The sequence below is a fragment of the Ranitomeya variabilis genome, chromosome 3, assembly GCF_051348905.1.
Source record: "Ranitomeya variabilis isolate aRanVar5 chromosome 3, aRanVar5.hap1, whole genome shotgun sequence".
NCBI classification, from domain to species: domain Eukaryota; kingdom Metazoa; phylum Chordata; class Amphibia; order Anura; family Dendrobatidae; genus Ranitomeya; species Ranitomeya variabilis.
In genome coordinates this window covers 649,970,814-650,042,902 of record NC_135234.1, presented here as the reverse complement: position 1 = coordinate 650,042,902, position 72,089 = coordinate 649,970,814, and the positions used below count along the sequence as shown (strand labels likewise).

The window sequence follows — 72,089 nt, the reverse complement described above, 5'->3', positions numbered from 1 at the left end:
TAATCTTATTCAGAAGTCGATAGTCGATACAAGGTCTCAATGAACCATCCTTTTTACCCACAAAGAAAAACCCTGCCCCCAGTGGAGACAAAGAGGGGCGAATATGACCCTTTTCCAAAGATTCTCTGATATACTCCCGCATAGCAGTATGTTCAGGTACAGACAAATTAAACAAGCGACCCTTAGGAAATTTACTACCGGGAATCAACTCAATAGCGCAGTCACACTTTCTGTGAGGAGGGAGAGAATCAGTTTTAGGCTCCTGAAAGACATCATAAAAATCTGACAGAAATGCTGGGATCTCAGAGGGAGTAGATGAAGAAATGGGAACCAAAGGTGCATCCCCATGAATCCCCTGACATCCCCAGCTCAGCACAGACATTGATCTCCAGTCCAAGACTGGATTATGAATTTGTAACCATGGTAATCCAAGTACTAATACGTCATGTAGATTATATAACACAAGGAAACGAATAATCTCCTGATGGTCTGGGGACAGATGCATAGTCACTTGTGTCCAATATTGTGGTTTATTGCTAGCCAAAGGTGTAGAATCAATACCCTTTAAGGGAATAGAAACCTCCAGAGGCTCTAAATCAAACCCACAACGCTTGGCAAAGGACCAATCCATGAGACTCAGAGCGGCGCCAGAATCCACATAAGCATCCACAGTAACAGATGATAAAGTACAAATCAATGTCACGGACAAAAGAAATTTAGACTGCAAGGTACCCATAGAAAAAGATTTATCAACCTTTTTATCAACCTTCTTTATGCGTTTAGAGCATGCTGATATAACATGAGCTGGATCTCCACAATAGAAGCACAACCCATTTTTGCGCCTGTAATTCTGTCGTTCGCCTCTAGACAATACACTATCGCATTGCATATGCTCTGGTGCCTTTTCAGAGGTCACCGCCAAATGATGCACAGGTTTTTGCTCAGAAGATACCGCCATATGGTGCACAGGTTTTTGCTCAGAAGATACCGCCATATGGTGCACAGGTTTTTGCTCAAAAGATACCGCCATATGGTGCACAGATTTTTGCTCAGAAGATACCGCCATATGGTGCACAGATTTGCGCTCCCGTAAACGCCGATCAATCTGGATAGCCAATTTCATGGCATCATTCAGACCTGTAGGCACAGGGAACCCCACCATGACATCCTTCATGGCATCAGAGAGACCTTCTCTGAAATTAGCTGCTAGAGCGCACTCATTCCATTTAGTAAGCACCGACCATTTACGAAATTTTTGGCAGTATATCTCAGCTTCATCTTGCCCTTGAGAAAGAGCTATCAAGGCTTTCTCAGCCAAAATCTCTAAATTAGGTTCTTCATAAAGCAACCCCAAAGCCAGAAAAAACGCATCTACATTTAATAACGCAGGATCCCCTGGCGACAATGCAAATGCCCAACTTTGTGGGTCACCCCGCAATAGAGAAATAACAATTTTAACCTGTTGCGCAGGATCACCAGCAGAGTGAGATTTCAGAGACAAAAACAATTTACAATTCTCTCTGAAATTCAAAAAACGGGATCTGTCTCCGGTAAAAAATTCAGGCATAGGGATCTTAGGTTCAGACATTGGAGCACGTATAACAAAATCTTGTAAGTTCTGGACCTTTGTAGCCAGGTTATTCAGACCTGCAACCAAACTCTGTGGATCCATGATTCAAACAGGTGTAACCAAAGCCATTCAGAGATTAAGAGGAGAGGGAAAAAAAAAAGGCTGAAGACTGCAGTTTAAGCAAGGAGTACAAATAAGCACTAAGGTGCACTTTCCAAACACAGAAGGAAAAAAAACCTTTTCATATCCTTTCCTGCTTTAGTGCATAGTTTTAACACATGTTGGGCCGGCCAAACTGTTATGATTTTCCCAATGGCAGGGAAATCAAAATAACAACGGACTAGCTCTCGGGTGATGGGAACTAAAGTGACTGTGACCTGAACCTGACACGACACTGGAAGTAGCCGGGGAGTGTTTCCTACGATGCCCTAGACACCACGCGCCAGCCGGAGATCTAACTACCCCTATCAGAGGAATATACAGGCCTGCCTTACCTCCAGAGATGAACCCCAAAAGGAGATAGCAGCCCCCCACAAATATTGACGGTGAGTCAAGAGGAAAAGACATACGTAGGATGAACAGCAGATTTAGCACAGTGAGGTCCGCTTACTAGATAGCAGAAGTACAGGAAAGAGTCACTTCACGGTCAACTTCAAAACACTACTCAAAAACACCATCCTGAAATTACTTTAACCCCTTCCCGACATGTGACGGTATAGTACGTCACATGTCGGGACCCCCGCTTTGATGTGCGCTCCGGCGGTGAGCGCACATCAAAGTCGCGACATGTCAGCTGTTTTTTACAGCTGACATGTGCGCGCAATAGCGGCGGGTGAAATCGCGATCACCCGCCGCTATTAACTAGTTAAATGCCGCTGTCAAGCGCAGACAGCGGCATTTAACTACCGCATCCGGCCGTGCGGCCGGATATGAGCGCATCGCCGACCCCTGTCACATGATCGGGGGTCGGCGATGCTCCTCCATTGTAACCATAGAGGTCCTTGAGACCTCTATGGTTACTGATTGCCGGTGGCTGTGAGCGCCCCCCTGTGGTCGGCGCTCACAGCACACCTGCATTTTAGCTACATAACAGCGATCTGATGATCGCTGTTATGTAGCAGAGCCGATCGGGCTGTGCCTGCTTCTAGCCTCCCATGGAGGCTATAGAAGCATGGCAAAAGTAAAAAAAAAAAGTTTTTAAAAATGTGAAAAAAATAAAAAAAACATAAAAGTTTAAATCACCCCCCTTTCGCCCCAATCAAAATAAATCAATAAAAAAAACCAAAAACCTACACATATTTGGTATCGCCGCGTTCAGAATCGCCCGATCTATCAATTAAAAAAAAGCATTAACCTGATCGCTAAATGGCGTAATGAGAAAAAAATTCGAAACGCCAGATTTACGTTTTTTTGGTCGCCACGACATTGCATTAAAATGCAATAACGGGCGATCAAAAGAACGTATCTACACCAAAATGCTATCATTAAAAATGCCAGCTCGGCACGCAAAAAATAAGCCCTCACCTGACCCCAGATCACGAAAAATGGAGACGCTACGAGTATCGGAAAATGGCGCAATTTTGTTTTGTTTTGTTTTTTGCAAAGTTTGGAATTTTTTTTCACCACTTAGGTGAAAAATAACCTAGTCATGTTAGGTGTCTATGAACTCGTAGTGACCTGGAGAATCATAATGGCAGGTCAGTTTTAGCATTTAGTGAACCTAGCAAAATAGGCAAGCAAAAAACAAGTGTGGGATTGCACTTTTTTTGCAATTTCACTGCACTTGGAATTTTTTTCCCGTTTTCTAGTACACGACATGCTAAAACCAATGATGTCGTTCAAAAGTACAACTCGTCCCGCAAAAAATAAGCCCTCACATGGCCAAATTGACGGAAAAATAAAAAAGTTATGGCTCTGGGAAGGAGGGGAGCGAAAAACGAAAACGGAAAAACGGAAAAAGCTCCGGGGGTGAAGGGGTTAAAACTCCAGTGACAACTCATGCCACTGGAGTGGCAATTCCAGTCCACGAGAGCTTCCAGCTACAGAGAGTCACATTGCAAATAGCTGGACAAAAATAGAATAAACTAGAAACAAAATTCAACTTAGCTGAACAGGATCTTGAGGCAGGAGAATGCAACAGAATGCTACTGATACATTGTTGGCCGGCATCAGACCAGCAGCCAAGCAGCCTTAAATAGGAAACTCCCCTAATGGGTGTCAACAGGTGATCAAGGATAGAAGAAGGCAAATAAGTGGCACTACCATAAAACACCACCGGGGGAGCCCACAAACAGAATTCACAACACTCAGAGGCCCGGTACCGGGTACCCCTCGGCCCTGCGGCAGTGGGGGCGCTGCATATGTATATACACATACTATATATATATATATTAACGGGTAGGGGAATACTCGCTTAGCAATGGGATTCAAGGTACACAGGAACACTTTTTGCACACAACAGTCTATGCGGTTTATTAAAGAGTCATAAACTTTACCACGAACAGTCCATTACACACTGTATCAGGACATGACATTAGGTTTCCCAACATTAGTTTGCGGCAACTGAACACACTGGTCCTCCTCTGACCAGTTGCCGTGTGACCGCACAGTTCATAGAACATAATAAGCACCAACAGTCTGTGGAGGTACCTTACGGAGGGCCTGCTCCACCTGCTGACTCCTTGTCAGTCCTCTCTCCCTGGGAAAGCTGCCTTATGGGGATCACCATCTTGCCTGACAGGCATACACCAGTCGGCTCCAGACCCACTGAAGGACAGTAGCTTCCCCAACACAGTAGCCATCACCAGCTCTGCAGGTCCTTGGCCTCACCTCGTGCTCTTCAGGGATCCGGTCCACACAGGACTTCCCAACACAGAGGCGACTCAGGATCACGGCCTCACCAGGTGCTCTTCAGGAATCCGGTCCACACTCTTGACCTCCCAACACTCAGGCCTTTCCTCTCACAGGACCTTCCAGCCAAACCACTCAGGTCCATACACAGGAACCATGTGACCCACTCCCTGGTCACATTATCAAGCTGTAAGCACTCCCATAGGTGGGAGGTGTAAGTGTGGCTAGTTCAACCTGCCCAGCTCTCAAACTAGCCCTGCCAGCCTCCCTCTAAAACAACACAATTACTTGTGGGACTACAGGTCCCAGAACAACCTTACTTCAGGCTTACAGTGCAGACTATCTTCCTCTGCGACACACATACTGGCCATTCACAATAATGCCGGACTTTGTCTCATCACCATAGTTATGCCAACATACATATATATATAGACATATATACATATATATATATATATATATATATATATATATATACACACTGCTCAAAAAAAATAAAGGGAACACTAAAATACCACATCCTAGATATCACTGAATGAAATATTTCAGTTGCAAATCTTTATTCATCACATAGTGGAATGTGTTGAGAACAATAAAACATAAAAATGATCAATTTAAATAAAAAATTAATATCTCACAGAGGTCTGGATTTGGAATGATACTCAAAATCAAAGTGGAAAATCAAATAACGTGCTGGTCCAAGTTCAGTAGAAATGCCTCAAGACAAGGAAATGATGTTCTGTTGTGTGTGGCCTCCTGATGAGGCATCGGATGGTCTCCTGAGGGATCTCCTCTCAGATCTGGACTAAAGCATCCGCCAACTCCTGGACAGTCTGTGGTGCAACGTGACGTTGGTGGATGGTGCGAGACATGATGTCCCAGATGTGTTCAATCGGATTCAGGTCTGGGGAACGGGCGGGCCAGTACATAGCTTCAATGACTTAATCTTGCAGGAACTGCTGACACACTCCAGCCACATGAAGTCTGGCATTGTCCTGCACTAGGAGGAACCCAGGGCCATCCGCACCAGCATATGGACTCACAAGGGGTCTGAGGTTCTCATCTCGGTACCTAATGGCCGTCAGGCTACCTCTGGCGAGAGCATGGAGGGCTGTGCGGCCCTCCAAAGAAATGCCACCCCACACCATTACAGACCCACTGCCAAACCGGTCATGCTGAAGGATGTTGCAGGCAGCAGATCACTCTTCACGGCATCTCCAGATTCTGTCACGTCTGTCACATGTGCTCAGTGTGAACCTGCGTTCATCTGTGAAGAGCACAGGGCGCCAGTGGCCAATTTGCCAATCCTGGTGTCCTGTGGCAAATGCCAAGCATCCTGCACGGTGTTGGGCTGTGAGCACAACCCCCATCTGTGGACGTCAGGCACTCAGACCATCCTCATGGAGTCGGTTTCTAACCGTTTGTGCAGACACATGCACATTTGTGGCCTGCTGGAGGTCATTTTGCAGGGCTCTGGCAGTGTTCCTCCTGTCCCTCCTTGCACAAAGGCTGAGGTAGCAGTTCTGCTGCTGGGTTGCTGCCCTCCTACAGCCCCCTCCATATCTCCTGGTGCACTGGCCTGTCTCCTGATTGCGCCTCCAGCCTCTGGACACTACGCTGACACACACAGCAAACCTTCTTGCCACAGCTCGCATTCAGTCCATCTCATGCTACCATGAGTGTGAAAGCACAACCAACATTCTGGGGACACAATTGAGGGAACTCTGGCATAGATAATTTTGAGGGCAGTATTATTGTTAAACTGGCTTTACTACTTACTTTTGAGCACTTTGTATTTGTAAGGAGGGAGACAGGGCTGCGGGTACCTGCATTGAGCCAGGTCCAGAAAGGTCAAGGCTGCGTCCTATGTTGCCCAGGGGAAGGAATAGGAGACCGGAAAGGGCCCATGACCCGGGAAGAGGGGGCATGTTAAGCCGGAAGGAGAGCTGAAAGTGTGCAAAGTGGCAAAGAGTTTCCTGCCATCAGGGAGAGTGCAGCAAAGTGAGCAGCATGCTCCACATCCACCACAGCGGAGCTGAGACGTGCCGTGACCAGGCTTACCCCCACAATACGGCTGGATTGTCACTGAGGAGAGTGCTGTGTACCAGGATAAATGTCGGACAGTGCTCATACGGAGAAGTGTGGGCCGGCTACAGGACACCGAGGTGTGGTTCCCTCTGCTGACCAACGTGCATCAGCCCACGCTTGTTACAGGGACTCCTGCAGCTTCCCTCACTTTGTTTGCTCAGGCTTATGAACTAAGGGCTCAGCAGGTAAAACTGGAGACCGCCTGCTGCTGCCAGAAGTTGGACCGTTGACAGAGGACCCCAATTGAGGACACTAAGTCATGATAAGTGTTATTTAAACCTCAGACTGGTGCATCAATTCTTACTATTACTTTAATCCTTGTTTACTGTTTATTAACTCCTTGCGAGGAGGAATTAATTTTCATCTTTACTGTTAATTTAACCCCTTTACCCCCAAGGGTTGTTTGCACGTTAATGACCGGGCCAATTTTTACCATTCTGACCACTGTCCCTTTATGAGGTTATAACTTTGGAACACTTCAACGGATCCCAGTAATTTTGACACTGTTTTCCGTGACATATTACACTGGTCAACAGCATTTTTGGTGCCAAAGATATTTCATCGAATTTAGGGTAACTTTGGGGTGCTGATTCTGAATATGTCATCAGTTTTGCCAGATTGGCTCAAGTTTTTGAGATTTTTCGTAAAATGTGTGAAAAAAAGACGTAATTTGCTACACGCGCATTAACTTTATTGAAATAACAGTCATCATGATGATTTTTTTGCTCTCTCCACACCATTGGAACACCAAATTTGAAGCTTTTTCTTTGTCCTTTGCTCCATTTTCGTAATAATTCGATATATGCTTGGACACTATGTCTTGGTCCCCAAGCATAACCCCAAAATAGGCAAAATACACTTTTTTTACGAAGTCTGTTATGTTTCTTCTATGTTTTGGCAGTGTGTATTCACCACAAATGTAACAGAATGAGTCTGGATCGTTAAGACAACTTCTTCTTGATGAGTTCATGCTTTTCATTGGAAAACAGACAACAACATAAAGTTAGTGCAAAAATCAAGCTAGGAACAAACTTTTAGAACACTAATTAACACAAAACTATATTGAGAACTGCTCAGTTCAAGTACTAATCCAAAGAAATTAATGAGATGATGCGTCGCATTTACCAACAAGTGCTATAAATAAGATACCAAAAATCTCAAAAACTTGAGCCAATCTGGCAAAACTGATAGCATATTCAGAATCAGCACCCCAAAAATACCCCAAATTCATTAAAATATTTTGGACACCAGAAAAAAATTTTTTTTTTGTTGACCTGTGTTATCCTTCATGTTAGTGGTAAAATTTCTTTAATATTACCTGCGTTTATTTGTGAAAAAAAACAGAAATTTGGCGAAAATTTTAAAAATTTAGCAATTTTCCAAATTTTAATTTTTATGCCCTTAAATCACAGAGATGTGTCAAACAAAATACTTAATAAGTAACATTTCCCACATGTCTACTTTACATCAGCACAATTTTGGAACCAAATTTTTTTTTTGTTACGGAGTTATAAGGGTTAAAAGTTGACCAGCAATTTCTCATTATTACAACACCATTTTTTTTAGGGACTACATCACATTTGAAGTCACTTTGAGGGGTCTATATGATAGAAAATACCCAAGTGTGACACCATTCTAAAAGCTGCACCCCTCAGGGTGCTCAAAACCACATTCAAGAAGTTTATTAACCCTTCAGGTGTTTCACAGGAAATTTTGGAATGTTTTTAAAAAAATGAACATTTAACTTTTTTTCACAAAAAATTTAATTTAGCTCCAATTTGTTTTAATTTACCAAGGATAACAGAAGAAATTGGACCCCAAAAGTTGTTGTGCAATTTGTCCTGAGTACGCTGATACCCCATATGTGGGGGTAAACCACTGTTTGGGCGCATGGCAGAGCTCAGAAGGGAAGGAGCGCCGTTTGACTTTCCAACGCAAAATTGACTGGCATTGAGATGGGATGCTATGTCGCGTTTGGAGAGCCCCTGATGTGCCTAAACATTGAAACTGCCCCTAAGTGACACCATTTTGGAAAGTAGACCCCCTAAGGAACTTATCTACATGTGTGGTGAGCACTGTAACCCACCAAGTGCTTCACAGAAGTTTATAATGTAGAGCCGTAAAAATAAAAAATCATATTTTTGCCCCCAATTTTGTATTTTCCCAAGGGTGACAAAAGAAATTGGACCCCAAAAGTTGTGCAATTTGTCCTGAGTACACTGATACCTCATATGTGGGGGTAAACCACTGTTTGGGTGCATGGCAGAGCTCAGAAGGGAAGGAGCGCCGTTTGACTTTCCAATGCAAAATTGGAATTGAGATGGGATGCCATGTCGTGTTTGGAGAGCCCCTGATGTGCCTAAACATTGAAATCCCACAAGTGACACCATTTTGGAAAGTAGACCCCCTAAGGAACTTATCTAGATGTGTGGAGAGCACTTTGATCCCCCAAGTGTTTCACTACAGTTTATAACTCAGAGCTGTGAAAATAAAAATAATTTTTTTTCCACAAAAATTATTTTTTAGCCCCCAGTTTTGTATTTTCCCAAGGGCAACAGGAGAAATTGGACCCCAAAAGTTGTTGTCCAATTTGTCGTGAGTACGCTGATACCCCATATGTGGGAGAAAACTACTGTTTGGGCGCATGGCAGAGCTTGGAAGGGAAGGAGCGCCGTTTGGAATGCAGACTTAGATGGACTGGTCTGCAGGCGTCACATTACGTTTGCAGAGCCCCTGATGTGCCTAAATAGTAGAAATCTCTTACAAGTGACCCCATATTGGAAACTAGACCCCCCCAAGGAATTTATCTAGATGTGTCATGAGAACTTTGAAACCCCAAGTGTTTTACTACAGTTTTATAACGCAGAGCCGTGAAAATAAAAAAAATCATTTTTTTCCCACAAAAATGATTTTTTAGCCCCCCAAATTTTTATTTTCCCATGGGTAACCAGAGAAATTGGACCCCAAAAGTTGTTGCCCAATTTGTCCTGAGTATACTGATACCCCATATGTTGAGGTAAACCCCTGTTTTGGTACACGGGAGAGCTCGGAAGGGAAGGAGCACTGTTTTACTTTTTCAACGCAGAATTGGTTGGAATTGAGATCGGACGCCATGTCGCGTTTGGAGAGCCCCTGACGTGCCTAAACAGTGGAAACCCCCCCAATTCTAACTGAAACCCTAACCCAAACACACCCCTAACCCTAATCCCAACCCTAACCATAACTCTAACCACACCCCTAACCCGAACATGCCCCTAACACTAACCCCAACACACCCCTAACCCTAATTCCAACCCTAACCACACCCTTAACTCCAACACACCCTAACCTTAATCCCAACCATAAACCTAACCACACCCCTATCCCTGGCACACCCTTAACCCTATTCACAACCCTAATCCCAACTGTAAATGTAATCCAAACCCTAACCCTAACTTTAGCCCCAAACCTAACCCTAACTTTAGCCCCAACCCTAACTGTAGCCCCAACCCTAACTGTAGCCCTAACCCTAACTTTAGCCCCAACCCTAACTTTAGCCCCAACCCTAACCCTTACTTTAGCCTTAACCCTAACTTTAGCCCCAACCCTAACTGTAGCCCCAACTCTAACCCTAACTTAAGCCCCAACCCTCACCCTAACTTTAGCCCCAACCCTAACCCTAACTTCAGCCCCAACTCTAACCCTAACTGTAGCCCCAACCCTAACTGTAGCCCCAACCCTAACCCTAACTGTTGCCCCAACCCTAACCCTAACTGTTGCCCCAACCCTAACCCTAACTGTAGCCCCAACCCTAACTATAGCCCCAACCCTAACTGTAGCTCCAACTCTAACTGTAGCCCTAACCCTAACTATAGCCCTAACCCTAACTTTAGCCCTAACCCTAACTTTAGCCCCAACCCTAACCCTAACTTTAGCCCCAACCCTAACCCTAATGGGAAAATGGAAATAAATACATTTTTTTAATGTTATTATTTTTCCCTAACTAAGGGGGTGATGAAGGGTGTTTTATTTACTTTTATAGCAGGTTTTTAGCTGATTTTTTTGATTGGCAGCTGTCACACACTAAAAGATGCTTTTTATTGCATAAAATAGTTTTTGCATCTCCACATTTTGAGAGCTATAATTTTTCCATATTTTGGTCCACAGAGTCATGTGAGGTCTTGTTTTTTGAGGGACGAGTTGACGTTTTTATTGGTACCATTTTCGGGAATGCTACATTTTTGATCGCTTTTTATTCTGATTTTTGTGAGGCAGAATGAACAAAAACCAGCAATTCTTGAACTTCGTTTGAGGGGGGCGTTTATACCGTTCCACGTTTGATAAAATTGATAAAGCAGTTTTATTTTTTGGGTCAGTACAATTACAGCGATACCTCATTTACATCATTTTTTTATGTTTTGGCGCTTTTATACGATAAAATCTATTTTATATAAAAAATAATTATTTTTGCATCACTTTATTCTGAGGACTATAACTTTTTTATTTTTTTGTTGATGAGACTGTATTGTGGTTCGTTTTTTGCGGGACAAGATGACGTTTTCAGAGGTACCATGGTTATTTATATCCGTCGTTTTGATCGCATGTTATTCCACTTTTTGTTTGGCAGTATGATAATAAAGCGTTTTTTGCCTCGGTTTTTTTTTTTTATAGTGATCACTAGTGGGACAGTTTTATAGGTCGGGTTGTTACGGACGCGGCGATACTAAATATGTGTACTTTTATTGTTTGTTTTTTTTATTTAGACAAAGAAATGTATTTATTGGAACAATATATATATATTTTTTTTTTATTTAGTATTTTTTTTATTTTTATTTTTACACTTGTAAATTTTTTTTTTTTTACTTTGTAACATTGCCCTGGGGGGGACATCATGTTACAGTGACAGATCGCTGGTCTGACACTTTGCAGTGCACTGTGTCAGATCGGCGATCTGACAGGCACTGAAGGAGGCTTGCCGGCGCCTGCTCTGAGCAGGCGCTTGCAAGCCACCTCCCTGCAGGACCCGGAAGGCCCCCAGTGGCTATTGTAGATCCAGGGCCCCCAGGGAGGAGGTTGGAGACCCTCGGAGCAACGCGATCACATTGCTTTGCTCCGAGGGTCTCAGGGAAGCACACAGGGAGCCCCCTCCCTGTGCGATGCTTCCCTATGCCACCGGAACGCTGCGATAATCTTTGATGGCAGTGTGCCGGGGGTTAATGTGCCAGGAGTCAGCTGTAATAATCAGCTGACACCCGGCGGTGATCGGCCGCGCTCCCCCCATAAGCACGGCTGATCGCCTTTGACGTACTATTCCGTCCACGGGAAGTAGGGCCCACCCCACATGCACGGAATAGTACGTCTAATGACAGAAAGGGGTTAAATAATATTGTTACACCGCATTGCACTGCAATCCCTGCGTACTGCATCTCAGCACCTGCTTACATTTTGAAGCCCAATTAATGTTGTAGCCATGCTGTTTGGAACTATTATTTTGGAGGACACTGTTTGGGTACTAATACTGTCCGATGTATTTTTTGCTTACAAACATTACTTTATAAGGCATATAGTGGATGATATTACTTCTGGGGCACGATCAGTGTGGCATAATTATTTTAACTATGTCTGTGACACTATTATTGTATTTGGCGCAGTACTAAGATCGGACTACCAATATGGAAATTTGTGTACAGAGGAAGTTGGAAAGAAATTTGGTATACTGGTGAAAGTCTGGTGGTAAAAAGATATGAACGAATGTGCTTGGATAACGTGTTATCCAAGTATGCTCGGGTGTTATGCAAGTATCTTTGGCATGCTCGCATAATATATTTGGTAGTCCGCCACAACACATGAGGGATTGTCACACAAACAGGCAATGCCTGCATGTGTTGCAGTTGTCTACTGCCGCAAATCAGGCTGCTGCAGGGATTCAAATATATTATCCAAGCACACCCAAGATACTCAGATAACACCCAAGCATGCTTGGATAACATGTTATCCGAGAATGTTTGCTCATCACTAGTGGTAAACTCTACTACTTATGCCACAGAGAAGTCATCTTGAGTGTTTGGGCAAGATGGAGAAGGGAGAGCACTTTAATTAGAGAAGACATTATTTATGAGCCACTGGTTTTCATTGTTTGTTCTGCATTTCTTAATTGTAATCTGCATAGAGATGATGCTGAACATGTTCCTTAGGTAATGTCATTGTCATGGCACAGTAGCAAAATATCCTGTGGCTAGGGGCTTCTTGACTTTCCCTAAAGTTAGGGGCACTCTAGTCATCCCTGCTCCCGAGATAACTTCTGATGGTGAATGACGCCAGGGCCACGTGCCTTACTGAGCTCCTGAATCAACCCTTATCTGTACCCTCCCCCACCCAGTATGGGGAGATGTTGTGTATATGAATACACAAAACCAGACTAACAAGGGAAGACATACAGGGATAAATGAAAATACCAATCATACAAATATGCACTTACAAACAACAGAGTGGAACACTGGAAAGGAAAGGGAGAAAAAAACAAATAGGAGAGGATAAGGGTATGCACACAGACAAATCACTGCACAACAGTCTCCTGAAAAACACTTCAAAATGCCTCCTCAAACAACCAACATATCAATTTCCAGGATCAGGCAGTATAGAACTAACTCTGGCAATGCCTTTTTGCCAGAGGCGAGTATATATAGCAGAGGGGAGTGGCCAACACACAGCACAGTCTTCTGGCTCCTCTGTCACGGTAAACCAGTGACAGTTACTTGTTCTGCTCCCTGGCTGCACAACATCCAGAGGTTCACAGAGCAACTTATCTGATAGTAGTTAGGTAAATTCTTATATACCTCAAGGGCCCGATTCATCATCATCAAGTGACTTTTTTTCATCTTGTGGTATTTGCTGACATGTGGTTCATGAATTTTGCACAAATTACAAAATGTTCTGTTTTTCTTTCTTTAACCACTTTTGAAGAACAAAAGGATCGGAAGTTAGAAATCCAACAGGTTAAATCTCTTGCTTGCCCTGAGGAAGGGCAACACCCCTAAATACATGTCTGCAAATAGAAATTCTGGTTTGGCTTTTATCCTATATAATGTGGCAAGCTAGGTAAAGGGTCAATATTGATTTTTAGAATTGCTACTTCTAGTAGGTGGCACTGGAGTTCAAGTCCTCTTCTTCTCAGAAGAGGCAATTTGCCTATAAGTCTCCTAACACTGGCATGTCACTCTCCAGAAGGAGAGATGTTAGACCTTAGAAAAAGAACTCAGACACTCTGTCATTTTTGTTAATCAGAGAAACAAGTAAGGATTTATGTTCTTCATCAGTGTTCTATTTAGAGTTTCTAAAACAACAGCATTCAATATTGGTAAGTGATCTAAGACTTCCTTAACTTGATAACTTACATTATTAATCCTTTCCAGAATATCTGCATTTCCACAGTGTCAATTACTGTAACAAGAATATCATTGTTTATTGGTGTTTTTTAGTCTCCACATATCTATCAGACATCTTTTTGTCATCAAGCTTTAAAAGGCAGTGTTATTACCCTGTTATGCAAATTGCCGGTCGCTCTATCTATCAAACCAGCAATGCATTCATTAGCTGTGAATGGTGAATTGTAATACCTAGACTTTTTTAAAGTTTGGCTATGGGAATAAAATTTAATAAAATCAAAGTAAATATATATATATATATATATATATATATATATATATATATATATATATATATATATATACACTCACCGGCCACTTTATTAGGTACACCTGTCCAACTTCTTGTTAACACTTTATTTCTAATCAGCCAATCACATGGCGGCAACTCAGTGCATTTAGGCATGTAGACATGGTCAAGACAATCTCCTGCAGTTCAAACCGAGCATCAGTATGGGGAAGAAAGGTGATTTGAGTGCCTTTGAACGTGGCATGGTTGTTGGTGCCAGAAGGGCTGGTCTGAGTATTTCAGAAACTGCTGATCTACTGGGATTTTCACGCACAACCATCTCTAGGGGTTACAGAGAATGGTCCGAAAAAGAAAAAAAATCCAGTGAGCGGCAGTTCTGTGGGCGGAAATGCCTTGTTGATGGCAGAGGTCAGAGGAGAATGGGCAGACTGGTTCGAGCTGATAGAAAGGCAACAGTGACTCAAATCGCCACCCGTTACAACCAAGGTAGGCCTAAGAGCATCTCTGAACGCACAGTGCGTCGAACTTTGAGGCAGATGAGCTACAGCAGCAGAAGACCACACCGGGTACCACTCCTTTCAGCTAAGAACAGGAAACTGAGGCTACAATTTGTACAAGCTCATCGAAATTGGACAGTAGAAGATTGGAAAAACGTTGCTTGGTCTGATGAGTCTCGATTTCTGCTGCGACATTCGGATGGTAGGGTCAGAATTTGGCGTAAACAACATGAAAGCATGGATCCATCCTGCCTTGTATGAAGCATCTTTGGGATGTGCAGCCGACAAATCTGCGGCAACTGTGTGATGCCATCATGTCAATATGGACCAAAATCTCTGAGGAATGCTTCCAGCACCTTGTTGAATCTATGCCACGAAGAATTGAGGCAGTTCTGAAGGCAAAAGGGGGTCCAACCCGTTACTAGCATGGTGTACCTAATAAAGTGGCCGGTGAGTGTATATATATATTTAAAAATGTTCAATTTTATGCAATTAATTCAAATTTAAAAATAAATTGTAAAAGTTAGGTTAAATTCAGATGTCCGTAAAACACGGTCTGTGTACCAACTGAGATGCACAGACTGGCTGCGGGTCAATAGACCTGTGGCCTGTACTTGCATCAAGGTACATATTTGGACTGTTATACAAGAACGTCTGAATTCGGACTTAAAATATATGCATATTTGTAATTCTTATAAGCGTTACAGCAAAATGTTAAGACTGTGTTGTGTTACATATAGTGTAATGGAAGTTTTGGCACTCCAAACAATATAATACTGCAGACTTCAAAGAGCTAGTGCCAGATGGTCTGCCTCTATGATAGGTCCACTGCATAAAAATTCAATGCATTTCAAATATTTCAACATTGATTAATCAGAAATGTAAATAATCTGTTAAAAGACTCTGTACCAAACTTGTTTCCAAACAATCAGGGTGCCAAATGGACTTAGGCAGTTGATAGATATGACTTTTCACCTAGAAAGCAAGGTTAAACATACACAGTCATCATTAAAAGCATAAGCAATAATGTTTCCTTAGAAAAAAAATTGATGATTGGTAAATTAGATGAATAAAAAGATATAAAAAGATAAATTAGTAAGAATATTAAATTATACAGCTTTATCCATATTTGTTTCCATTTTTATTTCAATGTAAGAACCTTTTTATGGGTCCTGTAAGGTTCCTTATTATTCATGATTGGAGATTATATATTTGAATTTTGTAGATCATTAAGAGAAAGTGGCATTATGTGGTATCCCGCTACCTGTTCTACTGCTGTTAAATGAGGCAGTTGTCATGTGGCAGTAGATTTGTTCCAGTGTGTCAGAATTAGCTTGGGCACTGTGAGTTAGAAAATGTAATACATTGCCTTGTATACCGATGAATCATAAATTTGCTTTGCTGCCATCTACTGGCCAACGTGTATATGAAAGTTAAGTGATTATTCTCACAACAAGCTGCCACAGAAATGGCTGGGAGGAGCTTCCCAGCTCAGGGCTCACACAGACTTCGTGAGGTAACTCCCAGCTCAGGACTCTCACTTCTTCCTGAGGTAACTTCCAGTTTTGGGCGGTTTAAGCTACCTGAGAGAGCAAACACTACTGCTCCCATAATAGTTTTCCATGCGAGTCCATGCTAACGGGACATCTTTCTCCACATAATCTCCTCCACAAGGGAGTGAAGCCTTATCCTGTCAGGAGAGATAAAACTGCACATGTGCTCTCCTGCATGCTGGTTGTCCTGTTTGCTTCTAGTCAGTACCAGATCCACGTGGCTGCCATGCCACTGACTTTGCTTAACCTACCCCCTGCGAAAGGGAACGGTGGGCTCAAAACTGTGAGTACTTCCACACTTTAGTGTGTTTCCACAAAGAGCCAATCTATGAAGCTGCCTCCATCAGTGTAATATTTGTTGAACTGCACATAGCACTTCCTCTGATAGCAAGTGAAGAGAACTCTGCTCCAGCCACCCTGAGAGTCCATAGCCTCGCTTGTCTCATAAGAAGAGAATAATTACTTTCATATGCACAATATATTGTGAACTTTGCCTTTAAGAGAGAGACTTAATAGAATAATATCTGCCTATATTTTTAAGCACTGACTACATCATTCATTTAATCAAGATCCCAACTCCATTTTTTTAAATGCAGCCTCAAACTTTCAAGGAACCTCCACTGTGCTTAACTATTGCCTGCAGACACTTATTTTACCACTCTATTACCCTTTGATGAGCAAACTGCCTTTTGTTCCTCTTTTCAAATTCAACTCCTTAACCACTTCACGACCTTTGACATAAGTATACTTTATGGTCGGATAGGGGTTCACAACGTAAACTTACGGGTTCAGTAAGCAGCAGTGACCGCATGATTGACGCCAAGAGCTTGATGTAAGTAATAGCCGAAACTTGGCTATCACTGCCCCGACTGGTGCCTGTACTGCCTCATGTCATTTAATCTACCTAAATGCCACAATCAATACCAATCGCAACATTTAGGAGGCTAGGAATTCCCTCTCCCGACCAAACGGCACCCCTGCTATGTCATCGCAAGGGCCTGATTGTTGTCATGATGACCTCTGGGTCAGCCAGCTTAAGCAAGCGTCATGACTCTTGTCGGGTGTCCCGGGACCAGGGTCTCCTTCCCCGTCCCTAATGCTGAGGGTGCCCTAGCTCACCCTGTTTGCCGGATTACTTCTGATGGTTAAGACATCGGGGCCACGTAACTCGCCTTAGCTCCTGAATCCGCCCTCAGTCTGACCTCACTCAGGGAAGAGGGGAGTACTAATGTATCATAATACACCAACCAGACTTACAAGGTAATACAAACAGGGATAAAGGAAAATACCAATCACACAAACAACAGAGGTACACACCGGGGAGAGGAGGATGGGGTAAAACCAAAGTAGGAGAAGGAGGGGAATTAGCGCACATCCAAAACCTAGCAACAGTCTCAGATAAATCCACGAAACGCCTACTCAAACAACAACCACAAACCACCATCTCCTAGACATGCAGCATAAGCTTTCTCTGACAATGAGTGTTGGACAGGTCCCAGATTATATAGGAGATGGGAGTGGCTAACAGTGAATGCAGGAAAGCTTACAAGAGCTCTTAACTAAGCAGATTAACCCCTGCACTGCTAAAAGAAACCTGCATAAATGTGAAGTGCTTCTAAACAGTGCAAGAGTAAGAGAAATCAGACGCTGCAGTCTTCTGAATCCTCTGTCACTGTAAACTGGTGACAGCAAGCCTGTAAGACCATGACCTGAAAATTGTAAAAATATTTAAAAAAACAATCAAAAAATATTTTTTTTTAGAAAGATTATCCCAACACATACATCTTTATGTAAAAACAAAAATAAACAAAAAAAGACACATATTTGGCGCGTTTGGAATGACCGTCCCATAAAACTGTCAAACTGGTTAACCCTTTCAGTAAACACCATTAAAAAAATTATGTTTTGTCATCATACTGCCGAATAAAAAGTGGAATAAAATGAGATAAAAAAAATTGAATGGAAATAGAATCGCTAAAAAACGTCATCTTGTCACACAAAAAACTAGCTGCCATACAGCTCCATTCACAGAAATAAAAAAAATATAGCTGTTAGAATTAAGCACTGCAAAAACAATTATTTTTTCTAAAAAATATATTTTTTTTGTGTAAAAGCACCAACATTTTTTTAAATTATACAAATGTGGTATCGCTATAATTGTACTGAAATAAACCTGCTTTATCACTTTTACCACACGGTGAACGGCATAAAAATAAGCCCAAAAACAACAGCTTAATTTCAGGTTTTTGTTCATTCTGCCTCCCAAAAATCAGAATAGAAAGTGATAAAAAAAAGGCATGTGCCCAAAAATGGTCCCAATAAAATGTCAAATCGTCCAGGAAAACACAAACACCTACATGACAATGCTGACAGAAATATGGAAAAATTATAGCTCTCAGAAAATGGCGATGCAAAAACGTTTTGGTTTTTTATTGTAAAAAAAAGTGTTTTAATTAGAGATGAGTGAATAATTCAATGTTCAGTTCGGATTACAATTGCCGAATTTGCAATATTCGCCGATTAATACGTCGAATATTCGCCGAAGATTGCAGAACACCATTCATGTCAATGGGAGGCAAAAACAAATGCATGTACAACAACTTATAATGGCCCCAAATGCTGCCAAAACTCATCAAATGAGGGACAGACACCAAGAAAGTAGCGTCAATTCACCCACAGTACAGATTGTAGTATGGCACTGCAGCAATCAGCGAGGCATGAGGTATCGGGGTCTGGGACAGCAATTATGGTTTTCAATTGAACGTCAGAGTAAGATGAGGTTGGTGAGGGATCGGTGTAGGCCTCCTTTGCTGGGAGCCCTGATACCGCATGCAACATCTCTCCCTGCTTTTGTGCTTAGCCACACTCAGGTGGCACAAATATCAGTTTTGTAGACTACCATTGTCAAAAAATTGTAAAGGTAGTGTGACAAAACACTCCGGGATCGCCTTTGCTGGGGTCAAAGGTCACGTGGTTTGTGCATTGAACTCTGAGGCGACAGCAGGTTTCCAAGTTGACTGACCTCAGGTCAGGTTTATTAAAGTGAAAGCAAGTACAGAAAACAAAACATAAAAATAAATCCTAGCCTGTCCGGCGCTAACTAAACAAATACGTTGCTATCTAACAACTGGGGGGGCTTCTCCCTCCCAGCTAACATTACACAGGTCATGAGCACAGCTCTCACTCACGTTTGTCTCACACAGACAAGCATTCTGTGTGCCCCAGGCTGACGCTGAAAACCCCCAGCTGGTCATCCTTTATTCCTACACTTATTAACCCCTGAGTATCCTGAAAATACTGAGCGGCCTAATTCACATAGGACAAGTACCTGGGCGAGATATACCTGCCCCCGACTACCAGACCGACATGACTCTTACATATCCTCCCCCCCTGCTCAGACCACTCAGGTCGAGCAAGAATACTCTCGAAACAGTGTACCCGGGACAGGGCATCAGCGTTCCCCATCTGCACCCCGGGGCGGTGCTCCACCGTGAAAGAGTAAGCCTGCAGGGCAAGGAACCACCGGGTTACCTGACTATTACGGTCCTTGTGGAGGTGCATCCACTTGAGAGGGGCATGGTCCGTGACCAGCCTAAACTTCCTACCTGCCAGGTAATATTTGAGGGAGTCGAGAGCCCATTTGATGGCTAGGCACTCTTTTTCAACCACGGCATACCTCTGCTCATGTACATTCAGTTTCCGACTGAGATAGAGGACCAGGTGTTCGACTCCGTCCCTTACCTGGGAAAGTACAGCTCCGACACCAGTATCAGAAGCATCAGTTTGCACCACAAACTCGCTGCTGAAATCAGGAGTCACGAGTACGGGCTGAGAGCACAAAGCCCGTTTCAGACTGTGGAAGGCCTCTTCAGCCACTGAGGTCCATTTTACCATGACGGAATCCCTCCCTTTGGTAAGATCCATCAAGGGGGTAGCCATGGCCGCAAAGTTGGGTATGAACCGGCGATAATAGCCGGCAATGCCCAGGAAAGCTTGAACTTGTTTCTTGTTCACTGGTTGCGGCCAGCCCTGAATTGCCTGTATTTTGTCGATCTGGGGTTTAACCACTCCTCTGCCAATCACGTAGCCCAAGTATCGGGCTTCTTCAAGGCCGATGTGACATTTCTTGGGATTCGCCGTTAAGCCTGCGTCTCTCAGGTCATCAATCACTGCCTGTACCTTCCGGAGGTGAGCTTCCCAGTCCATGCTGTAAATTATGATGTCGTCTAGGTAGGCAGAAGCGTACTGCCTGTGGGGCCTCAAGACTCGATCCATCAATCTCTGGAACGTTGCTGGGGCTCCGTGAAGTCCAAACGGCATGTAGATATACTGGAACAGCCCTTCCGGTGTAGCAAATGCCGTCTTCTCTCTGGCCGCCTCGGCCAGAGGGATCTGCCAGTACCCCTTTGTTAGGTCCAGGGTCGTAATGTATCGGGCTTTACCAAGCCGGTCGATCAACTCATCGACCCGGGGCATAGGGTACGCATCAAATTTAGAAACTGCATTCAGTTTCCTAAAGTCATTGCAAAACCGTATAGAGCCATCCGGCTTAGGTATCAACACGATTGGACTGGACCAGGCGCTGTGCGACTCTTCAATGACTCCTAAGTAGTGTTGAGCGATACCGTCCGATACTTGAAAGTATCGGTATCGGAAAGTATCAGCCGATACCGGCAAAGTATCGGATCTAATCCGATACCGATACCCGATACCAATACAAGTCAATGGGACTCAAGTATCGGACGGTATCCCTGATGGTTCCCAGGGTCTGAAGGAGAGGAAACTCTCCTTCAGGCCCTGGGATCCATATTAATGTGTAAAATAAAGAATTAAAATAAAAAATATTGCTATACTCACCTCTCCGACGCAGCCTGGACCTTACCGAGGGAACCGGCAGCGTTGTTTGCTTAAAATGCGCGCTTTTACTTCCTTCCGCGACTTCACGGCTTGTGATTGGTCGCGTGCCGCCCATGTGGCCGCGATGCGACCAATCACAGCAAGCCGTGACGTAATTTTCAGGTCCTCAATGCCTAATTCTAGGCATTCATGATTTTAAAATTACGTTCCGGCTTGTGATTGGTCGCGTCGCGGTCACATGGGCGACGCGACCAATCACAAGCCGTGACGTCACGGGAGGCAGGAGACGCGCGCATTTTTAAAATTACGTCACGGCTTGTGATTGGTTGCGTGCCGCCCATGTGACCGCGACGCGACCAATCACAGCAAGCCGTGACGTAATTTCAGGTCCTGAATGCAGAAATAGGCATCAGGACCTGAAATTACATCACGGCTTGCTGTGATTGGTCGCGTCGCGGTCACATGGGCGGCACGCAACCAATCACAAGCCGTGACGTAATTTTAAAAATGCGCGCGTCTCCTGCCTCCCGTGACGTCACGGCTTGTGATTGGTCGCGTCGCCCATGTGACCGCGACGCGACCAATTACAAGCCGGAACGTAATTTTAAAATCATGAATGCCTAGAATTAGGCATTGAGGACCTGAAAATTACGTCACGGCTTGCTGTGATTGGTCGCGTCGCGGCCACATGGGCGGCACACGACCAATCACAAGCCGTGACGTCGCGGAAGGAAGTAAAAGCGCGCATTTTAAGCAAACAACGCTGCCGGTTCCCTCGGTGAGGTCCAGGCTGCGTCGGAGAGGTGAGTATAGCAATATTTTTTATTTTAATTCTTTATTTTACACATTAATGTTGTTTCGATACCGATACCCGATACCACAAAAGTTTTGGATCTCGGTATCGGAATTCCGATACCCGCAAGTATCGGCCGATACCCGATACTTGCGGTATCGGAATGCTCAACACTACTCCTAAGTCCAACATTGCCTTCACCTCGCGGGAGACGGCTTCACGGCGTGCTTCCGGAATCCGGTATGGCTTCACATGAACTGTGACACCAGGCTCTGTGACAATCTCATGTTTCACTAGCCTAGTCTGGCCAGGTTTTTCCGAGAAAAACTGTTGGTTCTGTAACAAAAACTGCTTAACCTCAGATTTTTGTCGTTCAGAGAGAGTCTCGGCAATCTGTACCTCCGGTACGGTCGGTGAGCAAACCGGACGGGGCAGATCCGCTGTTAGGGCAGCACGGTCTTTCCAGGGTTTTATCAGATTCACATGATAAATCTGTTCTGGTTTTCTCTTACCAGGCTGGTGCACTTTATAGTTCACTTCACCAACTTGTTCCACGACCTCAAAGGGGCCCTGCCATTTCGCCAAAAATTTACTATCCACCGTAGGAATTAGGATCAACACCCTATCCCCGGGTGCAAACATACGGACCTTGGCGCCTCTATCATAACTTTGCCTCTGGGCTCCCTGGGCCTGTAACATATGTTCCCTAACAACAAGGGGCATGACAGCAGCAATACGGTCCTGCATTTGCGTTACATGGTCTATCACCGTTTTAAAGGGAGTGACTTGACCTTCCCAGGTCTCTTTTGCGACGTCCAACAGTCCACGGGGACGACGGGCGTATAATAGCTCGAAAGGCGAGAATCCTGTGGAAGACTGGGGAACTTCCCTAATGGCAAACAGCAAATAGGGTAACAAGTAATCCCAGTTCTTCCCATCTTTGTCTATCGCCTTCCGAAGCATCTGTTTTAAGGTTTTATTGAACCGCTCAACCAGGCCATCTGTTTGAGGGTGATAGACAGACGTACGCAACTGGTCTATTTGCAAGAGTCTGCAGAGCTCCTTCATCACCCTTGACATAAAGGGAGTCCCCTGGTCGGTGAGTATCTGTTTTGGAATTCCCACCCGACTAAACACTTGTACCAACTCTTTGGCGATCGTTTTGGTAGCAGTGTTACGCAAAGGGATGGCTTCTGGGTAACGAGTGGCATAGTCCATGATGACGAGGATATGTTGGTGCCCGCGTGCGGACCGGGGAAGGGGCCCAACCAGATCCATCCCAATTCTCTCAAAAGGGACTCCAATGATAGGGAGGGGTACCAAAGGGCTACAGAACCGAGGTTTAGGTGCCGAGATTTGGCACTCTGGACAGGACTCACAATAGTTACGCACATCATTGTGTATTCCAGGCCACACAAAACAATGCAATATTCTTTCTGTGGTTTTCTGTACCCCCAGATGTCCCCTCATTATATGTCCGTGGGCCAGGTCCAGTACCTTCCGCCGATAAGGTTTGGGTACCACTAACTGTTGCACTGTGTCTTCCCCTTTTTTTTCTACCTGGTAGAGTAAATCATTTTCAAGAACCATGTACGGGTACGCTAGCCTAGTGTCAGGTTCTATGGGTACGCTATCTATCACTTTTACATTTTTCCTAGCCTGAGTCAGGGTAGGATCTTTCATTTGTTCGCTGTGGAAGTCATCCAACTGAACTCCCAAATCTGGCAGGCAGGGTGCTGGATGGCCGTCTGCCTCCGCCCCTCGCTGAGTTTCCTCAGTTTCTTCAGTTTCCTCCGTTTCCCCCGCCATAACGGAGAAGGGGTACTGAGGGTTGGGTTCAATAACCTCCCCAGCAACATCTTCCTGTGGGGTCTCGTCTAGGAACTCGGGACCTCCAGATGGCATGGGGGAAGGTTCACAGCTACCGTGAAGGAGCAACTGATTCCCCAATAACTGCCAGAAATGGGGGAAATCCCTACCCAGGATTATATCATGTAACAATGCGGGAACGAGTCCCACTTTGTGTTGCACAGACCCATAGGGAGTGGAAATCGGTATGACCGCTGTTAGGTACGAGCAGGTGTCACCATGCACACACGTTACAGAGAATTTGTCAGACGAACCAGACGGAAGTGCCACCAGACTAGCTTTCACCAGAGTCATCACACTTCCAGAGTCTAGTAACGCCACAACACTTTTCCCATCAACAGATAATTCACACAGGTGTTTTGCTATATCATTTTGACCCGCATTCACATTCACCAGCCGTGTAACCAAAGACATGCGTTTCTTAGAGTCTATAACATCGCACTGCATGGGTTCTGTGGTAACAGGACAGTTCACAGAAACATGGCCCTTCTCACGGCAACGGAAACACCTAACAGGCCCCCTACTGAGACCACCGTCCCATACTCTCGGTCTCGGAGTGCGAGCAGTCCCGGGTTCCTCCCCCACAGTTTTTGGCGATTTTCCTTCACCCGTAGTCGCTGGAAAAGTCTTACCGGTTCCACGAGGAGAAGGCACAGACCGGGTGCTAGCGGTTTCGTCGGGAAGTCCTTCTGCCACGGAATAACGCTCGACCAACTCCACAAGTTGATCCGCTGTCGTGGGATTTCCTTGGCTTACCCACCTTTTCAGCGCTGGAGGTAGCACTCTCAGATACTTGTCCAGGACAACCTGCTGGATTATTTCTGGGGTTGTCAGTACCTCGGGTTGCAGCCATTTCTTTGTCAAGTAATTCAGGTCGAACATCTGAGACTGCGGCGGTTTATCTGGCTGGTATGTCCACTGATGTACCCTCTGTGCACGGACAGCCGTTGTCACACCTAGCCAGGTCAAGATCTCAACTTTCAGCTTCGCAAAGTCCTGAGCGACTTCCGGGTCTAAGTCATGGTAAGTAGGGTTGAGCGACCTTTACTTTTATAAGATCGGGTCGGGTTTCACGAAACCCGACTTTTTCAAAAGTCGGGTCGAGTGAAATCGGCCGATCCTATAAAAAAGTCGGGGTCGGGGTCGGCCGGAAAGAAGCAGGGCGTGTCCGAGGGTGAGTATATACCTAATAGGAATATACTCACCCTCGGCTTCGTTCCGGCAGCCTTCCTTCCTAAGAATCAGCCCTTCCAGGACCTACGGTGACGTCACGGTGACGTCGCGGCTTGTGATTGGTCGCGCAGCGGTCACATGGGAGGCCGCGCGACAAATCACAAGCCGCGACGTCACCGCGACGTCACCGAAGGTCCTGGAAGGGCTGATTCTTAGGAAGGAAGGCTGCCGGAAAGAAGCAGGGCGTGTCCGAGGGTGAGTATATACCTAATAGGAATATACTCACCCTCGGCTTCGTTCCGGCAGCCTTCCTTCCTAAGAATCAGCCCTTCTAGGACCTACGGTGACGTCACGGTGACATCGCGGCTTGTGATTGGTCACGCAGCGGTCACATGGGCGGCCGCGCGACCAATCACAAGCCGCGACGTCACCGCGACATCACCGCAAGGTCCTGGAAGGCTGATTCTAAGGAAGGAAGGTTCCCGGTTAGTACCAGGGCCCGTCAGAGGGTAAGTATAGTGATATTTTTTATTTTAATTCTTTATTTTACACTTAAATCTGAATTCCGATACCAATTCCCGATATCTTAAACATATCGGGAATCGGTATCGGAATTCCGATTCCAGATTCAGAAGACCGCTGACTTCATGGCCGACCCCACACACAGGTCGGGTCGGGTTTCATGAAACCCGACTTTGCCAAAAGTCGGCGACTTCTGAAAATTGCCGACCCGTTTCGCTCAACCCTAATGGTAAGCTTTTTGGGCCTCGCCGGAGAGAAATGGAGCAATCAAATCGGCACATCGTGCCTTCGGCCACTTCTCCCTCAACGCCGTCCGCTCAAACGTTGTCAGGTACGCCTCGACGTCATCTTCTGCAGTCAGCTTTTGCCAGTATCGACTCACATGGATCCTTCTGGACTCTGCTTCTGGGTCCACCTCAGGCATGCTCATCAGGCGCTGCGCCACCTGTTGGAGAAGCTGGCGGTCTGCAACCGTCATGTCCAATAACTCCTTCAGCTGTGCGGCCATCAAGCGATTAGCTTCATGCTGTGCGGCAGTGGCCTGCTGCTGTACGGCAGTGGACTGTACTAGGGCTTTCACCACGTCTTCCATACTGTCGCCTGTGCCACGCGATGCCCGCGTTCTCCACCACAATGTGACAAAACACTCCGGGATCGCCTTTGCTGGGGTCAAAGGTCACGTGGTTTGTGCATTGAACTCTGAGGCGACAGCAGGTTTCCAAGTTGACTGACCTCAGGTCAGGTTTATTAAAGTGAAAGCAAGTACAGAAAACAAAACATAAAAATAAATCCTAGCCTGTCCGGCGCTAACTAAACAAATACGTTGCTATCTAACAACTGGGGGGCTTCTCCCTCCCAGCTAACATTACACAGGTCATGAGCACAGCTCTCACTCACGTTTGTCTCACACAGACAAGCATTCTGTGTGCCCCAGGCTGACGCTGAAAACCCCCAGCTGGTCATCCTTTATTCCTACACTTATTAACCCCTGAGTATCCTGAAAATACTGAGCGGCCTAATTCACATAGGACAAGTACCTGGGCGAGATATACCTGCCCCCGACTACCAGACCGACATGACTCTTACAGTAGTAACATGGGTAGTTAAGTCTAAGGAAGTTGAGGCCTGACGGTCTCGGAAACCTACTGCTAAAGGCAACATGCATGAAGGAAACCCAACCAGGAGTGTTCACATTTCTAAAAAACAAGCAGACACCACCAAAGTGGCATCAATTTCACCACAGTAGAAATAGTATAATAGGGAACGACAGGTCTTCCACTACACCCAATCCAGCAGATGGACACCCAACCAGGAGTGTTCACATTTAAACAAATGAGGGCCTTACACCACAGAAGTGGCATCAATTTCACCACAGTTGAAATAGTATAATAGGAACCGACAGGACTTCCACTACAGCCAATCCAGCAGATAGACACCCAACCAGGAGTGCTCACATTTAAACAAATGAGAGCCTTACACAACAGAAGTGGCATCAATTTTACCACAGTAGAAATAGTATAATAGGGACTGAAAGGTCTTCCACTATGCCCAATCCTGCAGATGGACACCCATCCTGGAGTTTTCACATTAGAAAAAATGAGGGCATGACACCACCGAAGTGGAATAGCTGGCACGAGAATAGAGATAGTATAATTGGGACCAACAAGTCTTCCACTACAGCTAACCCAGCAGATGTAGACCAACCATGACTGTTCAAATTTTCACAAATTTGTGTTAACATCATCAGCAGCAGCAGCCACAGCAGGCACAGAAGCCATATTAAAGATATCACAGAGTGCAGTTACGTGACATTAATGCATCACACTAAAAAATGCAATATCACCTAGTCTGTACAGTCTGAGATTGGGGTGCAGCAGTCCTTGGAGATGCATGACTTGTTCATCTTGATGAAAGTTAGGCGGTCTACACTTTCAGGGGACAGCCAGCTGCGCTTATTTGTCCAGATACCACCAGCAGTGCTGAAGACACTTTCTGAGAGAATGCTGGCTGCCAGGCACGATAAAACCTCCAACGCGTGTGAAGCGTGCTCAGGCCACTCATCCATTTTGGAAGACCAAAATGTAAAAGGGTCCAAACCCTCTCTGATAGTATTGATATTCAGTTCTAGAAACTTCTTCACCATCCTCTCCATTTGTTCACCACGTGTTAGACTTGGACTCTGTTGTGCTGGTGCACAAGCTGGTCTAAAAAAAAGTGTCAAAGGACTCACAGAAATTGCTTCTTCCACTTACACCACTGCTGCTGCTGCAGCTAATGTTTCGGCGTTGACGAATTGACGTGCCGGAGGTTGGAAGTATAGAGCTGCGATGTGAACTGTGTGCTTCACTGCTGTCTTGGGGAAAAGCTCTCTTAAGGTTGTGTAAAAGCGTGTTTCAATACTCCAGCATTCGTGGGTCCCTTTCCAGGGCGGGAAGCATCTGGATTTGGTTTTATAAAGTGAATCTAACAGAGTGGCAACCCAGTAGTATTCCTAATCATAACTATATGGGGATCATGTTGCAGATATGAGTGCCTTCTTTCTGCACCAGAGTCACCCAGTGCCTAGTCAGCGAGATGTAATGCCTTTGACCATGCTTACTCATTCAAGTGTCTGTGGTAAAATACACCCTGGCAGACAGAGATTTAGTCAAGGAATTGGTGATGTTGTTTGTGACATGCTGGTGTAGTGCAGGCACATCTTTCTTAGAAAAGTAATGGTGACTGGGCAACTGGTACTGGGGGATTGCGATGGCCATCAGTTTTCAGAAACCGTCTCTATCTACCAGGCGAAAAGGCAGCATTTCCGTGGCCAACATATTGGAGATGGTGGAGTTCAACTTCTTAGCTTTGTCATGAGTAGGAGGAAATAATCTTTTATGTGACCACAACTGCGGAACTGTGGGCTGGCTGCAGTGCTGAGAGAGGGTGGAGTGCGGTGAACCGGACAAATTGCTGGACCGTGAGAGAGGTGCAGGCGGAGATGTTGAATTGCGAAGGTTGTGGTGTTCTCATTCTCTGACATTGGTCAACAGCAGGCATGTCCACTTCCGTTACAGCTGACAGCGGGCTCTCAGTCAGCGTGACTGGAGCGGGTAAAGAACCCGAGGTTCTGCGGTCGAAGACCTGCGTCTCACTAGTTGGCACAGTAACAGAGGAGGAGGAAGAAACAGCAGATGCAATTGATGGGGCGGCTGATGGATGTTGAGGTCCGCTGGTCTGCATTGTTGTAACGAATGTTGACTGCGCATGTGAAGGTTTATACATGTAGTAGTCAAATTATTGCACTTTTTACCTTGACTCTTGCAAAGTTGGCAGATTTCGTAAGTTGGCTCATCCTTTGCAGTTTCAAAAAAAAGGCCCAGACTAGGCAACGCTTGCCACCCCTGCGAGCTGCACACCTGCAGATGCTGCTTGCCACAGCCACAGTTGTGGCTGAAGATGCATTGCTCGTCATCACTATGTGGCTGCAGCGTACGGTGCAACGTAACCTCCTTGTCTTCCTCCTCAGATGACTTACTTAGTGTGTACCTCTTTGTTCATGCCACCTAGGATCTAACACCTCATTGTCATCCTCTGTGTTATCACATTCCTCATCCATGGAGTCACCCTCCTCCTCTTCCTGCCCTGACAGCACAGAATAGTCCGCGTGAGCCTCAGATATATGAGTCTCATCAATATCACCCAGGGGTTAACATCTGATGACGAGGGTCTGGTTGCTGCCCTACTTCGTCCTGTCCCGGATCCAAGCTAAAAAATTTTGGGCATCGGTGCATATTTTGTCCTCTTGCCTCTGTGAAACTTTTGAGTACACTTCTGATGACCATGACATAGAATGTGTGAACAGCTCTTCAGACTCACCCATCTGTGGCTCCGTACAGTCACTTGCACGGTTGGAAAGTTGGGACGTGGGGGGGAAGCAATAGGCTGTAGACCAGATGCTCTGCATTGCTTGTGTGAACAATGCCACATACAGACTATTATCGCTTATTTTTTTGTGCACTAATGCCAAACAACCAATACTGGATTGAAAGTGGTTGTTTCATCGGTATTTTTTGCACCTGTGTTGTTGCCATCATTAATCGGGTCCGATGCGCCCTGCTGGTGCATTTGTTTGGAGGCTTCAGCAGGTAACCATCTCTGCTTTTTTCTCTGTGATTTTTTTGTCAATTTTCTGGAGGATTTTTAAGTCCTCTTTGTGCGTCTGTGAGCTTTTACTCAATGAAGATATGTTACAAACAATTTGAAAGTCAGATGTCCCCTACTGTATGACTTTAGGAACACAATAATTTTTTGTGGCCTCTGGATCAGGCCTCTATAACACACTAGATGCTGCAAATTATTTTAAAGTCAGGTCCCCTACTGTATGACACTAGAAACAGAAGAATTTTTTGTGGCCTCTGGATAAAGCCTCTATAACAGGGGTCCTCAAACTTCTGGCTGCGGGCCACATGGGGCTCGCCGAGGACATTTATCCGGCCCCTGGGTCCGGCCGACATTGAATTTCACTACAGTTTAATGCCGGCAGGCCCTGTAATCGCGGGCAGAACGAGGTGGCTAGGAAAGGTGATGCGTGGCCCTTCATATGCAGCACAGACCACATGATTGTCATCACGCCTCCTGCGCGGCCTGATGATGTCACGCCGCCTGTGCCAGAAGAAGACAGAGTTGAGCGGGCGCCTCTTCAGAGCAGCGGGGGACATAGGTGAATACTGGTATTTTTTTTTACATTTTTTTTTAACGCCAGGTCCGGTCTATCATGCCAATTGGGAACCTATGCTGACTATTGAGGACATTTACCTGCCCATTGGGGACATTTACCTGCCTGTTGGGGACATTTACCTGGCTATTGGGGACCTATACTGCCTATTGGGGACATTTACCTGCCTTTTGGGGACTATGATACTATGCTACCTTTTGGGGACCTATACTGCCTATTGGGGACATTTACCTGCTTATTGGGGACATTTACCTGCCTATTGGGGACTATGCTGCCTTTTGGGGACATTTACCTGCCTATTGGGGACTCTCACACCACACCAGTCTGAGCCTGAGGTAAAAGCAGAGTTCCAAAAATATGGGCACTGATGAGGCTGAAAGGATATTGACTGGCAAGGCTGCATTGATGGGCACTGATTAGGCTTCATTGATGGGTAGTGCAGTCTGTATGTCTCTGTGTGGGCAATTTTATTGCTGGTATATTGTTTTTGTAGCGCTGTATATATATTGGTATTTCACTAATAGCAATTTGGAATCCATAGGAAACAATAATATCAAGAAAGAGAACAATTGCTTCACTTGTTACGACTAGCAGTGACAAATATGGGACCAGACATTGACCATATCAATAGCCAAAAGCAGGCCCTTAGTTCCCATTGAAATACCGGTAAGTTTGTTCATTTAACTTTACTTGTTCTTTATTTTAAATATTGTGTTTGTTCCTGTGTTGTTTTTACTTCAAAATAAGATATGTGCAGTGTGCATAGGAATTTGTTCATAGTTTTTTTAAAACTATATTCCAGCCCTCCAATGGTCTGAGGGACCGTGAACTGGCCCCCTGTTTAAAAAGTTTGAGGACCCCTGCTCTATAACACACTAGATGCTTCAAACTATTTGATAGTCAGGTCTCCTACTGTATGACACTAGGAACAGAACAATTTTTGTGGCCTCTGGATCAGGCCTCTACAGATTAATTTCAACCCAACAAAATGACAAACTGTGATACAGCGGGCTTTCTAACTTTTTGCAAATGAAAAATTATATTTTTTATGTGCCTTATGCCTGCAGACAGTTTCATATCACCACAGCACTAAATGACAAGGTGGGATACAGCAGACTGTTTCACATTTAGCTAGTGTAAAAATTATTTAGAATGCAATCAGGGCTGCCACTAGGAATTTCAGGGCCCCATACTGTAAACATTTTTGGGCCCCCTTAAGACTCCGCCCAGGCTCTACCCCAGCTCCGCCTCCACCCCTCAAATCTTGCACAGTCCCACCGCCCACTCTTCGAAAAACTCCACTTCTGCACCACGTCCTCACCAATCACACATTAACTGTTCCAAAATCAAATATATATATATATATATATATATATATATATATATAGCCATCAGCTTTTGTTCTGGCCAAAAGAATTTTAAGCCGCCACCACGACAAGGTAGACTCTAGCCTATTAAACCTTTGTTAAAGTACCTAATACTCTTTTTGTAGGTATATTTTTCTTTTTCTTTAAGAGAATGAGTCACATACATTTTTTTTTAAATAATTGAAACCAGATTGTGACTTTTTTTTATAATCGCATTTCTGATTGCAGATTATTGTATTCTATTTTCTGTACATTTATGGAAGCTATCGGTGGATATCGGTCTGCACTTGGACCGCGGTGCATGGATGGGACGTGGGTATCCTGACAGTGGCATATCCAGGGGGGGCAGCCAGGGCATGTGCCCCGGGCACAGCCGACAGGGTGGCGCCAGCGGGCCGCCTGATGATGCAGCGGTCCAAGGAGGCTCCTCGTCCTGTACTGAGCGGTCACAAGGTACCGCTCATTACAGTAATGAATATGCGGCTCCACCTCCCATAGGGGTGGGGCCGCATATTCATTACTGTAATGAGCGGTAACGGTGACCGCTCAGTACAGGAAGAAGCTGCCGGCGACGGGGAAGCAGGGACTGCACCGCGCCAGGAGCAGGTGAGTATAACGGGGAGGGGAGTGCAGCGCGATATTCACCTGCTTCTCGTTCCGGCGCCGCTCCGTCTTCAGCAGTGACGCTGAGGTCAGAGGGCGCGGTGACATAGTTAGTGCACGCCCTCTGCCTGAACGTCAGTGCTGAAGATGGAGCGGCAGCTGGAACGAGGAGCAGGTGAATATTGAAAGTGCCGGGGGCCTGAGCAATGGAGAGGTGAGTATGTGATTTTTTTTATTTATCGCAGCGACAGCAAATGGGGCAAGTGTCTGTATGGAGCATCTTATGGGGCCATAACGTTTGTGCAGTACTATATGGGGCAAGTGTCTGTATAGAGCATCTTATGGGGCCATAACATTTGTGCAGTACTATATGGGGCAAGTGTCTGTATAGAGCATCTTATGGGGCCATAACGTTTGTGCAGCACTATACGGCGCAAGTGTCTGTATGGAGCATCTTATGGGGCCATAACATTTGTGCAGTACTATATGGGGCAAGTGTCTGTATAGAGCATCTTATGGGGCCATAACGTTTGTGCAGCACTATACGGCGCAAGTGTCTGTATGGAGCATCTTATGGGGCCATAACATTTGTGCAGCACTATAATGGGGCAAGTGTCTGTATGGGGCCATAATCAACATTTGTGCAGCACTATATGGGGCAAGTGTCTGTATAGCGCATCTTATGGGGCCATAACATTTTGTGCAGCACTATAATGGGGCAAGTGTCTGTATAGAGCATCTTATGGGGCCATAACGTTTGTGCAGCACTATAACGGGGCAAGTGTCTGTATGGAGCATCTTATGGGGCCATAACATTTGTGCAGCACTATAATGGGGCAAGTGTCTGTATGGGGCCATAATCAACGTTTGTGCAGCACTATATGGGGCAAGTGTCTGTATAGCGCATCTTATGGGGCCATAACATTTTGTGCAGCACTATAATGGGGCAAGTGTCTGTGTGAAGCATCTTATGGGGCCATAACGTTTGTGCAGCACTATAATGGGGCAAGTGTCTGTATAGAGCATCTTATGGGGCCATAACGTTCATGCAGCACTATAATGGGGAAAGTGTGTGGAGCATCTTATGGGGCCATAACGTTTGTGCAGCACTATATGGGGCAAGTGTCTGTATGGAGCATCTTATGGGGCCATAACGTTTGTCCAGCACTATATGGGGCAAGTGTCTGTATGGAGCATCTTATGGGGCCATAACGTTTATGCAGCACTATATGGGGCAAGTGTCTGTATAGAGCATCTTATGGGGCCATGACGTTTGTGCAGCACTATATGGGGCAAGTGTCTGTATGGAGCATCTTATGGGGCCATAATTAACGTTTGTGCAGCACTATATGGGGCAAATATCTTTATGGAGCATCTTATGGGGCCATAATCAACGTTTCTACCAGCACTATATGGGGCAAATGAATCTATGGAGCATCTTATGGGGCCATAATCAACGTTTCTGCAGCACTATATGGCGCAAATATCTTTATGGAGCATCTTATGGGGCCATTATTAACCTTTATGCAGGATTATATGGGGCTCCTGATTCAATATGGATATTCAAAAACACTTAACCTACTGATGTCTCAATTAATTTTACTTTTATTGGTATCTATTTTAACATTATGGGGATTCAGGAATGTACCTTGGCTTGGTCATACAGTTTCAATAGAGTTAAGGTTCAAATGGGGGAGTTTTTTTTGGGGGGGCGCCAAACTGATCCTTTGCCCCGGGTGCAGGGAAGGCTAGATACACCTCTGTATCCTGACCCGAACTCAGCAGCCTCATAGCATGTATGAGGATAAAGATAAATAAAGATGTTTCCCAATCATATATACTTACTTTTTATTTTTCTATCAATATAGCCATGTGAGGGCTTGTTTTTAGTGGGACAAGTTGTACTTTTGATTGACAGGATTGGTTTTACCAAATAGTGTACCGGAAAATGGGAAAAAAATTGTGCAGTGAAATTATAAAAAAAGAGGAATTCTACAATTGCTCTTGGTAGTTTTCATTACCATGTTCACCAAATGCTAAAACTGACCTGCCATTATGATTCTCCAGGTCATTACGAGTTCGTAGATACCAAACATGTATAGATTATTTTTTATTTATCTGGTGAAAAAAAAATCCAAAGTTTGTCAAAAGAGAAAAAAGAAGTCATATTCTGAGACCCGTAATGTTTCCATTTTTTGTAATCTGAGCCTGGGTGAGGGCTTATGTTTTGCATGCTGATCTGGCGTTTTTATTGATACCACCTTGGTGTAGATGTGATCATTTTATCTCCCATCATTGCATTTTAAAGCAATGTTACAGCGACCAAAAAAAAGTAATTCTGTCGTTTTTTGATTTTGTTTCGCTTTACGACATTTACCGATCAGATTAATTCTTTTTATGTATTGATAGATAGGGCGATTCTGAACGCGGCAATGCCAAACATGTGTATTTTTTTATTTTACTGTTTTATTTTGAATGAGGGGCGAGTTAAACTTTTATATTTTTTTTTTAAAAACTTTTTTTTCACTTTTTACTAGCTTCAATAGTCTCCATGGGAGTCTAGAAGCTGCGATCATTCGATCGCCTGTGCTACACAAAGCAGGGCAGTGCAGCCTTGCTCTATGTAGCAGAAATGCTCACTATGAGTGCTGACCACTGGTTGACGCTCATAGCAGAGCAATGACAACCATAGGGGTCTGCTGAAGACCTTGGGTTGTCATGCCAACCCACTGGCGACCCACAGTCATGTGACACGAGCACCGATGGGTGTGGTTTGCAAAGTGTGCATGTTAAGTGTCGCTGTCAGATGGCGATCATAGCTATCTGGCAATAACAACCACAGGGGTCTCCTGCAGACCCCAGATTGTCATGCCAACCTATCTGTGACCCGCAGTCATGTGACAGGGGTGCCGATGGTTATGGTTTTCTGCGCACTTCCGGCGTATTCATGTTAACTGCCACTGTCAGAGATTGACAGCGGCATTTAACACGTTAACAGCTACGGGTGGATGGCGATTCCTCCTGCATCTGTTAGGGGAACATGAGAGTTGATCAGATCAGCTTTCACGTGCCCCTATCAGCTGTCATGTGCCGAAAAAGGTGCGGGCGCATCGCCGAAGCCCGCACCAAACAGGGGGAGGCATCCTATGACGGACACTGCATGTCTTTAGGTGTTAAGGGGTTAATAAATGTAAACAGTGTATATTATTGCATATATATTCACAGTACCAACTGTAACATGAATGTCTTGACCAGCCAAATTGTCCTTAATCCTTCCAAACAAACCCTCCCAGAAGGCAGCTACCAATGCTTCATTGTTCCAACCAAGTTTGGAAGACAGGGTGCGGAACCAGATAGAATTCCTGCTTACAGAAAGACCTCACTGCCACAGTCTGAGAAGGGAAGTTGCAGAAGACACACAACCAGATTCATCGAAGAACTTACGGAAAGCCACCAAGAAGGCCTGCAGATCAGAGGTCGCAGGGTCCCCTCTCTCCCACAATGGGTTGAGCCACACTAGGGCTTCTCCTGCTAGGTGGGACATCAGGAATCCCACTGTAGCGCAATCAGAGGAAAGCTGATAGGCCATCATTTTATAGCGCAGAGTCCTCTAGTTTAGGAACCCATGGCACTGCTTAGGATCACCGTCGTAACGTGGTGGAGCAGACAAACGAAAATTAGCTCCCGATGCATAAGTTGCAGGCTGAGTAGTCACGGCCACAGTTGCTGCAATTTGGGCTACAATGGATAAAGCAGCTGAGGTCAGGGCTTCAAGATGGGTATTCATTGTCCACAGATGCAACAACAGTTTTTAATGCTGATCTCGCTGGCGCTACATCTCTTTTTACAACCCCAAGTGAGAAGGGGCATTAGAATCAGCGGGGTCCACAGCTTGAGCAAACTGCCACACACATGGATCGTGGACTCCTGATAGTGGAGTTAGTCTTGCGCTGCAGGTATCCGCCAGGTTTCACTCCTGGGCAGTCCACAATACTGCAGAAGCTGACCCCAAGGGTCAGGATCACAGTCATGAACAGAGACTTGGAGTCACTGGCAGGACAAAATTTGGATAATGGTTCTGGTTCAGACAGTGCGGATTCTGGAACAAAAGAAAGGACCAACACTGGTACTGATTCAGGTATTGCTGGAGCTGCTGCAGGCTCAAGTTTCAGGTTCAGGTACCGCCAAAATTATTTCAGGCTCGGGGACCGCCGGAGCAAATTCAGGTTCCGGGACCGCCAGAGCAGTTTCAGACTCGGGTACCACCGCAGCTTTTTCAGGTTCACACAACTCGGGTTTCAGGAACAGGTTCTGGTTCAGATGACATGGGTTTCAGGGACAGGTACTGGTTTAGACAACACAGGTTTCAGGAACAGGTCCTGCTTCAGACAACGCCGGGGACCTGGTAACTGACTAGTTGCAGAACACTAACTAAATCAAGGTGGTTGCTAAGGCACCTCCCTACTGGGGAGAATGCCTTATATTCTTAATGCCTGGGGAGTGTGTGCGCGTGGACTAGGTGCGCCACTGGGAGACTTATGTGAAATGCACAGGCCCAGAGAGACAGGAAGCCATAGCAGGAAAGGGTGAGTCTGTCGTATAGCTAGGGCAGTGAGTATGTTGGAGTCATTGCTGGGAGAAAGTAGAGGGACCATGCAGGGACACCAACATTAGCGATACATAAAAAAACCTTTTCATTAATTCAGTTGATGGTCTGCAACTTTAAATGACATTCCCATATCCTGAGACCAGTTTCTTTCCACATCAGCAAACAACAAGATTACAAGTGTAGTAAGCCCTGACCTTTTCATGTTACTGCATATGTAACGTTTCTAGAACTAAAACAATGGGAGGACTTCAGTAAACTTCACATAGGATACACTCACATTGCTGTATGCATCATTTAGGAGACACTGACACTGCTGTGTATATGTCACATAGAAAAAACTGAAACTGCAGTATCCATCACATAGGATAAACTTACTCTGCTGCAAATACCACATAGGAAACACTGAGACTCTGCTGTATACATCCTATAGGAGACACTGAGAATGATGTACCGTATATACATCAAACAGCAGACACTGAGACTGCTGACTGTACATCACATATGGTACACTGAGGCAGCAGTACACATCACTTAGGATACGCTGAGACTACTGCATATACATCAGATATGATGAAGAAACTTAGACTCTGCTGAATACATCACATAGGAGACAATTAAACTGCTGTATACAACACATAGGATACACTGAGACAGTTGTGTATAAATCACATAAGAAACACTGAGACTCCTTTACATCATCACATAGGCTGTGACTTCTGTATATAAATCACATAGAATATACTGCGACTAGTGTATACCTCATATTGGATGTACCGCTGATGCAGCTTCAACGGGGACCGGAGGTGGAGGGGGGCCCCTGCAGGGTGGCTAATGAGGGCGATCTGGACTGTTTCTCTGGCCCCAAGGCCAGATTGCCCTCATGTGTGGTGGGCAGGGAGCAATCCCTGCAACTCCACTCCACTGCCATTTCCTCCTGTAGGCAGTGGAGCTGCAGGGATCTGTCCTTTGCTTCCTGCCCGGTGCTTTTTGTCTGACACAGGTGCATGATTGGATGATTTCGGTATTGAGCACCGGCGATGGTGCTGCTCGGGGAGAGAGAGTGCAGTGAGGTAAATGGTGGTATTTGCTTTTTTATTAACTATACATTGGAGGAAGGTGGGAGAGAACAATGATTGGGTTGGTGGGGAGAGCGATGATGGTGGTGGTGGGGAGAACAATGATTGGGAAGGTGGAGAGGGCAATGATGGAGGTGGTGGAGAGGGTAATGATGGAGGTGGTGAAGGCAATGATGGGGTAGTTGAGAGGGCAATAATGGAGGAGGTGGGAGAGTACATTGTTTGGGGTGGTGGAGAGGGCAATGATGGAGGGAGTGGAGAGGGCAATGATGGAGTTGGTGGAGAGGACAATGATGGGGTTGGTGGAGAGGGTAATGATGGAGGTGGTTGATAAGGCAATGACGGAGGAGGTGAAGAGAGCAATGACGAGGGTGGTGGAAAGGGCAATGACGGGGGTGGTGGAGAGGGCAATGATGGTGGTGGAGAGGGCAATGATGGAGTTGGTGGAGAGGACAATTATGGGGTTGGTGGAGAGGGTAATGATGGAGGTGGTTGATAAGGCAATGATGGAGGAGGTGAAGAGAGCAATGACGAGGGTGGTGGAAAGGGCAATGACGGGGGTGGTGGAGAGAGAAATGATGGTGGTGGAGAGGGCAATGATGGAGGTGGTGGAGAGGGCAATGATGGAGGGGGGGGAGAGGACAATAATGGGTTGCGGGGGGAGGAGGACAATAAGGGATGTGGAGGATTGGGATGGGAGAAGGGTGACTTATTATGGACTTATGAACAGGGGGAGAGAGAGGATGTTAGATATGGATGTAAAATGAATTGGGTGGTGGAGGAGGGTGCTAAGCCCTATAGCATCCTCCTCCATCTCACAATTCATTGTGATACTATCTGGGACTTAGAATGTATTGGGGAGTGGAACAGGAGAGAGTAAGGTGCATATGACCCTTTATAATGAATTGAAAGGTGGGAGAAGACGCTGTCAGGGACTTGTAATGAATTTCGGAGTTGGCGAAGGATGCTCAGTACCTGATAGCATCATCTCCCACCCCCAAGTTCATTATGATGCTGTCAAGGACTTATAATGAATAGGTTGGTCACAGAACAGTGACTAAGGCTGTGTGCACATGTTCATGATTTGCAGGAGAAAATTCTGCTGCATGTCCTAATGTGTTGGCAGGAAGAAAGCTGACTAAAATACATTTATTTTTTTCCACATTTTTGCCATGCTTTTGGTGCATATTTTCCCCCACTCGTTAGTACGGGTGATATACGCTGCAAGAATTGACGTAATGCAGATTTTAATTTTCTGCAAATCTGCAAGGGAAAATAAGCGACATGTGCATGAGACTTCAGGGATCTCGTTAGCTTTGCTTGTACTGTAAAACCTTAAATACTTTATGTGTGCACATAGCCTTAAAGTTAATTGGGGAGTCACAGACACTGAATAATTTATATTATTGGGAGGTTGAGATTATAGTTAATGGACGGCACAGTGCTGCTTATCACTATTTTTAATGGTGGGGTGCATATCTGTATTCAGGGGGAGACAGATGTATGTATACAATGTATGTGACCTTGATATTTTCAGGGCTGCAATGATCCTGACGAGTCGTGGCTGGGAGATGTTGACATGAAGTTCTGACCAGATGGAGAAGAAACAGCAGAAAACGTCTGTAATTAGACGACACATCAGCGGTAAGTTCCTGGATGTAAATATTATTATGCATCTGTTCTGTATGACTTACCTTATTCTGCATTCTCACATTTGTGTGAAATGTCCATGTGCTTGCGGACTTTTTTTTATCAGAAGGCACACAAACTCGTATAGTTTTCTAGGTCCATTCACACATCCGTGAAAATCACGGATGTGAGAATGAGATCCGTGAGGTCAGATAATGTTTTCTTTTGATCTGATTTTGATGATGATAAAAGGACATGCTCAATGCATCTGTAAGAGCGCACAGCACACTGACACTGAACACGGATACAGGAATGTAGCCTTATTATGTATAGCACAGTCCCTTAGTATATATTATACTCATTTATTATGTATAGCACAGTCTGTTAGTATAGTGTACTCACTTATTATGTATAGCACAGTCCCTTAGTATATAGTGTACTCACTTATTATGTATAGTGCCGTATATAATAAAGAACAGATCTGTACCTATTGGTCTATTCTTGAGAATGAAACGGATTTGTTCCACGGATGTTGTCTTTGTGAACCAGGCCCGGGACCTTAAACAATGGTTCCAGGATCGAGGATATAGCATGAGGACCATTAGAAAATGCTATTCCCATGCCAGGGGAACCCCTCATCACCAACTCCTTACCAAAACCGATCCCAGTGATCTGACAGGACACTTAAAGGGACACTGTCACCTGAATTTGGAGGGAACAATCTTTAGACCTAGGGGCGAGGTTTTCGGGTGTTTGATGCACCCTTTCCTTACCCGCCGGCTGCATGCTGGCTGCAATATTGGATTGAAGTTCATTCTCTGTCCTCCGTAGTACATGCCTGCACGAGGCAAGATTGCCTTGTGCAGGCATGTACTACGGAGGACAGAGAATGAACTTCAATCCAATATTGCAGCCAGCATGCAGCCGGCGGGTAAGGAAAGGGTGCATCAAACACCCGAAAACCCCGCCCCTAGGTCTAAAGATTGTTCCCTCCAAATTCAGGTGACAGTGTCCCTTTAAACAGATTTTGCCTGACAGACCATTCCTGACAGCAATGAGAGGTCGTAATCTCAAGTACCTGCTTGTTAGGAGCCACTATGTAGCGAGACCATTAAATCCATTTGGGGCAGGTCCTCAGAGATGGGGGTGTTATCCTTGTGGATCCTGCTTGGCCTGTAGAAACATTGTGCGAGCCACTACATTTACATCGGCAGATGGAGTTAGGGACTACCAGATTACATGCTATATATCGTTTAACACCAGCTATGTGGTATATTATGCTGTGTGCACATGTAATCTAATTTATGTTGGCCTTACCTTCCAGGAGCTTTGCATCAGAGTCAGGGAATATGTGAGGGACATTAGGGCGGCTAGGGACATGACTGATATCTCAGATCTAAAGACTATCCCATGACATTTCAAGTTGTGCCATAACTGTGATCCACAAGCGCTTAGCATCCGTGGCATTGACAGGGTTCATCTGGGTATTAGGGGCGGTGATCTCAAGAAAACACTGGTGCAGATGGAATGTCGCTGGATAGTCTCCCTTGGAACCATGTCACCTAAAGGGCTGAATAAGAAGCTCTCTTTTGTACCTTTTTGAAACATCTTGGTTGGGTATCCCCTCTGATGCATTTAATTTGTCCAGTTTCTCCAATCTCTGTAAATATAGCATTTTGTCCCTCTTCTGTCTCCTGTTTTTAATTTGGTTGCTGCTTATTAATTTTATCTTTTATGCTTATATTCAGTACATATGTATTGGACTCTTGCTGATGAAATTTCTTCATTCGAGGGACTCTTTGTCAATCTGCTCTATCCCAGCACAATTCATCTGGGATTGCATTTGAGCGCCATCATAAGAGATCAAGACGGATGCTGAAGAATGTATCAACATGAAAAAAATATTCTACAATCACCATTGTACTTACATATACATATTGTATGACACTTTGTTGGACATTTGTGTGTTCCGTACGCTATGGCTCAGTGTGATTTAATGTTGTTCCGCTGTGGTTCTATGCTGGATACTTACAGCACTTTTGCCCAAACTGTAGCCAGTATGTAAGATGGCGGCTGCGGTGTGCACATGAGCAGTGGACTCGGACTGCGCACATGCCCCTGATGGCGTCCAATCAGTGGGGAGTGGGTCACTTACGTCATAGGAGGGACTTCTCTCCCTGACTCTCTCCTATACTGGGACTGCCGGATGTGACCCGGGACCCGCCTCTCATGCGCTCCATGGAGCGGTGCTGATTACAATCAGCTGTTTGGGAAAGATAAAGAACCCCCTTGATGTAGCAACTCACACAAGCCTCCAGAGGAAGCAAATACTGTGAAACGTGCGTCGGGGCCAAGGACTCAGTGGGCACCATATCCACATGGGTAAGCACTGTATGTAGGACTTTCACAAGCACTCTGCACTTTACTGTAGCGCTAACAATTTTTGCCTGTTAAATTGAGATTTTGTCTCTAACTGGGAAACGGTATGGTTGAGAGACTCACTGTGAGTTTGGTTGTACAATAAGCTGCACGGGCATATATTCTTTATTCTGTGTACTCCATGAATTGAGTGTTTTTTGCTACACAGTGCAAAGATAGAATTATATGGTACCGCTGTCTCTGTTTGTTGTGTCATCACCAATTATCAATCACTATTACTGAGATTTTAGATTTTTTTGTGTACTGTTTAATAAAGTTATATTTTTTACTAACACAGGTATTTTGGAATATATTTTGGGGTGTAACACTCCGGGTCGCTATAGGTATAATAACAAAGAAGACTAAATAATATATTTATATTTATGTATGTGTGTATATATATATCTCTGTAGCTTTCTTGCCATAAAAGGGGGTGCACTGACACATTTCTTGGACAAAGGGGCCCCAAGCTGTCAGTGTCCACCCCTACTGAGACTGATGTACAGTACAGACCAAAAGTTTGGACACACCTCTTTTAAAGATTTTTCTGTATTTTCATGACTATGAAAATTGTACATTCACCCTGAAGGCATCAAAACTATGAATGAACACATGTGGAATTATATACTTAACAAAAAAGTGTGAAACAACTGAAATTATGTCTTATATTCTAGGTTCTTCAAAGTAGCCACCTTTTGCTTTGATGGCTGCTTTGCACACTCTTGGCATTCTCTTGCTAACATATGTTAATTCATAGTTTTGATGCCTTCAGTGTGAATGTACAATTTTCATAGTCATAAAAATACAGAAAAATCTTTAAATGAGGTGTGTCCAAATTTTTGGTCTGTACTGTATATACATCAAACAGAAAGACACTGGGACTTCTGCATAGGAGGTACGAGTGGGACAGGAGAGCAGAGTGCACTAATTCTGCCAAAAATTGTTAATTCTGCCAACAAGGAATGTACTGACTCTGGCATTGGCCAATGTCAGGACGTAATCCAGCATTTTGTGCACCACAGCAGTGTTAAGTTGTGAAAGTTGCACGTATACACATTTTTTCATGGACAGTGGCTTAAAAAAATGATGTGGCTGGTGACGCAAGCACTGTTTTCCATCGGGAATCTGCCCAAGAGCAAGGGCAAATTACATTGCGGGCTGTAACCCCTGATTTAAACCTCTGACCTTTCTAATCTTTTCGGTTCAGTGGGCGGTTCTATCAGTGACTTCGTAGCTTTTATTGTATAAGTGTGTATACAGAGATAGCTGTCAGCCACTGATAAGACCTTCCACTGGACAAAAAATACCAGAAACACCAAATGTTTACATAATTAAAACAAAGGTTACACTGAATCTTTTCTCACAAAACTATACAGACCAAAAGTTTGGACACACCTTCTCATTTAAAGATTTTTCTGTATTTTCATGACTATGAAAATTGTACATTCACACTGAAGGCTTCAAAACTATGAATTAACACATGTGGAATTATATACTTAAAAAAGTGTGAAACTAAAAATATGTCTTATATTCTAGGTTCTTCAAAGTAGCCACCTTTTGCTTTGATGACTGCTTTGCACACTCTTGGTAATCTCTGAATGAGCTTCAAGAGGTAGTCACCGGGAATGGTCTTCCAACAATCTCGAAGGAGTTCCCAGAGATGCTTAGCACTTGTTGGCCCTTTTGCCTTCACTCTGCAGTCTAGCTCACCCCAAACCATCTCGATTGGGTTCAGGTCTGGTGACTGTGTAGGCCAGGTCATCTGGCGTAGCACCCCATCACTCTCCTTCTTGGTCAAGTAGCCCTTACACAGCCTGGAGGTGTGTTTGGGGTCATTGTCCTGTTGAAAAATAAATGATGTTCCAACTAAACGCAAACCGGATGGAATAGCATGCCGCTGCAAGATGCTCTGGTAGCCATGCTGGTTCAGTATGCCTTCAATTTTGAATAAATCCCCAACAGTGTCACCAGCAAAGCACCCCCACACCATCACACCTCCTCCTCCATGCTTCACGGTGGGAACCAGGCATGTAGAGTCCATCCATTCACTTTTTCTGTGTCGCACAAAGACACTGTGGTTGGAACCAAAGATCTCAAATTTGGACTCATCAGACCAAAGCACAGATTTCCTCTGGTCTAATGTCCATTCATTGTGTTCTATAGCTCAAACAAGTCTCTTCTGCTTGTTGCCTGTCCTTAGCAGTGGTTTCCTAGCAGTTATTTTACCATGAAGGCCTGCTGCACAAAGTCTCCTATTAGCAGTTGTTGTAGAGATGTTTCTGCTGCTACAACTCTGTGTGGCATTGACCTGGTCTCTAATCTGAGCTGCTGTTAACCTGCGATTTCTGAGGCTGGTGACTCGGATAAACTTATCCTCAGAAGCAAAGGTGACTCTTGGTCTTCCTTTTCTGGGGCAGTCCTCATGTGAGCCAGTTTCTTTTGCCACTGCACTTGGGGACACTTTCAAAGTTTTCCCAATTTTTCGGACTGACTGACCTTCATTTCTTAAAGCAATGATGGCCACTAGTTTTTCTTTACTTAGCTAATTTTTTCTTGCAATAATACAAGTTCTAACAGTCTATTCAGTAGGACTATCAGCTGTGTATCCACCAGACTTCTGCACAACACAACTGATGGTCCCAACCCCATTTATAAGGCAAAAAATCCCACTTATTAAACCTGACAGGGCACACCTGTGAAGTGAAAACCATTCCCGGTGACTACCTCTTGAAGCTCATCAAGAGAATGCCAAGAGTGTGCAAAGCAGTCATCAAAGCAAAAGGTGGCTACTTTGAAGAACCTAGAATATAAGACATAATTTCAGTTGTTTCACACTTTTTTATTAAGTATATAATTCCACATGTGTTATTTCATAGTTTCGATGCCTTCAGTGTGAATGTACAATTTTCATAGTCAAGAAAATGCAGAAAAATCTTTAAATGAGAAGGTGTGTCCAAACTTTTGGTCTGTACTGTATATCAATCAACTCAGCTGTGACAGCTTTATAACATGGTGCCTGCAGATTGGACAGCTTTTCATTTTGACAGGTTCACTTTAAGGTTGAAACAAAGAAAACCTGACAGTTGATATTCAGCCAGAAATGTTAGGCTATGTGCCCACGTTGCAGAAAAGAAGCAGATTTATTCGCATCAAAACTGCACACCCTTGCCAATGAAAATGCATGCACATTTTTATGCGTTTTTGATGCCTATTTGACGCTTTTTTCAAGCGTTTTTTTCAATACAAGTCTATGGCTGCGGAATCACAGCGATTCCGCAAAATTAATAAACATGCTGTGTATTTTTCCGCGATGCGATTCCGCTACAATTGAAATTAATGGGATGCGTTTTGTTAGCGTTTTTTAAGCCACAGTGGAAAAACGCGGCAGAAACGCTTTAAAAATGCAACGTAGGCACATAGTCTTAGACTCTGAAATGCTGCAGTGTTTCAGAAAAAATATACTGTTAAAAGCCACTAAGGTCCAACCGCAAGGAAAACTAGTCGGTAAGGTGGCTCTCCCCATGTGCTCCCCTTGAGTTACACGTCTCTTCCTCTCACGCAGAGTGAGATTTGTTAGTAAAGGGAACCAGGCAGGGAGCAGCGGCTTTTAAAGTATCTTAAACCTATCTTATCTTTGAAACACTGCAACATTTCCAAGTCAAACATACCTGGCTCAGATCATCCAACCAGTATCTGATACATACTACTTGTGGTCCGTGCAGCCTGTATTAGTTTGTCAGATTCCTTTTAATACTGTGATTAAATGACAGCAATCAATCTAAGAAATGTCTACCGTATATACTCGATTATAAGCCGACCCAAGTATAAGCCGAGACCCCTAATTTTGCCAAGGCTGGAAAATGCAGCAGCTACCGGTAAATGTCAAAAATTAAAATAGATACCAATAAAAGTAAAATTAATTGAGACATCAGTAGGTTAAGTGTTTTTGAATATCCATATTGAATCAGGAGCCCCATATAATGCTCCATACAGTTCATGATGGCCCCATAAGATGCTCTATACAAAATACACCCCATATAATGCTGCACAAATGCTGATTATGGCCCCATAAGATGCTCCATACAGACATTTGCCCCACATAATGCCGCACAAATGCTCATTATGGTCCCAAAAGATGCTCCATACAGATATTTGCCCCATATAATGCTGCACAAATGCTCATTATGGCCCCATAAGATGTTCCATATAAAAATGTGCCACATATAATGCTCCATACAGTTCATTATGGCCCCATGAGATGCTCCATATAACAATGTGCCACATGTAATGCTCCATACAGTTCATTATGGCCCCATAAGATGCTCCATATAACAATGTGCCACATGTAATTCTCCATACAGTTCATTATGGCCCCATAAGATGCTCCATATAACAATGTGCCACATATAATGCTCCATACAGTTCTTTATGGCCCCATAAGATACTCCATATAACAATGTGCTACATATAATGCTCCATGCAGTTCATTATGGCCCCATAAGATGCTCCATATAACAATGTGCCCCATATAATGCTGCACAAATGCTGATTATGGCCCCATAAGATGCTCCATATAACAATGTGCCACATATAATGCTCCATACAGTTCATTATGGCCCCATAAGATGCTCCATATAACAATGTGCCACATGTAATGCTGCTGCTGCAATAAAAAAAAATATATGACATACTCACCTCTCGTCACTGCTCCTCAGCGTCCCGTCTCTCCACACTGACTGTTCAGGCAGAGGGCGGTGGGCAGACTAATACATCATCGCGCCCTCTGACCTGAACAGTCACTGCAGAGGACGCGTAAGACGGAGCGGCGGTGGAACGGGGAAAGGTGAATATGAAATTCTCACCTGCTCCTGGTGCGGTCCCTGGCAGCTTCTCCCGGACAGATGGTCTCCGGTGCCGGCAGCTTCTTCCTCTGTTCAGCGGTCACTGGTACCGCTCATTACAGTAATGAATATGCGGCTCCACCGCTATGGGAGTGGAGTCCATATTCATTACTTTATTGAGCGGTACCACGTGATCGCTGAATAGAGGAAGAGCTGCGGGCGACGGAGACCATGGGACATGCAGGTACCACGCCAGGAGCAGGTGAGTATGTGACCGTCGTCGCTCCCCCTCACCCGCCGACCCTCCCGCCCCATGACTCGAGTATAAGCCAAGAGGGGCACTTTCAGCCCCAAAAAATGGCTGAAAATTTCGGCTTATACTCGAGTATATACGGTAATACTGCAACATTTATGGAAAGAGCCAAAAGCCAAAATAATATAAATAATTCCGCCTACTGATTAATAAAACTTTTTTCTAAAAATAAACCATAATAAAGCCATGTAATGCTACCATGTAATATATAAAATCTATTTCTGTATAGATGGCTGTGATATAAACATCAATGAGATAAAAATAACCCCTGTGCAATAACATTGTTTATTTCAGTACCATGGACAAGGTATTTACTATAGGCAGAATATTTTATTAAACTGTGACATACTGTAAATGTAACATTATTGGCAAATAATAGCTGTTATGGAACATAAGTACAATACTTTATTATTTTTCAACCTCTAGATAAATGCATTGTTTGAAATAATGGTTTACATGGGTGCAGGATTCATTTTGTCCAAGTTAATCCTCTGCAGTTTACAAATCTTTCTAAAACCCCTAATATTCAGCAAGGCTAGTTCAAAAGTCAGCTTTGTATGTGTTATAGCCATACAGTAAAACTACTTTTTTTTTTTTTGCTTAAATAATGCAAATACTTGGTTTCCTTATACTTACTAAATACATGAGTCGAAATGGCAGATTTTTCTGTGCTGCAATAATATGTTTATTCTGAAACTTTTTAATTCATCTTGATAAAAGTGACTAATTACATAATGGTCCTTGCTTTATCTAGTACTTATATCAAAATTAATTGTATTAGCTTGCAAAAAAACATATTGCAGTTGCACACATTAAATTATCACAAGTTTATATGCTATTATAATAAACATAAAATATGAACACAATAAAAATTGTGTTCTCATTTCTAATTTACAGAATACTGATGCATCTGCTGCACAAGCTGTAGTCACCGGGGATCCATTTAGATTACACATATTATGAATATGATGATTATTTCAGTAATTCAGTAAGAAAACAAAGGCAGCAATATTCCAAACCAAAACGTACAAGTTACAGACATAAATATATTTTTTTAATTGTCTAAAATTTTACTTAAATTGATATTAAATAATACTTATTAAAGAGCAAATAAGGCCTAATAAAGGAAATTGTGACTTATGTATCAGTTGACATTCACTGTTATTATAAAGTGAATTTGGGATGCCTTTCATTTTTGAACATTGACAGTTTTTACACTGACCATTGAACCTCTACAAGAGGCTCATAGTTCTTTTTCTTTGTTATTTGGGTTGACTTTTATTTTTTATGTTCCTAACTAGAGATGAGCGAACCTTTCAAAGTTCGGTCCAGTTCAATTCGCTGAACAACTAGAAGGTTCGCCGAACGTGTTTGATGACGGTTCGACGAACGTACCCAAACCCCATTAGATTCAATAGCAGATAAAACAAAATGTATGCACAACACCTTAAGGGGTGACAAAAATTTTCCCAAACAGCTAAAATTAGGGGTAGACACCAAGAAAACTGGCATCAATTGACCCACAGTAGAAATCTTCAAATGGCACAGCAGCAGTCAGCCATGACCCATGCATGAGGCATCAGGGTCTGGGCCAGCATTTACAGCTTGGAATTGACATTTTAATGAGAACCTGGTGGGTGATGTAAGTCTTCATAGCTGGGAGACATGATACCTCATGCAACACCTCCAATTTTTTTTTAAATTCCAGCCATATTCAGATGGCACAAACATCAGTTTCATACAGTACTACTGGTAGAAAAATGTAAGGAAAGTGACACAGGTATTTAACTGATCAATTGACCCACAGTTGAACCTTTTATAATGGCACAGAAGCAGTCAGCCATGACTCGTGCATGAGGTATCAGGGTCTGGCCCAGCATTTACAGCTTTGAATTGAAGTTTCAATTAAGATGTGGATGATAATGTGGCGGTGTAAGCCTTCTTTGCTGGGAGCTCAGATACCTCATGCAACAGCTCTATTTTCTTTTAGTTTCCTAGCCACATTCAAGTGGCAAAAACATCAGTTTCAAAGACTACTATTGGTAGAAAAATTTAAGAATAGTAACAGGTATTTGACTCCTCAATTGACCCACAGTAAAACATTTTATAATGGCACAGCAGCAGTGAGCAATAGGTCATGCATGTGGTATCAGGGTCTGGGCCAGCATTTAGACCTTTGAATTTTAGTTTAAATTAAAATGTTGTGGGTGAGGGACCAGTGTAGGGTGGATGTGCTGGGAGCCCTGATACCTCATGCAACAATTCAATGGTTTTTTCCCGAGTCCGACTCAGGTGGCACAAATATCAGCTTGGTATAGCACTAATGATAACAAAAATGTAAGGATAGTAACACTGGTAGTTGACTAAAAGTAAGTGCAGGCCTGCCAGACTGGGAGCCATACTGCATCGGGCACGACACATGAAGGAGGCCCAACCTGGAGTTCAAATATTTCCCAAAATTAGGAGCAGACAACAGGAAACATGGCATCAATTTACCTACAGCAGAAATTTGATAATTGCACAGCAGAAGTCAGCCATGTGCCATGAATGAGTTGTCGGGGTCTGGCCCTGCATTTAGAACTTTGAATTGAAGTTTCAATTAAGATGTGGAGGCTAAGGGTGCGGTGTAAGCCTTCTTATCTGGGAACCCTGATACCTCATGCAACACTTTTTTTTCCAGCCACACTCAAATGGTACAAACATCAGTATCATACAGTACCATTGGTACAAAAATGTACGTAAAGTAACAGAGGTAGTTGACTGAAAATGAGTGCAGGCCTGTCTGACTGGCAGCCCTACTTACACAGGCAACCCACCAGATGGAGACCCAACTTGGAGTCTCCACATTTCAAAAAATATTTGTCACACAGCACTAAAGCAGCATCAATTTCCACAGAGTAGAAATTGTATAATAGGCCTCTGACACACCTTCTACTACAGGCAACCCACCAGATGGAGACCCAACTTTGAATCTCCAATTTTTCAAAAAATTGTTTGTAACATCAGCAGCAATAGCAGGCACAGAAGACACCACAAAGATGGCACAGAAAGCAGTAACAATACATCAATACATGATACTAAAATTGAAAGGAACGGATGGCACTCACCGGTTAAAAAACTTCTTTATTCCAATACTTTAAAACATCGGTGTCGGGAGGTGTGTGACCAGTAGAAGCGCCACTGCAACGCGAAACAGCTGTCATCCATTCCACTCCTGCTCCCATCCTCCCGACGCCGATGTTTTAAAGTATTGGAATAAAGAAGTTTTTTTAACCGGTGAGTGCCATCCGTTCCTTTCAATTTTTGAATCCATTGTGGCTATTTTCTTTGGAGTGGCACCCCGGCTCACGGAGCACTTACTGCTGTATACATGCTTGCAGCATCAGTTCATGCAATTACCTGTGCACTGAGTGGGCTTCTCCGCTGTGCGGATTAACACTTTGTCAATACATGATGCTAAAAATGACACCATCGCCTAGTCTGCCCAATCTGCGACTGGGGTGCAAAAATCATCTGAGATATTTGACTTGTTCATTTTGATGAAAGTTAGGCAGTCTACAGTTTGAGGAGACATCCAGATGCGCTTATCCATCAGGACACTACCAGCAGCACTGAAGACACACTGAGAGAACGCTGGCTGCCAAGAATGACAAAACTTCCAAGGCGTGACAGGCAAGATCAGGACACTCTTCCATTTTTGAAGATCAAAAGGGTACAACCCCCCCGTAATGGCATTGACATTAAGCTCCAGATACTCATGCACCAACCTCTGCCATCGTTCATAAAGTGTCAGACTTGTACTCTGCTCTACTGGTGCACGGGCTGGTCTATAAAAAAAAAATGTGTTAAACGACTCACAGAAATTGCTTATGCCTCTTACAGTGAGTACGGAAAGTATTCATACCTCTTTAAATTTTTCACTCTGTTTTTCATTGCAGCCATATGGTAAATTCAAAAAAGTTATTTTTTTTCTCATTAATGTACACTTCTTTTGAGCTAGTACAGCCATGAGTCTTCTTGGGAATGATGCAAAAAGTTTTTCACACCTGGATTTGGGGATCCTCTGCCATTCTTGCTTGCAGATCCTCTCCAGTTCCGTCAGGTTGAATGGTGAACGTTGGAAGACAGCCATTTTCAGGTCTCTCCAGAGATGCGCAATTGGGTTTAGGTCAGGGCTCTGGCTGGACCAGTCAAGAATGGTCACAGAGTTGTTCTGAAACCACTCCTTTGTTATTTTAGCTGTGCACTTAGGGTCATTGTCTTGTTTGAAAGTGAACCTTCGGCAAGTCTGAGGTGCAAAGCACTCTGGAAGAGGTTTTCATCCAGTATACCTCTGTACTTGGCCACATTCATGTTTCCTTCAATGAGAACCGGTTGTCCTATCCCTGCAGCAGAAAAACACCCACATAGCATGATGCTGCCACCACCATGTTTCACTGTTGGGATTGTATTGGGCAGGTGATGAGCAGTGCCTGGTTTTCTCCACATATACTGCTTAGAATTATCACCAAAAAGGTCTATCTTCATCTCATCAGACCAGAGAATCTTATTTCTCATAGTCTGGGCGTCCTTCATGTGCTTTTTAGCAAACTTTATGTGGGCTTTCATATGTCTTGCACTGAAGAGAGGCTTCCATCGGCCACTCTGCCATAAAGGCCCGACTGGTCGAGGGCTGCATTGATATTTGACTTTGTGGAGCTTTCTCCCATCTCCATACTGCATCTCTGGAGCTCAGCAACATTGATCTTGGGCTTCTTCTTTACCTCTCTCACCAAAGGCCTTTTCCCATGATTGCTCAGTTTGGCTGGATGGCCAGGTCTAGGAAGAGTTCTGGTGGTCCACTGTGCTCTTAGGAACCTTGTGTACTGCAGAAATTCTGTTGGAACCTTGGCCAAATCTGTGCCTTGCCACAATTCTGTCTCTGAGTTCCTTGGCCAGTTCCTTTGACCTCATGATTCTCATTTGGTCTGACAAGCACTGTGAGCTGTGAGGTCTTATATAGACAGGTGTGTGCCTTACCAAATCAAGTCCTATCAGTTTAATTAAATACAGCTGGACTTCAAAGAAGGAGTAGAACCACCTCAAGGAGGGTCACAAGTAAATGGACAGCATGTGACTTAAATATGAGTGTATGAGCAAAGGGTCTGAATACTTTCCGTATCCACTGTACACTGTTGCCGCTCATGTTTTGACGATGATGCCTTGACGTTCCCGGGCTTGGACGTCTACAACTGGGATGCACAGTGTGTGACTCACTGATGTCTTGGGGAAAACCACTCGTAAGATTGTCTCCAAGCGTACTTCGATACTCCAGCATGCACACATCCCTTTTCAGGGGGGGAAGCATCTGACTAAATTTACTCAGTGGCAGCCGAATAGTCAGCACAATTTCTAACCCTAAGAATACAGGCATCTTGTTAAAGATAAAAAAAAGTTGCTTTGTCAGCTCACCCACATGTAGACAGGAATCTGGAGCATGGAAGACAGCGGTCCAGGAGGAAAACTAATCGATCATGAAGGAAGGTCCAGCTCCATGATATCCATAAAAATGATTTATTGCTACTATGTACTGTACATTCCCTGTTATGATCTGGTGGCCTAAGAGCAGCATGGGACGTACTCTGGGGAAGGTGGTACCTGTACTGACCGCAGACCCTGAACCTAACACCGCAACTAGAAGTAGCCGTGGAATGTACCTAGCGCTCCCTAGACATCTCGACACAGCCGGTGGACTAATTACCCCTAGAGATAGAAAAGGGAAAACTATCTTGCCTCAGAGAAAATCCCCAAAGAACAGGCAGCCCCCCACAAATATTGACTGTGAGAGGAGAGGGAAAAAACATACACAGACTGAAATGAGAATTTAGCAAAGGAGGCCACTTCTAGCTAAATAGAAAGGACAGGACAGAGTACTATGCGGTCAGTATTAAAACACTAGAAAATATCCACCACAGAAAATACAAAAACTCCACAGCTAACTAAAGACATGGAGGGTATATCTGCATCTCCATAGATACCAGCTTGGCTAAACAAATCCTTATACAGACCAAGCTGGACAAGACAAAACATGGAAAATAACTGAACAATAAGACCACAGCATGTGGACAGCAAAATCAAGGCCAGAACTTATCTTTGTTGAAAAGAACTGCAAAGCAGAAGAGACCAGGCAGGGATGTGAATCCTCCAGGATCAATGGACAACTGGCACTGACTAAAGGGCGAAGCAAGACTAAATAGCCCTGTCCAAATTGCAAAAAGTGAAAACACCTGATAAATGCTGTGATTCAGAGACAGTAGCGCTACCACTTACAACCACCGGAGAGAGCCCAAGAGCAGAATTCACAACAATTCCCATAGAGGGCTTTTGACATTTATGCTGATTGTATCAAAATGATTTTTTACATTTATTATGATTAAAACGTAATTTTTATGGATATCATGGAGCTGGACCTTCCTTTGTAATCGATACTGTTAACCTCTTTCTGACTTTGGATGGGATAGCATGTCCAACATCAGAAGCCCCGCTTTGAGGTGTGCTCCGGCGGTGAGCCCACCTCAAAGCTGCGACATGACATGTGCCACTACCTAATCTAGTTGTCAACATCTTGGGTTACACGCTCTCCCCTGCAAAACTTAACCTACTCCAGAAAGGACTATCATTCTGTCCTACTCCCAACTGGGAAAACTTCCAGCTGGAGAGGGACCTACAATGATTTTATTGTCTAGTGAGACTCAAGACTCACTTTGAGACTTTGGCAGGGAACTCCGAGAACAGAGTGTCTCCTAACGGGGACAACTCTGTTGCGGTGATCCCCCTCTCATCACTGGGACTAAGGAACCTTAGTTCCTTTAATCCACCGCAGACGTTGCATGCCACCGAAACATTTATCTCCTTTGTTGATAAAGACATTAAGGATTTGTCGCACCAACATCGTTTAGGTTTTTTTCCCACACATACAAACCTGACACCATCTGAGAAACAAGCCCTTACATCACTTCAGAATAATAAATCTATAATTATTAAACCAGCAGACAAGGGTGGGGCCACGGTCGTCATGGATCGTGCTCTATGCTCCAGTGAGATACTACGCCAACTATCGGACAGTAACACATATAGAATCATTTCAAGGGACCCCACTTTTGAGATCCGCAACAAAATTCAGTCAGTCATTAACACTTACACTGATAACGGCACAATAGACCAACAGACAGCCAAGTTCCTCTCTAATCCCCATCCAACAACCTCAGTTTTTTATGTTCTCCCCAAAATTCACAAATCTCTGACTAATCCTCCAGGCTGTCCCATCGTGGTATCCACAGACACCATACTTTCACCTCTCTCTGTCTTCCTAGAAAAGATCCTAACACCACTGGTTAGGACCACCAGATCATATCTATACTTTTGTATCATACCGGTTCTGAGTGTGCGGTTATTTTCAGTACATGACTATTTGGACAACATGGTCTGTTTTACCAGCACCTCCTTGATTTTGACCTGAGTGCACACCATTATTTCCCTTATGACTTTTTGCTTGGTGTAGCAACGGTCCACCAGATGTCGTCAGACACCTTTGCATATGATACTGCAACCGGTTTCAACATTCTTTCCCAAGTCTCCAACTCAAGCGAGTTCTTAAAAACCCTTCTCCATGAACTGAGGATGAGGGACTACGAGAAGGAGCGACGTAAGCTGCTATCCTACGATCTACATTGCATAACTTTGGCAGAATACCATAAACAGGGCAAGATCCCGAGGGGTCTTAGGTGCAATCTGCGCCCAAATCTTTTTCTCTGAAAACCCTGATTTTTGCAACAAGTATAAGAGGATATTGAACAAATGTTCTTTTGACATTATAATACTAACCACTGAATTCTTACAGAGCGCAATCACTGAAACAAAGGACAGTATCCAGGCCATAGAAACCCAACTGTCATCTACCTTGGCTTCTACTGACTGGACCAGCCTGAAAGATAAGACGGACAAGATCCTTGCGGACCACCAGAAGTTCTTACAAGAGAGGAAACAACAGACGTTCCAACGGGACAACGACGACTATACCCACAACAGGGTTTATAAATGGAGCGATACTTCAGGAAACAATCCATGGCATCGCCCGTACTAGCGCAACACAGGTTCCTTCAGCACGGAAAGCGACTCTTCCAGAGGTACCAGCAGACCCCGTTTTTTACCGAAGGGTCGCAGGGGAGGCTACCAGCGTACCGACCGACAAGAAGATCGAGAAAGAATGACAACCCGTTCACAGGTAAGATACCTAATCTAGTTGTCAACATCTCGGGTTACACGCTCTCCCCTGCGAAACTGAACCTACTCCAGAAAGGACTATCATTCTGTCCTACTCCCATCTGGGATAACTTCCAGCTGGAGAGGGACCTACAACGATTTTATCGTCTAGTGAGACTCAAGACTCACTTTGGGACTTTGGCAGGGAACTCCGAGAACAGAGTGTCTCCTAACAGGGACATCTCTGTTGCTGAGATCCCCCTCTCATCACTGGGACTAAGGAACCTTAGTTCATTTAATCCACCGCAGACGTTCCACGCCACCGAAACACTAATCTGCTTTGTTGATAAAGACATTAAGGATTTGTCGCACCAACATCGTTTAGGTTTTTTTCCCACACATACAAACCTGACACCATCTGAGAAACAAGCCCTTACATCACTTCAGAATAATAAATCTATAATTATTAAACCAGCAGACAAGGGTGGGGCCACGGTCGTCATGGATCGTGCTCTATACTCCAGTGAGATACTACGCCAACTATCGGACAGTAACACATATAGAATCATTTCAAGGGACCCCACTTTTGAGATACGCAACAAAATTCAGTCAGTCATTAACACTTACACTGATAACGGCACGATAGACCAACAGACAGCCAAGTTCCTCTCTAATCCCTATCCAACAACCCCAGTTTTTTATGTTCTCCCCAAAATTCACAAATCTCTGACTAGTCCTCCAGGCTGTCCCATCGTAGCATCCACATGTGAGGGTGATCTCTTAAAGTGAGATCTATATGATTGCTTGTACCTGACCAAATATAAGCTGAGTGCTAGCTTAGAGGCCCAGAATGTATCAAATTCACAAAGACGATACACACAGCCTCTCTCAGTGATGGCTTACAACAACTGGTTTATTCTGAACAAAGGAACATTCTAAAAACAGGAAATGGGGGAGGTCGCACAACTTCAGAATAGTTAGTGTCACTCTGATTGGTTCATTCCAAGCTTCATTTCCAACTTCACTTCCATATATGGTATTCAGTTTCTTTGTCCAGTAACGTCTTCACATTCCAGAAGTTCCTTCCAGTGTGCTGCTGAACAGGAAATAGACTCCATTTTGCTACACAATATCTGAACTGACTTATATAAGGTTTAATAATTGATTTCATTAGACATTTTCTCCTTCACAGTCCCCCCTAAATCAATTATTAACCTGATGTCACAATATGATATGACCCAATGATCGGTCAATGAATGCATAACACACAGAAAAAAGGGATGGAAAATGGGGAAAGGAAGGCCTTACCGATAGGGAAATGGGGAATGGTCACCACCTGAATTTAACCTGAACCTGTCCCTGCACTGCCCTAACGCCCTAAGTGGGTCCTTCCCCCCACCGCCAGGAACCTTGTCCCTCACTGTTACCTAACTCTAACCTGACTAGTGTACTGGCCGGCAAGGGATGCTAGCCTCACCACTGCAGATAATACACACAGGGGACAGTGACAAACACAAAAAGACAAGGAGAAAACACAGTACATGGATTGTGACATCTGAGCTGTCCATTAGACGACATTGTTAAGCTTTTACCCCCCTTGATACAGTCTTTATTCATGTGGAAATCAGATATATATATATATATATATATATATATATATAATAGAAAAAATTGGAACAGCACAAATCCTTTACTTATCTTCGGGTGCAAGGCCCAGGCAACCCGTCCCTTGGTTGCTTTCAGTCCATATAAGTCACAAAAATAGGCAGCACTCCATATTCTCAAGATAATCTGCAGGTCTTTATTGAGCCCACATCTCGTGCAACGTTTCAGCTCTCAACTGAGCCTTTCTCAAGCTTGAGAAAGGCTCAGTTGAGAGCTGAAACGTTGCACGAGATGTGGGCTCAATAAAGACCTGCAGATTATCTTGAGAATATGGAGTGCTGCCTATTTTTGTGACTTATATATATATATATATATATATATATATATATATATATATATATATATATATTTATCCCTGTTTAATAAATCGAATTGGTCTTCAGGGGTTTTATAGTAGAATCATGGCCATCACCATCTTCTTGGAAAACCAGCATAGGGGTTGGCTGTCCATGCTCTTGGTAACCATCTGTTTAACACAAGGAAATATACAACAAGAAACCACAGACATGCAAATAAGGATTACCATAATAATTGTACCAATCTGTGTCAACGATTTCTGCCATCCCACCATCAATTCAAACCAAGTATCCTAAAGATCACCAATTCCTGATTTATTCTTAAGTTCCTCAGATAGGGATTCAAGTTTTTTTTATAGCTAAGGTAACCTTTCCATTCAGACCTGTGTTATCGGGGATAAAGTTACAGCAAGTTTCTCCAATCATTTTACATACCCCTCCTTTCTCTGCTAGTAACATATCCAACGCCATCCAATTTTGGAAAGCCATAGTGGATGTAGCTTCTAACTGTTCAGCTATCCCCTTTAATGCATGCCTCACTTCTGAACAGGTTGCAACAGCCGGCAGACTCTAAGGCCGCTATTTGGTCATGAATTGTCATGACAAACATCAGGACCACACAATCATGATCTGAGGGCACCAATTGGGATAAAGAGGAAGCCCCCACACTCTGTTAACCATTTATAATGATGCAGTCACTATTGACAGCAGCATCTAAGGGGTTAAACAGATTTGTACGGTGACAACACTGATCGTGGCTGATGCAGCAATTTGTCAGCTATAGAATACAGCCGACAGCTGCAGGATTGTCACCTGTATGGGTGTGCTATTCTCTTATGTCTCAGGTCAGTTAAAAGACATATTGGCTGTCATTAAGGGGTTAAGTGTTATTTTAGCATTAATTAGCACATTTTACTGGATGGGCTTCCGGCCAACCAGAGAACAGATCTACACATACTAGGACATATTCACACACTCCTACCTTGGGTAGCTGTATGTAGTCAGCCTGCAGTCTCTGAAACGGGTAGAGAGGCCTGAGTGTCGCTTTCTTAGGGACCTTTTTTTTTACCTAGATTGTGCTGTGCACAGATGAGACATGACTGTACGAGTTTCGCCGCTACGTAACTGAAACCAGGAGCGATCCAGAAGGCATTTACCATGGTACACATGTGACATTTTGAGGCGTGACTGGGGCCATGTGTTACTTGCGCCATGATTAGGAACAGGGACCTTGGTATATACAATTTATCCTTATTCTCCCATACTCATTTCGAGTTCAGCTCCCATTCTCCCCCGTGTTCCTTCTCTGTTTGGGCAGCTGGAGGGATTTCAGGACATCTAGGCTCAGTGTGGCTGGAATACGCTGACTCCTCGCCACCGTCCACTGCCCCCTAGGCCGCTTTGCTGCTACTTTAGCAGCCTTGTCCGCCCTTCTGTTGCCCTCTACCTCCACGGAGTCACCATTTGTGTGTGCTTTCACCTTGACGATGCCAACTTGGACTGGTAACATCAATGCCTCCATTAATTGTTCCACCAGCTCTGCTAATGGGCTTACCGGCTGATGTAAGAAACGCTCTGCTTCTCCAGATAGGGCCATAATCATGGGATATTTCCCATCCATTACTCAAATCTGTGTAAATATTAGCAACTTTACCTGCAGCGGCTCCATTTTCTGTTGGCTTTAGACAAACAAAAAGACGGAGTTGTTGTCCAGTCACCAGAAGTCCCAGCCCAAATCTATGAACCGCACAGAGAAAAAGTCGTGTTTGCCATACTGTTGTGAATTTGGATTCTGGGCTCCCCCGGTGGCTACTGGTGGAATTGAACTGGTGTTTCCATCTTCTCTGTTCACCTGTTCCCATCAAGATGTGGGAGTCGCTATATAACCTTGCTGCTCTGTTAGTTGCTTGCCGGTCAACAATGTTATCAGAAGCCTCTCTGTGCTTGTTCCTGCTCCTAGACAACTACTAGATAAGTTGGACTCTTGTCCATGTTTGTTTTTGCATTTTTGTTCCAGTTCACAGCTGTAGTTTCGTTACTGTGTCTGGAAAGCTCTTGTGAACAGGAATTGCCACTCTGGTGTTATGAGTTAATGCCAGAGTTTTAAAGTAATTCCTGGATGGTGTTTTGATAGGGTTTTCAGCTGACCATGAAAGTGTCCTTTCTGTCTTCTGCTATGTAGTAAGTGGACCTCAAATTTGCTAAACCTATTTTCATACTACGTTTGTTATTTCATCTTAATTCACCGCCAATACATGTGGGGGGCCTCTGTCTCCTTTTGGGGTATTTCTCTAGAGGTGAGCTAGGACTAATATTTTCCTCTGCTAGCATTATTTAGTCCTCCGGCTGGTGCTGGGCATCTAGAATCAACGTAGGCATGCTACCCGGCCACTGCTAGTTGTGTGTTAGGTTTAGTTCATGGTCAGCTCAGTTCCCATCTTCCAAGAGCTAGTTCCTATATATGCTGATGCTATGTTCTCTTGCCATTGAGATCATGACAGTTTGACCGGCCCACAAAGTGTTAATTGTTTGGGCTGAAGCAGGAGAAAAAGAAGTGTTTAAGGGAATTTTTTTTTTTTTTTCCCCTCAGAGTTTTGCTGCCTAGCCCTTAATTGCTGTCTAGCTGCTTCTTACCTCCTCTTAACCCTTGAATGGCTCTGTGTCCACCTGTTTGTAATGGATCTTCAGAGTGTAACTGCAGGTTTGAATAATCTCGCCACGAAGGTACAAAATTTGCAAGACTTTGTTTTTCATGCACCTGTATCTGAGCCGAGAATTCCTTGGCCGGAATTTTTCTCGGGGAATAGATCTGGGTTTCAGAATTTTCGAAATAATTGCAAATTATTTTTGTCCCTGAAATTTCGCTCTGCCGGAGACCCTGCACAGCAGGTCAGGATTGTGATTTCCTTGCTCCGGGGCGACCCTCAAGACTGGGCTTTTTCATTGACACCAGGGGATCCTGCGTTGCTCAATGTGGATGCGTTTTTTCTGGCCTTGGGGTTGCTTTATGACGAACCTCATTTGGAGCTTCAGGCAGAAAAAACTTTGATGTCCCTATCTCAGGGGCAAGATGAAGCGGAAATTTACTGTCAAAGATTCCGTAAATGGTCTGTGCTTACTCAGTGGAATGAGTGCGCCCTGGCGGCGACTTTCAGAGAGGGTCTCTCTGATGCCATTAAGGATGTTATGGTGGGGTTCCCTGTGCCTGCGGGTCTGAATGAGTCCATGACAATGGCTATTCAGATCGATAGGCGTTTGCGGGAGCGCAAACCAGTGCACCATCTGGCGGTGTCCACTGAGAAGTCGCCAGAGAGTATGCAGTGTGATAGAATTCTGTCCCGAAGCGAGCGGCAGAATTTTAGACGGAAAAATGGGTTGTGTTTCTATTGTGGTGATTCTACTCATGTTATATCAGCATGCTCTAAGCGCACTAAAAAGCTTGATAAATCTGTTTCCATTTGCACCTTACCGTCTAAGTTTATTCTATCTGTGACCTTGATTTGCTCTTTGTCATCTATTACCACGGACGCCTATGTCGACTCTGGCGCCGCTTTGAGTCTTATGGATTGGTCCTTTGCCAAACGCTGTGGGTATGATTTAGAGCCTTTGGAGACTCTTATTCCTCTGAAGGGGATTGACTCCACCCCATTGGCTAATAATAAACCACAATACTGGACACAAGTAACTATGCGTATTAATCCGGATCACCAGGAGATTATTCGCTTTCTGGTGCTGTATAATCTACATGATGATTTGGTGCTAGGATTGCCTTGGCTGCAATCTCACAACCCAGTCCTCGACTGGAGAGCTATGTCTGTGTTGAGCTGGGGATGTAAGGGGGCTCATGGGGATGTACCTGTGGTTTCCATTTCATCATCTATTCCCTCTGAAATTCCTGAGTTCCTGTCTGACTATCGTGACGTCTTTGAAGAATCCAAGCTTGGTTCATTACCTCCGCACCGAGAGTGCGATTGTGCCATAGATTTAATCCCGGGTAGTAAATACCCAAAGGGTCGTTTATTTAATCTGTCTGTGCCTGAACATGCTGCTATGCGAGAATATATAAAGGAGTCCTTGGAAAAGGGACATATTCGTCCATCGTCATCTCCCTTAGGAGCCGGTTTTTTCTTTGTGTCAAAAAAAGACGGCTCTTTGAGACCATGTATCGATTATCGGCTTTTGAATAAAATCACTGTAAAATATCAATACCCATTGCCGTTGCTGACTGATTTGTTTGCTCGCATAAAGGGGGCCAAGTGGTTCTCTAAGATTGACCTTCGTGGGGCGTATAATTTGGTGCGAATCAGGCAGGGGGATGAGTGGAAAACCGCATTTAATACGCCCGAGGGCCACTTTGAGTATTTAGTGATGCCTTTTGGTCTTTCTAATGCTCCGTCAGTTTTCCAGTCCTTTATGCATGATATTTTTCGCGATTATTTGGATAAATTTATGATTGTGTATCTGGATGATATTCTGATTTTTTCGGATGACTGGGACTCTCATGTCCAGCAAGTCAGGAGGGTTTTCCAGGTTTTGCGGTCTAATTCTTTGTGTGTGAAGGGTTCTAAGTGTGTTTTTGGGGTACAGAGGATTTCCTTTTTGGGATATATTTTTTCTCCCTCTTCCATTGAAATGGATCCTGTCAAGGTTCAAGCTATTTGTGATTGGACGCAGCCCTCTTCTCTTAAGAGTCTTCAGAAATTTTTGGGCTTTGCTAACTTTTATCGTCGATTTATTGCTGGTTTTTCGGATATTGCTAAGCCATTGACCGATTTGACTAAGAAGGGTGCTGATGTTGCTGATTGGTCCCCTGACGCTGTGGAGGCCTTTCGGGAGCTTAAGCGCCGTTTTTCCTCTGCCCCTGTGTTGCGTCAGCCTGATGTTGCTCTACCTTTTCAGGTTGAGGTCGACGCTTCTGAGATCGGAGCTGGGGCAGTGTTGTCGCAGAAAAGTTCTGACTGCTCCGTGATGAGGCCTTGTGCCTTCTTTTCCCGTAAATTTTCGCCCGCTGAGCGGAATTATGATGTTGGGAATCGGGAGCTTTTGGCCATGAAGTGGGCTTTTGAGGAGTGGCGTCATTGGCTTGAGGGGGCCAGACATCAGGTGGTGGTATTGACTGACCACAAAAACTTGATTTATCTTGAGACCGCCAGGCGCCTGAATCCTAGACAGGCGCGCTGGTCATTATTTTTCTCTCGGTTTAATTTTGTGGTGTCATACCTACCGGGTTCTAAGAATGTTAAGGCGGATGCCCTTTCTAGGAGTTTTGAGCCTGACTCGCCTGGTAACTCTGAGCCCACAGGTATCCTTAAGGATGGAGTGGTATTGTCAGCCGTTTCTCCAGACCTGCGGCGGGCCTTGCAGGAGTTTCAGGCGGATAGACCGGATCGTTGCCCACCTGATAAACTGTTTGTTCCTGATGATTGGACCAGTAGAGTCATCTCTGAGGTTCATTCTTCTGCGTTGGCAGGTCATCCTGGCATTTTTGGTACCAGGGATTTGGTGGCAAGGTCCTTCTGGTGGCCTTCCCTGTCACGAGATGTGCGAGGCTTTGTGCAGTCTTGTGACGTTTGTGCTCGGGCCAAGCCTTGTTGCTCTCGGGCTAGTGGATTATTGTTGCCCTTGCCCATTCCTAAGAGACCTTGGACGCACATCTCGATGGATTTTATTTCAGATCTGCCTGTTTCTCAGAAGATGTCTGTCATCTGGGTGGTGTGTGACCGTTTCTCTAAGATGGTCCATTTGGTTCCTCTGCCCAAGTTGCCTTCTTCTTCCGAGTTGGTTCCTCTGTTTTTTCAAAATGTTGTTCGTTTGCATGGTATTCCTGAGAATATCATTTCTGACAGAGGGACCCAATTCGTGTCTAGATTTTGGCGGGCATTCTGTGCTAGGATGGGCATAGATTTATCTTTTTCGTCCGCTTTCCATCCTCAGACGAATGGCCAGACCGAGCGGACTAATCAGACCCTGGAGACATATCTGAGGTGTTTTGTGTCTGCTGACCAGGATGATTGGGTTGTTTTTTTGCCATTGGCAGAGTTCGCTCTCAATAATCGGGCCAGCTCTGCCACTTTGGTGTCCCCGTTTTTCTGTAATTCGGGGTTTCATCCTCGATTTTCCTCTGGTCAGGTGGAGCCTTCGGATTGTCCTGGAGTGGATGCTGTGGTGGAGAGATTGCATCAGATCTGGGGGCAGGTGGTGGACAATTTGAGGTTGTCCCAGGAGAAGACTCAGCTTTTTGCCAACCGCCACCGTCGTGTTGGTCCTCGGCTTTGTGTTGGGGATTTGGTGTGGTTGTCTTCTCGTTTTGTCCCTATGAGGGTCTCTTCTCCTAAGTTTAAGCCTCGGTTCATCGGCCCGTATAAGATATTGGAGATTCTTAACCCTGTTTCCTTCCGTTTGGACCTCCCTGCATCCTTCTCTATTCATAACGTTTTTCATCGGTCATTATTGCGCAGGTATGAGGTACCGGTTGTGCCTTCCGTTGAGCCTCCTGCTCCGGTGTTGGTTGAGGGTGAGTTGGAGTACGTTGTGGAGAAGGTCTTGGACTCTCGTGTTTCCAGACGGAGACTCCAGTATCTGGTCAAGTGGAAGGGATACGGCCAGGAGGATAATTCTTGGGTGAATGCATCTGATGTTCATGCCTCTGATCTGGTTCGTGCCTTTCATAGGGCCCATCCTGATCGCCCTGGTGGTTCTGGTGAGGGTTCGGTGCCCCCTCCTTGAGGGGGGGGTACTGTTGTGAATTTGGATTCTGGGCTCCCCCGGTGGCTACTGGTGGAATTGAACTGGTGTTTCCATCTTCTCTGTTCACCTGTTCCCATCAAGATGTGGGAGTCGCTATATAACCTTGCTGCTCTGTTAGTTGCTTGCCGGTCAACAATGTTATCAGAAGCCTCTCTGTGCTTGTTCCTGCTCCTAGACAACTACTAGATAAGTTGGACTCTTGTCCATGTTTGTTTTTGCATTTTTGTTCCAGTTCACAGCTGTAGTTTCGTTACTGTGTCTGGAAAGCTCTTGTGAACAGGAATTGCCACTCTGGTGTTATGAGTTAATGCCAGAGTTTTAAAGTAATTCCTGGATGGTGTTTTGATAGGGTTTTCAGCTGACCATGAAAGTGTCCTTTCTGTCTTCTGCTATGTAGTAAGTGGACCTCAAATTTGCTAAACCTATTTTCATACTACGTTTGTTATTTCATCTTAATTCACCGCCAATACATGTGGGGGGCCTCTGTCTCCTTTTGGGGTATTTCTCTAGAGGTGAGCTAGGACTAATATTTTCCTCTGCTAGCATTATTTAGTCCTCCGGCTGGTGCTGGGCATCTAGAATCAACGTAGGCATGCTACCCGGCCACTGCTAGTTGTGTGTTAGGTTTAGTTCATGGTCAGCTCAGTTCCCATCTTCCAAGAGCTAGTTCCTATATATGCTGATGCTATGTTCTCTTGCCATTGAGATCATGACACCATACGCTGTGTCTCTCCTCGGACCGTGCCGAGTTACCTGATACCACACAGAATTTGCGCACACTCCAGCACCAACACAAATCTCGCCATTCCACATGCGGTCAGAGACAGGACGGCTAATTCTGGAAGAGGGACAACACTCTCAGACACACATAACCAGACGGACGGACAAACACAAAAACTGACCGTCCTCTGTAACTGGGATTTCTATCTCAGACCTTGTGCACAATGCTAGGGTTCAAAGAGGTTTCTACCGTTTTTTGCACTACGTGGTTCGACCACCCGTGATTCTATCACGCCATGCTCCGCACCCGAGACATCTAGGAGCAACTTTGCGCTCACCGTATCATAGACAACCTCCAATCCCCCTGCTTGCTACACACAGGCAGCAGACTCAATACCCCAAAACAGTGCTGGTATGACACATGGCATGCAGCAGGCTACAAGCAGTCAATCACGGTTTATGTTCCTCACAGCCAGTAGCCGTGGGTTCTTTTAAGGCCACCAGGTGTACATATCCCACATCCACCGTGTCAGGGTCGACACAGACACTCAGCAAACACAAGTACAGAACACACAGAATGGTTCGAGAAACACAGGCAAGTACTACAGATTCATAAAGGAATCAGCAGACTTACCGTGTTTTTATGGAGGTGATCAGTCTCCTTGTCTGGACGCTCTCCCTCGATCCATTCCGGGTGTCAATGTCTGGGGAGTGCACACACAGACTCCATACTTTCACCTCTCTCTGTCTTCCTAGAAAAGATCCTAACACCACTGGTTAGGACCACCAGATCATATCTACTGGACACAGGACACTTCCTCAATATAATCAGACAGCTTGATACGGTACCACCAGATAGCCTTCTGGTTACTATGGGGTAAATAGTCTCTATACTTCCATTTCCCATGAGAAGGGTATCCAAGCATCTAAATCATTACTGGAAACCTCCAATATGTCCACCAGTTCCATACAACTGTGTCTGGATCTACTAAAACTAGTTTTATATGAAAATTTCTTTTAATGAGGACACTTTTTACATCCAGCGACAAGGGACCGCGATGGGCTCAAATGTCGCACCCGCGTACGCAAATGCGTTCATGAATTCATTTGAGAATTTTGTATACACGTATGATAGATTTCAACAGTACATTAGCTGTTATCACCGCTACATAGATGATATCTTCTTCATCTGGACGGGACCAACTGACTCGTTACAAGCATTTCATCAATCCCTCAATTCAGTCTGCCCAGAACTTCAATTCATCATACATTACGATTTGAAACAGATTTCTTTGTTAGACACTCTTGTGTGCAAAGAAAGGGCCACCTGTCTACTGACTTGTACTCGAAATCAACGGACTGTAATAGTCTCCTACATTATTCAAGCAGCAATCCGAAAGCCACACGCAACAGTCTTCCTCGTTCCCAATTTACCAGAGTAGCCAAGATAGTCTCCAACCCTGACATGCTCCCTACACGCTTGGAGGATATGTCCCAAAAGTTCAGGAAAATAAATTACCCCTAACACCTACTTGATCATGAGAAGTCACTGGCACTGCAACCCCAATCACCACTCCAGAGACAAACCAACAGGGACAGGGTACCTTTTGTCCACACCTTTTATCCTTTCATGCCCAAAATAGAGTCTCTCATCAAAAAACATAGGCCATTACAGACAAGAGCTTATCCTAATATCACAAGCTTTTCAGTACCAGCCCTTATCTGCAATAGAGGAGTCCCTAATATCAAGGACAGATTGGTCCGGGCAGATATAGGCAGCTCACGCCCAACGACTAGCCAAAGTGTGTTAACAACACACCGCCACGGTACGTTCCCCTGCCTCAGTTGTGCCTCCTGTTCTAACATCATTAAGTTAGATAGCGTCACACACCCTAGAACGGGTAAATCATACCCCATCTGCGGCTACCATACATGTGACTCCAACTTCGTGGTCTATGTTATAAAATGTCCCTGTGGCCTCCTTTATGTGGGGGAAACGACACAACATGTCAAGGATCGTATAGCAAGCCACAAATCAACCATCCGCTGTGACAAAACATGACTACCCATTCCTGAACACTTTATTAAATTTAGACATACGGTAGCACAATTGAAATACCAAGTAATCGAACAGGTACCCAGACTGAGGAGGGGGGGCAACCACATCAAGCTACTTAAATTGAGGGAAACATTTTGGATCCACAAACTGGAGACCCTAACCCCCAAGGGCCTCAACAGGGAAATTGACTGGCTGCTGTAATGCTCCACTAATTTTTCACTTTATCTTCCAGACTCGCTGAGCACCCGGTCCACTAGGTGAGTTTCCCACTATATATTATTTTTCCCCCTCCTATATATATATATATATATATATATATATATATATATATATATACACATATTTTTCCCCCCTCCATTCTATTAGGATTTGGTGTTTGAACAGATGCATTCTACCACATCCCCTCTATATACAGCTCTGCCACGCTTTACAACTCTGGCCTGATTACCCCACCTTTATAACAGTCCTACTTTTATATGCCCATTAGTACTCCTGACAGTATCAGCTTATTTATATACGTATACATCGCGCTCTCGGGAGCATACATAGAGGCATATACTAGTTCCTTTAGCTATCCTATTGGAGCAGTTACACATGTGAGCGCAGCTAGGCACACCTAACTCCTGGCATCCTGGTGCCCTCACACGCACACAGCGCCTAGTGTGCATGCGCGGTATCTCTAGTGCAGAGCGCCACGTCATTTCCGGTCAGAGGGGCCGTACTTCCGGTACGGTGCTGCCCGCGGTGGCACTTAAACCCGCCGCTTCCCCCATTCTCACATGCCACATTCAGTAGGGCGCGGGAGCGCCGCTTATACAGTACATCCATAATATTACAGGTACCGTATCTAGCCCACTACGCTGCGCCACCACTGCCTCTTCAGACTCTCTTAAACTATATGGATATCTTCCACAGGCCCATCATAGACGTGACGGCCTCTCTGTTGGACATTCACTCCTTACTAAGGATCTAATACCTAATACTGCTTAATTGCATCGTTATCATAATATCAGCAGGGATCAATACCTCACTCTGCCCCCCCAGCGTGACCATTTACATTCAAGGTGACAAGGGGACCTTGTATACATACTGCATTTAGACGCCTCACATATGTTACTTACATTTACCTCTATATAACTTTTCTATTATCCATCACAGCGACAGTTTGTACTCCAAGGGATCTATCCTCCTACCCTACGTCTGCCACTCCCACATGTGTTTAATCGTAAACCAAGGTAACCAGCTTATATTATCTTAAACATCCCTCATTCCGGTCAATGTCCTAGACACTTTGAATCAAACATTGTTGCTCTTTACTAGTAGTCTCAGACCATCTCTGGCTCCTCTTTTTGTATATATCTGTATATATATTTGTGGATATCGTTTATGTTTACTTTTATCCATTGGTGTGTGTATATATTGTGTGTATATTATGTTTTTGTTTATTCTCACACGACATTATCTTTGCCTTTGTTGCTAGTTGAAATCTGATATTATCTTTATTTCCGTAGCAACCACATGAATAAGACTCGGGAGGGTCGAAACGTTGGGTTTCTATTTGTACAATTTTCTTTTGTGGCAACATTGTTTGTGAACACAATAAACTTGTGAAATACTTTTGCATCATACCGGTTCGGAGTGTGCGGTAATTTTCAGTACCTCCTTATTTACTTGTTTTACCAGCACCTCCTTGATTTTGACCTGAGGGCACACCATTACTTCCCTTATGTGCCCGCAATAGGCGCGGGTGGAATCGTGATCCGTCTGCGCCTATTAGGTCGTTAAATGCCGCTATCAAACTCTGCCAGCAGCATTTAACAAGCGCTTTAGGGCCGGAAATACGCACACTGTTCCCTGTCACGTGATAGGGGGTCAGCGGTGTGTCGGCATGACAATCAGAGGTCTCCTTGAGACCTCTATGGTTGTTGATGCCAGATTGCTATGAGCGCCACCCTGTGGTCAGCGCTCATAGCAATGCAGTAATTCTGCTACATAAGGGAGAACTGAGCATCGCCTCTATGTAGCAGAGCCGATCGAGTTCTGGCAGCTTCTAGCCTCTAATGGCGGCTATTGAAGCATGCCTAAAGTAAAAAAAAATTTGATTAAAAATATGAAAACCTTTAAAAAAAAATAAAAGTTTAAATCACCCCCCTTTCACCTCATTCAAAATAAAACAATAAAAATAAAATCAAACATAGACATATTTGCTATCGCCGTGTTCAGAATTGCCCGATCTATCAATAAAAAAAAAAGATTAATCTGATCGCTAAACGGCATAGCGAGAAAAGAAATCAAAACACAAGAATTAAATTTTTGGGTCGCCGCGACATTGTATTAAAATGCAATAATAGGCGATCAAAAGATTGTATCTGCACAAAAATGGTATCATTAAAAACATCAGCTCTACACGCAAAAAATAAGTCCTCACCTAACCCGAGACCATGAAAAATAGAGACGCTACAGGTCTCAGAAAATTTGCGCAATTTTTTTATTTTAACAAACTTTGGAATTTCTTTTCACCACTCAGATAAATAAGAACCTAGACATGTTTGGTGTCTATGAACTTGTAATGACCTGGAGAATCATAATGAATCATAATGGCAGGTCAGTTTTAAAATTTAGTGAACGTAGCAAAAAAAAATAAAAAACAAGTGTGGGATTGTACTTTTTTTGCAATTTCACTGCACTTGGAATTTATTTCCCATTTTCGAGTAGACAACATGCTAAAACGAATGGAGTCATTCAAAAGTACAACTCGTCCCACAAAAAATAAGCCTTCACATGGCCATATTGACGGAAAAGTAAAAAAGTTGTGGCTCTGGGAAGGAGGGGAGCGAAAAACGAAAATGCAAAAATGAAAAAAGCTCCAGTCATGAAGGGGTTAAAGATAGTGCAGCAAGAAGGTGCTCATGTGTTGGGCGCTTCCATGAGGTCCAACTCCATACTGTTGGTGGCAGGGTAACACTTAAGGTTGCTTCCTCCATCCCTCCCGCAAACCATGGGCAACAGAGAGCGTATCATTATCCTCTTCATCTCCTGACTGTTGAGCGTCCATCAGGTTGTCCTCAATCCAAATGTGCTATGTTCTCGCCAAATTTGAAATTAGCTAATGTTTTCCGAACACGTTCACTCATCTCTATTCCTAACTAAATGACTGAACCAACGCCGCCTATGTGACTGAAACTGGAATGCTGCTTGGGGAAATAAAGTTGATTTTCTCACTGCAGTGTTTAGCTAAGTGCAGGCACCGGGCAGATTAATAATGCTAATAACCTGAATATTACCCCATATGTGTAAGTTAATAGCTTTCTTCTGGTGACAGGTTCCCTATAAAATATGCTAATACTTGCCATAATACAGACATCAATTATAATGAAATTGGCGGCAGAAAGCAATATGACATATTTGATGACAGAAAAAAAGGATAGCTACATTCTTCCCTTTCTCATGTTGCAAATCATGCTCTCAACATTTTCCATAGAAGATTCCCCAGAAAAAGATAAAATATGCAAATTGTTTCTGCAGAGAAAATGAGGACTAGAACTTTAGTGCCACTTATTGGAGGTAGCTATCCTAAAAGTCAATTTTGACCCTTTAACAAGCTTTGCTACATGACTTAGGATAAAAGCCAAACCAGAACCTCAATTTGCAGACACTGTGTTTCGGGGTACTTCTCCTTGTCAGTGCTAAGTGTGAGAACTAGATCGGCTGGGTGAGAGGAATCTGACCTGGATCCGAGGCTTATCGTTTCTCCTTGCGGAGAGTGATATGTCAAGTCTGTCATGCGAAGGTGAGGATACTTTGAAGACTTGCAATGGTCCTCTGGGAAATTAACCATTTTATCCCCCCCAAGGTAGTTTGCACGCAAATGACCAGGCCAATTTTTACAATTGTGACCAGTGTAATTTTATGAGGTAATAACTCTCGAATACTACAACGGATCCCGCTGATTCTGAGACTGTTTTTTCGTGACATATTGTACTTCATGATAGTGGTAAAATTTCACCAATATGACTTGCATTTATTTGTGTAAAAAATGGAAATTTGGCGAAAGTTTAGCCTTTTTCAAACATTTCATTTTTATGCCCTTAAATGTTTACTTTTCATCAGCACAATTTTTGAAACAAGATATTTTTTTGCTAACAAATTATAAGGGTTAAAAGTTGATCAGCGATTTCTCATTTTCACAACAAAATTTAGAAAACAATTTTGTTAAGGGACCACATCACATTTGAAGTGAATTTGAGTGGTCTACATGATGGAAAATACTCAAAAGTGACACCATTCTAAAAACCGCATCCCTCAAGGGATTCAAAACCATATTCAAGAAGTTTATTCACTGGAATTAATGGAATGTGAAAGGAAAAGTTAGCATTTAACTTTTCAATAAAATTTACCATAGTTACTCGAGAATAAGCCGACCTGAGTATAAGCCGAGACCCCTAATTTTGCCTCAAAAAACTGGGAAAACTTATTGACTCGAGTATAAGTCTGGGATGGGAAATGCAGCAGCTACTGGTAAATTTCAAAAATAAAAATAGTTACCAATAAAAGTAAAATTAATTGAGACATCAGTAGGTTAAGAGTTTTTGAAAATCCATATTGAATCAGGAGCCCCATATAATGCTTCAAAGTAAGGACTCTGAACATTTTTATTACCTTTTGTGCATTACTGCCCTTTTCCAAGATGGCTTCTTTGGTCTCATGTGCACTGTGTCTTCCTGCTATAAAACTCCACCCCAGCCTTCAGTCTGTGCTAGATTATTCTGCCTTGCATCGAGCTCCTGACTCTGGTGACTCCCTGGCTATATACCTGCTCCTGTGAACCTGTGTGGTGAAACTGCTACTCTGCTCTGAGTTCCTGCTGCATACACCAGTTTCCAGTAATCCTCCTTCATCTGCTGCTCGTGTTTACTTCTATCTGCATTTGCTGGACATGTAAGCTGTTGCTGCTCTGCTTAAACCTGAGATTATCAACCAGGCCTTCCTGGTTGAGATAAGACATTGCTTGAACTGCCTTATAAGCATATCTATCTGTGTTTGGACTAAAACAAGGACTTATTTGAGTCAAGTATCCTCAAGAATAACTGTGCTTTATAGACTTTCTGCGTGATTGCATTTTCCTCTGAAGTTCCCTATAGACTGCTAAGCTGCGTTTAATATTTACACCAAGTGTTGGGACTTGAGTTTCTCTCTGCACCTGTTTGAATCACCGTGTGATAATATAGACTTTACCACTTATAAAACTGTGTCCTGTAGTTGTCTTGTTCCACGCGAAGAGTCTCCTGAGTTATCCCCTATAATTATTACAGGATACTCTAGCCAGAAAAGAGGAGACTGCTGGAACAACGACTGCAGAAAGC

General features: G+C 44.2%; 1 long non-coding RNA gene across 1 annotated transcript; it reads left to right on the top strand.

The window, feature by feature from the left end:
- The first annotated feature begins 13,733 nt into the window (after positions 1 to 13,733).
- On the top strand, positions 13,734 to 67,954 carry LOC143818459 (uncharacterized). Its single transcript, XR_013224560.1, has 4 exons — positions 13,734 to 13,844; positions 54,878 to 55,261; positions 66,959 to 66,983; positions 67,885 to 67,954. It is a non-coding gene; the product is annotated as an uncharacterized LOC143818459 (long non-coding RNA).
- Positions 67,955 to 72,089: the final 4,135 nt, after the last annotated feature.